The 72,089-nt window shown below is 42.4% G+C and overlaps 1 protein-coding gene across 2 annotated transcripts; it reads left to right on the top strand.

The window, feature by feature from the left end:
• Positions 1-16,283: 16,283 nt before the first annotated feature.
• Sqor (sulfide quinone oxidoreductase) lies at positions 16,284-57,801 on the top strand. 2 transcript variants are annotated; one of them, XM_021186216.2, is made up of 10 exons: positions 16,284-16,377; positions 34,979-35,229; positions 37,439-37,609; positions 41,961-42,014; positions 46,533-46,727; positions 48,184-48,393; positions 52,640-52,823; positions 55,808-55,875; positions 56,178-56,356; positions 57,513-57,801. In XM_021186216.2, exons 2-10 carry the CDS (start codon positions 34,996-34,998, stop codon positions 57,568-57,570), a joined length of 1,353 nt encoding a protein of 450 aa, XP_021041875.1. In that variant the 5' UTR covers positions 16,284-16,377; positions 34,979-34,995; the 3' UTR covers positions 57,571-57,801. The 2 variants fall into 2 exon arrangements, with proteins under 2 accessions (XP_021041875.1, XP_021041885.1); XM_021186226.2 differs by lacking the exon at positions 16,284-16,377 and adding an exon at positions 21,866-21,908.
• Positions 57,802-72,089: the final 14,288 nt, after the last annotated feature.

Below are 72,089 nucleotides of genomic sequence, written 5' to 3'. Positions count from 1 at the left end.
TTTTTAACAGATCAGAAAGATGGGCTGGAGAGCTTGTTCAGCAGTTAAGAGCACTTACTGCCTTTGCAGAGGACCAGGATTCTATTCCTACCTCCCACTTGGCAGCTCACAGCTATCTGTACCTCCAGTTCCAGGGGATCCAGTCCCCTCATCTGGCTTCTGTAGCATCAGCCACATAGATGGTGCACCTACTCACACGTAGATGAAGCACTCACCCACACAATAGAGAAATAAATCTACAAAAAGAAGTATACATCATTACCCACCACTCTAAGGTCAGAGGTTAAGCAGAAACACCATAGGTGATGAAGCCCTAAAGTTTTATCTGTATTTCAGTAATGTGGAAGCACAATGACCAAACACTTGCTGTATTTTTCAACAAATAGAAATTGGCCAAAAGAAAATTGTTTTTGAAATAATATCAGATATGTATGGTGCTGACACGTAGGGTGCTCATTTTCAGCTGATTTGTCATGAGTGTCAGGCAAATGTGCAGACATTGATTGGAGATGTGTCCACAGTGAATTGTGGTGTGGATTCAGTTCACCAGTATCAATTGTATGCTGAAACACCTTTGTTTGCTTTTGATCCTATAAATGAAAACTACTTTTATGAACTTAATAAAAACGTCAGAATCACCCAGTATTGTTTATCAGACACCATTCTGAGCATAGCAGTGCATATTCTCTCTGTACATTACTTCAGACAGTTGTTTTACTACCTCTCCTGTTTTGTTGCTCTTAATGCCCTCTTTGTAGAAGAGTTCCCAACTGCCCGTGAGAGGACCCAGGTTTGGTTCCCAGCACCCGCAGGTAGCTCACAATCACCTATAACTCCAGTTCCTGAGGATCTGATACCTCTTCTGAGGTCTGTGGCCTCTTGCATGCCTGTGGTTCACATACATGAACTCAAGGACATGGGCATACACATAAAAACAAATAATAGTTTTTTAAAAAAAAACTACCAGTCCACTCATGAAATCCCATCCAGACAGATGATGGAAGTGCCATCCAAGGCTGGTTGGAGTATCCAACTCCATGAAGTTAGCTTTTCTTTGAGAGTAAATATAACTATGAGCTGGGCATGAGCACAGCCATGGGTAATGGCTGGAGAGTTGAATGTTTGAGGATAGCCTGGGCTACATACAACCCGAGACCCGTCAAGAAACCTGAAAGCCATCACTTTAGTGGTTTGGTAGGAAGTACTTTAAACCGTAACTGCCTGTGTAAATGCTGCCTTTAAATAGGAGAGTCCCAGCAGTAGAGTATTGTAGGTTGCATTCAAGGGTGATTGTCTTTGGAGAAGGCAGAACTTGGAACTTTCTCTCTATATATCTGTCAGTGTTGGCTCTATAGCTCTCATCAAATTCATTATATACTTAATACACATCATATATTTTACCATAGCATATATACTTTATTCCAAAGCCATGAGTTTTAAAATTGAGCCTCCAAACATAATTGTCCATATATTAAAAGTTGTTCAGCTTCTACATTTTCTTTGAAGAGAGTTCATGTGTCTTCTGTTATTCAGATCAGGTGGATGGGTGGGTAGCATTTCTGTTAGTTTATTCTTGCTCTTCCTGCGTGTGTGTGGCCAGATTCCATCTGGTAGGCAAGGCAGAAACTCTAAGTCAAAATTCATTCAGTTAAAACAAACAACAACAACAACTGGCTGGCAAGATGGCTCAGTGGATAAGAGCACTGACTGCTCTTCCGAAGGTCTTGAGTTCAAATCCCAGCAATCACCTGTAATGAGATCTGACACCCTCTTCTGGTGTGTCTGAAGTCAGCTACAGTGTACTTATGTGTAATAATAAATAAATCTTTGGGCTTGAGTGAGCAGGGTTGACCTGAGTGAGCAGGGCCGACTGGAGCAAGCAGAGGTCCTAAAAATTCAATTTCCAGCAACCACACGATGGCTCACACCATCTGTACAGCTACAGTGTACTCATAAATAAATAAATCTTTTTAAAAAAACAAACCTCAAAACCTCATGTCACCAAACAGCAGTTTGGAAAAACAAAACATTTTAATGCAACAACCCAATGACAAACTAACTTGGTATGTACTGAAGAAAGTTGGTAGGGAAATATTACAAGCCATCATTTTCTATAATTGAGCTATTACGTTTCTGTAGGAAGGAAAAGCTTTAGTGTGCACAGTAAAATCTCTGCAGCTTACAACATATAGTGATCTCGAGTCTCAGCCGAAGCATCTCAGGCAGCGTTACCTCTGTGCTGTGACAGTTTGTGTAGCGCAGACTATCTGTTGGGTGTTGAGTACCAAGGCTGCTATGAAGGATCACAGTGTTGGTAAACTCTGCAGAAACACTTTGGGTTCCTTATCTGCTGGATTTTTTTTTCTTTTCTTTTTTTTTTTTTTTTTTTTTAAAGATTTATTTATTTATTATATGTAAGTACACTGTAGCTGTCTTCAGACATTCCAGAAGAGGGCGCCAGATCTCGTTGCGGATGGTTGTGAGCCACCATGTGGTTGCTGGGATTTGAACTCTGGACCTTCGGAAGAGCAGTCGGGTGCTCTTACCCACTGAGCCATCTCACCAGCCCATCTGCTGGATTTTTAATTAATTTTCGATTATTGCACATTCAAAGATATTTTACTGTTGCCAAATGTTTCATGGTCCCTACATTTAGTTATATGACTTCATCATACAGGTTCACAACTCACAGTTTAAGAAGATGAGGTTTCCACCGCTGCTTTTTGAGTTGTTGGCCAATTGGGCCACATAGACTCCCACACCCAAGCATTCCAGGCTATTGTCTATATTCTTGACTCCCCTCCATAACTTCATGGTAAGACCTTATTGTGAAGACATCACACACTTGATCACAGAACATGGAGAAATCATGCTAGCACTCACCAGGAACTTTGATCCCTTTGGCTACCATCCATGGTTTTGAATGGTGCCATGCAGGATGCTGGAGGAGCATCACTCTGCTGTGAAACCTCGAGCCTCAATGGTGACTTGCCTGACAGATCTGCCCACTGGTGTCATAGTAGCATGACCAACCACTCTGTGACTGGATCTCAGGTCCCCTTATGTGGGGTGACCAATGTCTAGCACTGTTAAAGATGCTCGTGGTTAGACAGGTAGGTCATAGGCCTTGGGAGAATCTGAAATTATTATCCTGCTAAATCAACATAGTATTGAATGACTCCTAATCATTTACATGGATGAGAGCATCTCTCGAGCTTCATCAGAGGAGTTTCTAGCAGTAGATGACAATTAACAGATAGATGCGCCACCGCCCCCCCCCCATGCCACCAAAAACATCAATGTGCGGAGAACAAGAGACTGTGGCATAGTTAGGCATCAATGGGGGCACATATATCACATACCCCCTCCCCAAGTGCTCTGGGACCTTTGTGGAAGAAAGGACAAAAAAGGTTGTAAGAACTGGAGGAGTTAATAGCATCAAAAAGTGCTTTCCAGGCACAACAAGGCGTTGTCCTCACAGTAATCATGATAGCATGCACAAGAATTGCACATGCTCCAGCCTGGAAGAAAAATCTCTGCACAGAGGGCAGAAGGTAGGTATGCTAATCCCACCACTAGCTGAAGAGCCATTGGTATTTGATAGCTGCTGAAAGAGTCCTAGTTCAAAGATGGGTAGAAGACCCTCTTCTTCCGGACCTTTCTCAAGAGAAATCCCCTTGGTGGCTAAGCCCTTCACCTCACTCTGCATTCTGGAGGGCGATCTGCTTCTTGAAAAAGGTATGCTCTGCTATCGAGGGAATCCACTGGGTGACATCTGAATAGGGCTGGGAAATTTCTTGTGATTGCTGAGACTCTGTGATACATTTTGCATGGATTCAGCACCAACACTGATGTGGGCTGTGCAGTTCTTGCCACCCAGGGGGCATGGCAAAGATGGGCTCCTCTGCTAAGGGAAGCAAACACCAACCTTCCCGAAGGGTCAGGAGAACTGGCTGAGTGGCAGGGTGGAACCCATGCCAGCAGGTCACAAATGGATGTGTGTGTCTGTGTATGTGTGCATGCTGAAGTCATACATGTTAGCCAGATTCACCACTAAACTACACCTCTGGTCACTCAGACTGGTTCTCTAATACAGAAGGGAGTAAAGCATGGAAAGGACATCTAGGCTCTGGCCAGTGCTATGGACAAACAGGTCTATGAAGATCTGTAGCTCTGGACGGAGATGAGGAACCAAGGTCAGCCACACTGGGTCCCCTGTATTCCAGACCAGCAAGCCAGGAGCATGAGTGATAAGTCTCTATTATGTTGTGTTCCCAAGGAAATATCTATAGGCCTACTCTGGTTATAGTTAATATATCTTTAAAAGTGTACTTACACATTTTAGTCTCATTTAAAAACATCTTCAGAGCACAGTCTAGACTAATATTTGACCAAATAACTGGGTACCATGACCTAATCAGGCTACCATGTAAAACTCACCATCACAGTTGGATTTTGGTGTATATTTGAGTATATATAATTGACTCTAACATCTGTCTGTCTGTCTGTCTGCCTGTCTGCCTGCCTGCCTGCCTGCCTGTCTGTCTATCCATCCATGTCTATAATAAAATGGATTCCATACATATAAAGAAAAGAGTATTACAATATAGTTCTTCAAACTTGGAGATAGGTAGGAGGCTTCTAATCCCTGGATAACCAATGATACTCTTTTCATGCCTAATTACATATATAATTAAGCCAACTAGGTTCCAAGATCTTGGGTATCAAATAAATTCAAAGACAACAAATGGATTAAAATGTAAAAAAATACCTGTCATATGTACTGTTTAGCATTATATCTTTTCATCAACAGAGGTCTTCTCAGATCTCTCAAGGATCAGCTTGAAGATGATCTGGGCAATTACATACTAAGCCCAGGTGAAACATTTTTAACAACTGACTAGACCACACATGGAGCAATGCTGCCATCTTCTGGTAGTTTGCAGTATTCCACGTCCCTAGAACAGACTGTAATAACTTCACTTGCTTTGATGACATTAGGTTAAGCCTTTTTGAAAGTTTTTTATATTACTATTAATTGTTTTATTTATTTACATCTCACTCTGCAAACCTCCCATCCCATACCCTTCCTCCTTGCCTCTAAGAGGGTGCTCCCCACCCACCCATTTGATTGTAGAAGAATGCAAATTAGTCCATTTTTACCTTCTTGTACAAAGCTCAAGTACAAGTGGATCAAGGACCTCCACATAAAACCAGATATGATGAAGAAAAAGTGAGAAGGAGCTTCGAACACATCAGCACAGGGGAAAATTTCCTGAACAGAACATCAATGGCTCATGCTCTAAGATCAACAATTGACAAATGGGACCTCATGAAACTGAAGGCAAAGGACACTGTCAATAGGACAAAACAGCACATCTGATAGAGGACTAATATCCAAAAATATACAAAGAACTCAAGAAGTTAGAATTTAGAAAATCAAATAACCCAATTAAAAATGGGTTATAGAGCTAAACAAAGAATTCTCAACTGAGGAATCTCAAATGGGCAAGACACACCTTAAGAAATATTCAACATCTTTAGTTATCAGGGAAATGCAAATCAATACCCCCCTCCCCCCCAGATTCCTCACACCTATCAGAAAGGCTAAAATAAAAAACTCAAGTGACTGCACATGCTGGCAAGGATGTGGAGAAAGAGGAACACTCTTCCATTGCTGGAGGAATTAGACGCTGCTACAACCACTCTGGAAATCAGTCTGGCGGTTTCTCAGAAAACTGGAATTATTTCTATCTCAAGACCCAGCTATATCACTACTGGGCATATACCCAAATGTTCCAACAAATAATAAGGACATGTGCTCCACTCTGTTCACAGAAGCCTTATTTATAACAGCCAGGAGCTGGAAAGAACCCAGATGTTTTTCAATAGAAGAGTAGATACAGAAAATGTGGTACATTCACACAATGGAATACTACTTGGCTATTGTTTGTTTGTTTTGATGCAGTCTTATGAACTCTATGATGGCTGCAAACTCGATGGTGTGGATGGTGCATGTGTCAGGGAGCACATGTGGAGGTCAGAGGAAACTTTGTAAACTTATCTCTTTCCTTTCATCTTTATGTGAGATCTGGGAATTGAATTCAGGACATTAAGCTTGCATGGCAAGTGACATTATGAATGAAGCCACCTCAAATGCAGTTTCTTAACATGAGATTTTGTTTAAACAGTGAGATATTTAAAGTATCCGTAACATAATTTAAAGCTACATTTTTCTCTAAATTTTTGAGTTTTCTGGTTTGATGTTGGACTTGAGGGCTTAATTTTTCCCCTCTTGAAATCATGACCAATTGATTTATTATCATACATCTATCCATTTATCTTTCTATAATCAATTCAGTTAGCTACCATCTATCTGTTTCATCACAGTCATTGATTATGCTTAGAATCCTTTCCTAAGAAAAGCACTGAGTGCCCGCTGTGGAGAAAGATCTGGAAAGCCTGTATCTTTTCATCTGCCTGGGTTGATTGGGCCTGGGGTGAGCACTTGGCTCAAGGGCAAGCAAACTGTGGGCTCATCAGTAAAGTACTGGCCTGGCAGAAGAAGTTCTGTCTACATGGAACCCAGAGTGACTCAACTTGTGGGGGACAACTCCTTTGGGGGTCAAATGACCCTTTCACAGGCATTACCTAAGACCACTGGAAAACACAGATAGTTACATTACAATTCATAACAGCAGCAAAATTACAGTTGTGAAGTATCAAGCAAAATAATGTTATGGTTGGGGGTCACCACAACATGAGGAACTAGAATAAAGGGTCACAGCATTAGGAAGGTTGAGAACCACCGGCTTAGAGGATTCCCTTTATTAACTGGAAAAGAGTGGAGACATAGAAGCTGAGTGTTAAGTGGGGACTGTTTTGCAATCCATGAATTTGTATTTCTTTTGAAGTGAACAAAGTAACACAGTGTCTCAAGATGCTTGGAATTCTGCCTAGCTTCTGTGAAACCTGGTACCAGGCTTCTTCTAGGAGTTAGATACTGGGCTGTTTCCTGTTTTCTGCATTTCCACATTTTAAAAATAACATATAATATTTCATATCCTGTTCCATTTATAAGATAACATTATCAATTATCTATTCGATATAGCCACAACCCACAAACACTTTTTCATTGTCTTTGGTAGCTTTAGCATTGTGATGGCCAGAGAGTGGCACTATTACGAGATGTGGTCTTGTTGGAGTAGCTGTGTCACTGTGGGTGTGGTCTTAAGACCCTCACCCTAGTTGCCTGGATGTATTCGGCTAGCAGCCTTCAGATGAAGATGTAGAACTCTCAGCTTCTCCTGCACCATGCCTGCCTGGATGCTGCTATGTTCCTGCCTTGATGATAATGGACTGAACCTCTGAATCTGTAAGCCAGCTCCAACTAAATGTTGTTTTTATAAGAGTTGCCTTGGTCATGGTGTCTGTTCATAGCAGTAAAACCCTAACTAAGGCAAGCATGTTACAGTTTTCAAAGAATTGTACTTGTATTGTTTAATAATAAAGGGGCTGCCTAGGGGATTGTGTATCTCTACACTCTTAAATTCAAGAATTCATAGAAAAATATACCAGTGACCAGGATCTTGATTCAGTCCTGCAGTCTTTATTATTTGTATGGCGTTTTACTGCCTTTATCTAATTTCATATTTGTATCTCTGGGCAGATTTAGATTTCTTAGATCTACTTCCAGCCGATCTGTAGATCTGCCCCAAGCCAGGGTTGCTTGGCTCTTATTACCTTCTAACAACAACAGGAAGGCATAGAAATAGAAGTGGGGTGCAAAAGTTGAAGCACACATGTGGAAGCAGTGGGGCTAGGAACTGATTCTGGGAAAAGCCCAACACTACTGCACCACAGCAGAATTTTCTTAAGTGGGAGCCTTAGGAGCAGGGGAGAAAATATATAAATATAAATTCCATCTGCTAATTTTATAGATTCAGTCTGGCACTAAGGAAGAACAAGGGTGGAGAGGGTGTGAGCTTCTCTTCCACAGAGAACTCAGCAGCAAGGCTGCTTTAACCCTGGACAACACCCCCTGTAGATATGCAACAACCAGACAAGCTGTGGAAGAGACTGGCTCTGGAGACTTCTTTTGGGATCATAATGTGACTCAGCCTGGCTCATTTTGCCCACTGTGTGGTATGCGTGTCATCCAAAACAACCAGTTCTGCGAAAGAGAAATTATATCAGGTGACCACATGTGGAGCTGGGAGAGCAAGTCTCAAATCCACCTTTCTGAGGGAGGATTTCATGTTTATTTCTCTATCCTAAGGGTATGAAAGGTGATGGGAAGGTGATTAAGAGGAGGCGTTGGGGGATTACATCTGAATGCTTTTTTCCCCTAATGCTTTGTCTTCTGTTGCCAAGACTTGACAGAGGTATATCCTAAGCACACGGGCTACCACTCACCAAGCCACTGAAGTGAGCTGATTAGGAGGGTTCCCACAGTACCAAGGAGGTCTGTAGACCATGGTTGATTGTAGAACTGGAGTTTGTGAACATCCATGGACATCAGATGGGCAGTCAGCAGGATTCATTTGCTGAGGGGCAGGAAAATGATCGGTGGCGTGCAGTGTCTTCTTTGAATCAGGGGGAAAAAAAGAAACATTCACAAACATTCACTAACATTCATCATCAACAGTAAGAGTTATCACATTATTAGGTAAGGAGTTAGATTGTAAATTCTTTAGGCGTTGTGGGGTCATAGGCCCCCAGTATAGCTGCTAAAATCAGCTGTTGTAGCATAAAAATAAACACAGAATATATTAAGTGGGCATGGCTACGTTTTAATATGATTTTGCTGATAAAAATAGGTGGGAGGCAGGCTTTGGCTCGTGGGCTATTAGTTGATGATCCTTGATCTATCTATATCTATATATTGATGTCTGGGAGAGAGATGCATGATAATGAAAGACAATGTGAGAAAATCCACATCAGCCAGAAGTCACGATGCTTTGCTCAACTCTCAAATGATTCAGCTTTAAGATCTGGAGCCCACCAACTGAAGAGGTGGATGAAGGAAGTTCACTGCCACATGGGCAGTAGACCCACGATGACTTCCCAGGCCTTCGTCAAAGGGATCTGTGCCATTGGTTTTCATAACACTATACTGGGGAAAAGGGGATAATTAGACATTTTCAGGACTATTGGATAGAGGATCTGAGCTAGCATTGATACTGATAGCAAATACATATTGCCTTTTTTTTTTTCTTTCTAGAGAGCCTTATGTGGCCCTTTTATTCATTAGCTTAGGGAATGGTGCAGAGCACCATTTATGTAGCAGAGCAGCACATTAGGGCACATTAGGGCTTCAACTTCAAATGAAGGAGGTGTGGACCATGGGAACTTCTAGTTGTCACAAATTACACCACCTTCCAGAGATAACTGGAGCTAATGTGCACAGTCACAGCTGAAACACTAGCTCGGAGGAGAGCTGGAAGATTACTGCCATTTTCCGGGACACACTGTACTTAGTACGTTGGTGATGGGTTTCCAGAAGCAAGGATACAAGGGTCTGGAACCCAGGCGTTGTGATGTAGATTGGCCTTATCACCACCACCACCACCAGTGGCTCTTACGAAGGATCCATGACAGTACTGGAGACCTACCCAGAATGATGGTTTGCGTTATAACACTAGGTAGGCCACCAGCACCTCCTATGCTGATATTTGAGAGCAAAGTAAATAGAGGAGAAGGTGGGTACTCATTATGGCCCAAGGACAAAATGTGATCATAAAGGACTATAATTCAGCTTCCTTTTTGAGTGGCATCCCAGGAAGGAGTAGGCTACAAGGGCTATGGAGGTGTTATTATTCTCTGGCCCTGTGAGAAGTAGATGTTTTGTGGCCCAAAAGGTGTAATATAGTGGTCACGAGAATATACTCTATAGACTTTCAATAACAGGGTGCCTATCTGACCACATAGCCTAGTAGTGTCTTTTCTCTGAGACCCTCTACTGCATTTGTGTTGAGGTGTGGTTACTGACTCCTGAGCTCAGTAGGGATGCTGAAGCAGGTTCAGCCCTGAGAGGAGTGTTAGCTACAGTGTTTGTGTAGAAGACGAGGTAGAACCAGAAGCAAGACTTCTGGATCACATATTACTAAGAATTTCAAAATGGCAGCCCCAGTGCATGAGTCAAGTGGAGGCCCCATGTGGCTTCTCATTAATCTGCTTTTACTTGGAAACCATGCATTCGGCTTCAGCTTTTCTGCATTAGCTGGGGTGATCTGTGTTTCTCCTCTTCATTCATTAATATTGTATATTACACTGATCAGCTTTTGTAAGGGAACTCTTCTTTGCATACCAAGAATAAACCTTACTTAATATTCATGGTGTATAATCCTATTGACTATGCTGTTGAATTTAGTTTGCTAGTATTGAGATGTTAATTATCAGAAACAGTATAACTTTTCTCATACCTTTGAGTGAGTTAAGAATTTAGTCCTTCCCATTTGGTTTTTGGGGAGAGTTTGAGAAAACTTGGAGTTAGCTCTTCAAATGTTTGGTAGACTTCATCTGGGAAGGCTTCGAGTCCAGGGCCTTTCTCTGCTGATAGATGTATAAATTACTGATTCAACCTGATTACTTGTTATTAGCCTATTTGGATCATCTATGCTCTCATGGTTTATGTTCTCTTGACTTAGTCTTGGTGAGTTTTGTGATTTTTTCTGAATTTGTCTATTTCATGTAGATTATCAAATTTATTACTTTATAATTATTCATTCTTAGAATCGTTTGCATTTTGGTAGAGTTGGTAGTTATGTTTCTCTCTATTAGTTTTCTCATTGCTGTCGCAAAGTATCTGGCAAGAAGCAACTTAAAGCAGGGTTTGTCTTCCTGTTCTGTTCTAGGAGACACAATCTGTCAGAGCAGGGCAAGCATAGCGGGTGGCAGATGTCGGGGGTAGGGAGGCTGCTGGTCAACCTTGCAACTGCAGTCAAGAAGCCAAGAGTGAGCAGAAGGCTTGACGACCTTCTGAAACAGTGCCACCATCTGGGGACCAAGTGCTAACATATGAGCCTACTGGAAGCAGCTCACAGTCCAACTACAATAATCCACATATACATTTTTATTGTAATAACTTCAGTGTTCCTTCTCTATATCTTCTTATGAGATGGGGAAGCCACTATGCTGCTCAAACTAGCCTTGACATTTTAATTCTGCCTCAGTTTTCCAAGTAACTTGAATCACAGGTGTTCTGCCTCAGTTTCACAGGTGTGCATCATTGTGCTGTGTCCTCTTTATAGCTGGAGAAAGATTTGTCAATTTCACTATCCTTTTCATTTTATTATTTTTCTGTATTCCTTTTAGATTATGTTTACTTTTGTTTTAAGTTTTGTTGTTTTTCTACTTCTGGTAATTTAAGGTTTGTTTTTTTTTTTTTTTTTTCCTAATTGCTGGAGTTATAAAAGTAACTTGTCAATTTGAGTACTTGGGGCTGAAATGCAAGAGTCACTTAGGGAAGAGTCACAGAAACAATAGTATTACAGGCTTCTTCAGTATCTAGATATTGGATCAGACATTGAAGGCTAGGGACAACCTGTCTCTATCACCTTTGAATGGCAGTTTTGATGGACATAGGATTGTTGGTGCATACTTTGAGTATATTGGCTAACTACATTATGATCTCTGATTTCTGGTGAGAAGCCTCATGACATTATTGTGGACCCCTTGTATGTGGTGAGCCATTTCAGTCTTGCTGATGACTTCAGGAGGCCTGGCTTATGCACCAACACATGCTTTTACCCATGGCTTCTAGAACATAGTCTTATATAATGCCTTCAGCCCTACCTATGAATGTGTAGTCCTCTTATCACAATCACCTCAAAGGTCTCACCTCTTATTACAGTTACAATGGCAATAAAATTCCAACATGAGGTTTGGAGGGGGCAAACATTTAAATCACAGTAATAACATAATAACACAGGAACTATAAAAAAATCAAGCAGTAACCATCAACTGGATACCTTTTCTATGCCAGGTACAGTGCCAGTCAGCTTTAAATATTAACTTGTTAACATTTTACAAGGATCATATGAGGCAGGAACTTTAGAAACAATCTATGTGCTGATGCAGTTAACTGAAGACAATTGGTACATTCTCCTAGAGAAAGGTGATGTGCCTAGGCCACACCCCTGCTCTGCATCATTCTAAAATGCCAGCTTTTCTGCATTAGCTGGGGTGACCCAGCAGAACCTGTTGTGGATGAAGGGCTTAGACCGATGGTAAATCATGTGCGGACAAAGACCTTGTATTTGCAAAGCCTATAAGAGACGTTGTTCTCTATCCCTATTATCTAGTATGCAACCCCTTCCCCATTTGAAATAGAACATCCATTATGGTAGTACTGGTGTGAGCACAGGACCAAGCATGCTCTCCTCCTGTCCTTACAGTGAGACCAAGCATGCTATCTTCCTGTACTGGCAATGAGACCAAGCATATTCTCCTCCTGCCCTGGCAGCTATGATGCTAGTCCTTCATGTACAGTCAGCCAAGTGAACACTTCCTTTAAACACTTGAATTCTTGATTCTTTTATATTTGTGGCACTCAATCATTCATGGTGGTGTTGGGAGTATCCTGGGAGTGGCCAGCTGCTTCTGGTAATGAGCGACATGATAAGATATACACAAAGATGCAATAGTGGCAGTCTTATCTTGGGGTCAACCAACTGTTGTCTAATCAAACTTAAGAATTACTTAATAGGATGGAATACATGATTGGTCCCGTGAACCTAGTCCCCAACTACCAATGGCTGGTGAGGCCATGAACCCTAGAGAAAAACCTACTACTGACGCTTTCCTGGAAGAGTAACACTCCTAACTCAATTCTAAATATTTACCTTTATGTTCACAAATAAGTATAATTCTCACCCCTCACCAAAGAAGCTTCCATTTGCAGCAGGTGGAGACCATCACAGAAAGCCACGTAAGGCTCAGGACACATCATGGAAGAGGGGGTGAAAAGATTGTGAGTCAGAGGACTAGGGTGTCTGCTGTGAGATAGTGTCTTTCATATATGATAGGAGCTGCACCCATGCAATTTCAACAATACAGTTGGTTACCTAAGCACGACGTACACAATGACAACACCAGTTGACATCCCAATGTGGATGGAGGAAATCTCATAGATCTTAGCATAAATGAAGAACTGCAGGCAATGAATGGCTGCTGAGAGAAGGGAAATCAGCTTTCTTCCGGGGTGATAATGCTATATGTAGATATAGTATCAATAATAAAGAGAAGAAGTCATGAATTTGAGGGATATATTCAAGGAGTTGGAGTGAGGAGAAGGTAGCATGGAAATGATGTAAATATAATACTAACGTACAAAAGTCTCAAAAAGAAAATAATTTTTTTTAAGGAGAAGAAAAATAATACCAGCAAAAAGAAGTTGTTTGGTCTCTGCCTTAGTTAGGGTTTTACTTCTGTGAACAGACACCATGACCAAGGTAAGACCTATAAGGACAACATTTAATTGGGGCTGGCTTACAGGTTCAGAGGTTCAGTCCATTATCATCAAGGCAAGAGCATGGCAGCATCCAGGCAGGCACGGTGCAGGAGGAGCTGAGAGTTCTACATCTTCATCTGAAGGCACCTAACAGAATACTGACTTTCAGGCAGCTAGGGTGAGGATCTTAAGCTCATACCCATAGTGGCACACCTACTCAAACAAGGTCACACCTCCTAATAGTGCCACTCTCTGGGCCAAGTATATACAAACTATCACAGGCTCTTTGACGCCTTAGAACTTTCCTAAGTCAGGTTTGTGTCCCTGGCCACTATCACTCCAGCATTTGATGGAAGCCTTCTCCCAATCTCTCTTGAGGTGTCCATAGCTGGCTTGTGCTGATTGGGATAGAGCTCTTTGTATTTGAAGCACCTGTGTATACATTAGTGCTTTCTGATTGGAATATAACTTGCTCTTCTGTGATACAGATGAAGAAACTGTAACTGCGCTGTAGCTTGATACAATTTTGGTTATTTTATAAGCAGTTTGGCTGGGAGGAATGCAGCAATCTGGGAGAGATTGGAACTGCCTATTGGAGGCCACATATGAAAAGATAATATACTCTCCGTATTTCTGCTCACTTCCCTTCTGGTTAGGAGACTTCCTGTTGGTCTGTCAGGAGGGACAGTGTGTGCTGCTTGCTCCAGAAATCCCCACCCCCAACTTCCCAATGAGTCTCATAGTAGTTCGTGAGGATTGGTGTCTCTCTGGATGAGTGGCTATCACAGGTAGGAAGGTTTACTGGGGCAGAATAAACCACTTCTCTAGCTACACATTCACCCAAGGAAGCATTTGCTTCAGGGATGAGGGTGGGGCTTGTTTAATGGGCTCCAAGCAGGTGCATTTAAAGCAGCATGCCTGGAGAATCCCTCTGCCTTGTCCTTACTCCAGTGTCTTTGCTTTCGACAGTCTTCCTTTTCCTTTCCACTCTCTACTGCTGCTCATTCCTGCTAGTGCCCTTCCTAGTATGGGTCTTCATGGCTTCCTGGGGGTCGCCAGTCTATATTTCATTATGCCTGGATCTTCTTGGATAGGTATTTGTTCCTCACCATCATGCCCCCTCCCCCACTACACCCCTTCCCCCACCATGCTCCCCCCCCACATGCTTTCTTGCCATCCTTTAATATTTCTCTTAGTTTCCCATTTCCCTGTCTGCACACTCACTACTCTGGAAACCTCATATGGATGGGAATCAAGTGTAGGTCCAGGCAGCAGCAGCCACAGGGCTCACTTGACACTCAGCGGACAAGGTAGAGGATAACCATCTGAGGAAAGAATGAACTGGGCTGGTGAGATGGGTCAGCAGGTAAAGATGCCTGCCTGGTTCTAAGCCCGATGGTCTGGGATCCATCTGTTGGAGGACAGAATTGACTTTGGGAAGTTGACCTTTAACTTCCACCTGTGCCTCATGACACACATGCACATGTGCACACATGCACACAAAATAAGTAAATAAAATATTATAAAAAGAAAAAGGGGAATGCCAATGGAGTAAATTCTCAGTCTTAATGTCTGATGGGCAAGGCACTGATGGAAAGAAGGGACTTCAGTGGGGTAATAGAACGATACATAGATGCCCCAGCGTGTGGGAACTATTCAGGACACGGCCTTTAACTCGATTCTCCAGCCATAGACCTCCAAACACCCTGCAAGCAGACTGCCCTCGATTCCTTCACAGGAACCAGGACTTCTTAATGAGGATGGAGAGGAAGGAGAGATGAAGAATAGCACGAATTGGTTTGGAAACATGCGTGTAAAGTTTTGTTTTTGTCAAAACTTTGGGCTGCAATTGTTGGCACTTAGAGGGTGGAAATCAGGGTTATGTTCAGCACCATATAACAATTAACTGTTCTGAGGCCTGAACATTTTTTTTCTGGTGCCCCTTGCCTCAACTCTCAAGTATGTGAAACATTTTATTGATAAAATAAAGTCAGTTTTAGTTTAGAGTATGGCAAACATTAAGGGTTATTTTTACATAGTCTTAATATGCTGTTTCCAGCAATAGATTTATCAGTAAATACAGATTACATTTGGTTTTGTCTCCAAGTTCTTTACTAGACTTACCTGTTGCTGCACAAAGTCACAGAAAATTACTAGGGAGACAGTGTTGCAGGTGCAGGTGCCAGCAAGTGCCACCAGGCTTATCATCACACCCGTAGTCCCTGTTTGCGACCAAGCAATTTTTCTATAGATTCTTCAGAGTGAAGACAGAAAGTTTGAAATAGGTGATTCAAAAACTATTAAAATGCATACAATCAAACAAGTGCGAAAGAAACTTAGTTATGCTTTTAAAAAAAGTTGGTGGCATTTGCGTGTTCTTTGAGTTTTTTTTTTTTTTTTTTAAAGTTGAGACCTTAGCAACTTTTGGGGACTGTATTTGTTTTAACACATGAAGCCATAAAGCCGCGGTCTCTGGCTTGTGCCTTCAAACAGTCAGTCCACCTTAGAAGGGGCAGAATGGTGACTTGTCAGGCACCAAAAGAACAACTCCTAGGAGCCAGCAGGTTCCAGGGGAAGGTGCCGCGCGGTTCTGAGTAGAGGTGGCCTTGTCTGCACCCCAGGTAAGAAAAGCGTCTAGGCTGCGTGGGGACAGTCGCGAGGCATGGGGAGCAAGGGCCACCCATACCACCCACGCCTCCTCCGGTGTCCGTGCCTGCCCCAAGGTGCGCATTTCCCTCCGGGTTTGTTGTTGGGCAGCGCCTTTCCTCCTAGGGAGGTTAGGGGTGTGGGGGTGGTGGCTGTCCCCGCCCCTGGCCTCCGCCTCCCCGCCCCGGCGGCCAGGCGGGGCTTTGCGAGGCCAGCGCTCCAGCGCCACAGTAGTTTCTGCTGCGCCAGCGCTGGGGCCCACGGTGTCGCTCAGCCCGGTAAGACGCACCCCACGACGCTGTCCTCCTCCCACAGCCGCTTGCTGTCGCCTCACTCGTTTCTGTTTCCGCGCTCCCGGCCGCCCTTCTTCCTTTCCAACCCCTGACACACTCCCCTTTGGTCTGGGACTCGGTGGACTTCAATGCTTTCTCCTTAGTGGCCCAGCCTCAGCGATGCAGAGAGGATGGCCCTGGCACCCTCCCCACCCACACCGCTTGGATGTGTGGTCTCAGTGCGTGGGAATTTCAGAAACGTTAGTTCCACTTGTTGTCTGTCACTCAGCACCTTGCCCTGCCTGCCGGGTGGGTTGAGACTGGCATCGATCTGGGGGGTACCCAGGGCGCTGGGGGTGGGGGGTGGTCAGCGGAGGAGCACAGGCCAGGCTGATTGGCAGTTAGTACAAGGGAGAAAAGGCTCTTTGGTGAAACTTTTCACCTTACTGTTACTTACTTCTCTGAGAGCCACCCAGCTTCTAGGGCTCACAGACTGAAGCTGAGTCAGAGAGTTTGCACAGGCTGTAAACCTCTGTAAACACAGCGTTCTGATCCAATTTTTTTTTTTTTTCTTTAACCTGCAGATACCTCTGGCAGTTCTGAGTTTTTGGGAAAACTAAGGACTCTTTCTTAGAAGATTTTCCTTTTTGCTTTAAACTTTATTATTTTATTTCATGTGTATAGTTAGTTCATTTGCATGCATGCCTAATGCCCTGGAACTGGGGTTATAAGCTTTCATCTGGATGCTGGGAACTGAACTCTATTCCTCTGGAAGTAAGCCCTCTGTAAGAGCTCTTAACCACGGAGCCATCTCTGCAGCCCCTCTCAAGAGACTTTTAAAAACATAAAATTAAAGGCAGGCCATGATGAAAGAAAACAGCCACTAAAGTATTTAAAAGAATACCATATAATTTTAAAAAGCAAATAACTATTATAATTTTGAAAAGCGCAGAATATAGAATTCAAGATATAGGCACTACCTGTAAATACATTTCTAAAATGTCATAAATAATACTGCTAATATTGCTGTGGCCAGCTGCCTACACAGTACTTGACGAGAATGTTAAATTTCAAGTAGACATCAGTGGAAGGTGAAGATTTTTTTCTTTTATTCAGATGAATGGACCTCAATTTAGATAGAAACCCTGTTAGAAGAAAGGGTGTTGATTACTTGTTAGGCAACTTAGCTTCTTGGGTTTAACACTTTCTTGAACTACCACTATGCCCTCTATCCCCAGCTTCTTGGGGCATCTGCTTCTCCTAAGGAAGAGAAAGAGAAAAGCCCGACACTCTTCCCCCAAACCAAACAAGCCTAATGCCTTCTCACAGGTGAAATGCATCCCTACTGAACTTGATTTTCCCAACTCCTCAGATCTAAGCTGATTCTAAATCAGAGAGAGAGAGAGTGGGCTGTTACGTTTAAGAGAACTAACATGCCCACCCCTTATATTCAAATCAAACTTCTACCTTCAAAGTGACCTACCCATGGTCCTATAGGCTTCATTTTCTTATGAGAGGGGGCCAACAATTCCCTCTTCAGTGATTGCCATGAGAAATTACATACAGTACACATTGCAATAACTCCCACAAATGATCTCCATGCCCCCACACCATGCTTTTTCTGATACTTTGGAGCATGCACTTAAGCATAGATGCTTTCCGGGGAATCAGGCATAATGGTACAAGACATAGGATATCTGGTTTTTATTCTGATTATGTCACAGGTCTAAGCATTTTATCTGGCTGTTCTCTGCTACAGAAATCCCAAGGAGTCAGTAGACAAATATCCATATTGGCTGTCTGTTTGAACACCCACCTCTCCTTCCTTTACAATGAGAATTGAATGTAGTTTTAGGAAGTAAGAAATCTTTAATCCATCTAGTGGAGTCCTTTTTCCTGGTGTGAAGAAAGCATGGCATATAATGGTTAAAGATGAACCCAATTTGGTACTACTAGTCATGAAGACCTGGGTGTCCTTCAGACAAAGCTTCGTTGCAAATGGGTAACTGTGCTATTAGGTCCAACATAGGAAAGATGTGAGCTGTTATGGAACCTGACATACTTGCTACCTGTGTATTTCCTTGTGTCCTAACCATCAAAGAACTGAATTCAGCGTCTAGATTCAAACAACATATATATAATCTGTAATCAAAGAGTCTTTTGTCATTGAGACCTTATGGGCTGGATTCCAGGTTAAGGCAAGCCAAAGTAAGTGACCAGTTTGTTTATAGTGACACTCCGCCCCTCATAACTTTCCTGCTCGTACCTTTGAATCCCAGTGTCTTTTGGTCTGATGAGTAATTTTATCCTGATCATTTTAATGATTCAGGAAGCCAGGTGTGGTGGCTTGAATACCTATAATCCCAACATTTGGTAGATGGAAGTGGAAGGATTTGGAGTTCAGTGTTATCTTTACTTATGTATCATGTTAGAGACTTTCCTGGCCATCCATCCATCCATCCATCCATCCATCCATCCATCCATCCATCCATTCATCTGCCACACCACCTCCACTAGGATCTGTGTGACAAGTTCCACAGACTGAGGCGATTGATCTCAAAAGGGGGAGGCCTCCTGGAACCGGTTGTGGAACTCTTTCCCAGAGAAAAAATATTGAGCCGTACGTAGATCTCATGGCAATCTATCTGTTTTGTTTTCTCTTATTCCTTTTCTTACTTACATGTTCCTAGTAGCCTAGGCCAAAATTTTAAGTAAGAATAATGGGTAAGAAACCATCCCTAAAGATGGGGTCACTAACATGACCTTATCCCTGGGGAAACCAACGCTTTACTTTTTAAATCATTTATAAAACTTATGATAGATAAAAATGTTCCCAACAATAAAATTTCATATGGCTACACGTGTGTCATTGGAGGTGGATTTTGGTATATAGTAAAGAAAGCCTTAATTAGAAAGAATCAAAATATTTTAAATTTACATATTGAAGATTTATAAAAAATCAGGCATTATGTGTTAAATAATAATTGACCATGGGGCTGGAGAGTTAGTTCAGCGGTTAAGAGCACTGACTGTTAAAGATTTATTAATCTGCTCCTGAAAATATGCCACTAGCCTTGGACAACAGCCCCCACTGAATACATCCTTTTAGAGTTGTTATATTTTGATGATTTATAATGATGTTACCTGTTCTGTTTGTGATTCACTGAATACATAGTTTCAGAGTTGTAATGCTTGGATGATTTTTGTGCTTTACTGTGCCAAATGATTTTTGTTGGTATTTGTGATTGTTTCACTGGATATAGTTTCTAAGAGATGTAATGTTTGGTTTTTAATGTATGAAATCCCCTGCTTGAGAGCTGCAAAATACACTCAGATTCAAACTGCCTCTGTGTTTGTTTCTGTTTGTCACTGCCAAATCCTTATCCACCTAGCTTCGAGGACCCTCATTCCAGGGACCCCCATACCCGACTGGGGTGGTCTGTGGCATCTATCCATCCATCCAAAGAAACAAATGCAAGATTCATAAAATCTGGGCCTAAGCTGACCCTTGCTGTGTGACCCAGTTACTTCACTGGAGACCTCCATTTCCAGGGGGGTCTGTAGCTGGGCCAACACAGGTTTGTAGAGCTCTTGACAGGAAAGCTGACTACAAATCTACTGTGGATGAGGTAGTAGATGGGGAGTCATTTGTTTTTGTTTATAGTGAACTAGACTGTGAGGAGTCAAGTACCCCTCACAATTAGGAAATGGGAGCAAGCTTAAGACAAGGCTTATTTATTTTTTTGTGTGAGCCAGTCAAAACCCTTACCTTTCAGTTAAAACAATTAAATTCACTCATGTGCAGTATCCTTTATTAAAGGCAAAACCTTTTCCTTATGTAAATATAATTTTTGTTTTCTGCTTGGTGAAATAGTCAGTTTTATCATTATACTGTTTGTTTTGATCATGAAATAAATTATTAAGTACTTAAGCTTGGAGGGACATTCTTGGCAGCAAAGGGAGTCACTGCTTCTTTGCAAAGTCCTCATTAGTAATTTTTTTCACTTTTTCTATTTTTTTTCAAGATTTTAATTATATCACATTCCCCTTCCCTTCTCTTCCTTAAACCCTCCCATATACACCTCAGGACTTCTTTTTATTACATGCATATATATATATATATATATATATATATGAATTCCATGTATATATGAAATCTTGTTCAGCTCATGTTTAGGCAGTCAGGTTGGTGAATGTTTTATGGGTATAGCTTCTGGCATTACTAGGAGACACCATCTTACAGAAAACTTCCTGCTCCTCTGGCTTTTACAATCTTTCCATCCCTCTTTGGAAATGTTCTCTAAGCCTTTGTTTCTCTGAGTGTTTTGTAGCTGTTTCCTTTGGGACTGGGCTCCAGAATTCTGCATTTTGACTGGTTGTGATTTTTCTGTACTGGTCTCCATCTGTTGCAAAGAAAAGAGTCCTTGATGAAGGCTGAAGACAACACTTATCTGAGGGTATAAGGACAGTGTTTAGATTATTAGGGATTATGTCATTTTGGTAAAGTAGTGGTTGTTGGTTCTCCTTCAAGATTCATGACAACACTATTCTAGAATAGCTGGCTAAGTTTCCACTGCCAGGCATGGTATCCATCTTGATGATTAGGTCTTACATCCAATTAGAGAGCTGATGATGATCACCAGCATACTCGTGCTGCTACTGCACCCTTAGGGTTATTGTGCCATGTTGATTGTTGTTCTGGTTCATAAGTATCATAACTGGGTAAGACCCTTTGCACTTATTAAAAGATAATTCTTACAGGGCTCCCTGAAAAAAATTAGGGACCCAATGTGACTGCAGGCCTTGATAAAAAGCTGTATGAAATCATTCCTGTTTCTTGGACAGCTTAGTTTTGGTCCACAACTGGAGCTCTTGCTTCACAGCTTCATATTCCAGCAAGTGTTTGGGCTTGGATTGGATTCCAAATAGAGTGTCCTATCATGACTTGCAGCCCCGAGTGAAGATTGCTTCATTTCCTTTATTTGTTAACAATATAGTAATCCAGTTCCTGAATATGTGGGCAGGCGGGGCCAGCCCCACCTTATGCAAGAGAAGTTGGGCCAAAAGCAGGGGCAGGGCCTGTGTGATCCCTTCTGTTTTCAAAGGGCATAGTTTTCTTCTCACACCATACTTTGGACCGTTGCTTCTCTCTGAGTAATCTCTTAGGACTGCTTTTGTCTTTGTTACTCCAACTGAAGAAGTGGATGTAATTTCAGTGTTTGAATTTGCCCTTCTCTATCTTCCATATATGGTCTTTTCCTCTTGCATGTGTTTCACATTCACATTAGTGCCTCCCCCCTGCAGTTTTAAGAGCCACCCAATGGATCATCATACTCCTGTCTCTGCTGTGAAGGTATACCAGTTCTTCCTTTTCATCATTTCTCTGTGCCTAGCAGAGAGAACACACTTGAAAATGCTAGGTATTCCAACCCATTCTCCCAGATTCTCTGTCTAAATTCCATTCCATTAAGACCTCCCAAGGCTCTAACTTCCATGAGCAGGGCACAGAAGCTGAAATCCAAGCCATGGAACAACAGGTAACTTACATGACTCACCCAGGCTAGGTGGGGCAGTGAGTTAGAACATTTTGTAGGGTGGAGATGGCCCTGACTACATAGCTCTAGCTGAGTGTTTCTTGTATGAATGTGGGCTTCCTGTTGTCAGTAAGACCATAGGACCATTATTTTTAGGAGATACCTTCAAACTTTTCCACGTTGGCAAGTAAATCAGAATATAAGAGGATACTGTAAGCTAAACAAAACAATCTAGTCTATAGGCGTGGGCTTTGGTTACAGCTTTATGAACACTGCATGGTTGCCAGTGGTCCTGAATTGAGTTTTGTATTAACCAGGGTTCTCTAAAGTAGCAGAACTTACAGAATGGATCTCCATTTATATATATGTATAGCCTTTAATAGAATCACTTTCAGGCTAATGTCCAACTAATCCAACAATGTCTGGCTATCAATGGAAAGTGTAAGAGTCCAGTAGCTGCTCAGTCTTCAAGGCTGGCTGGCTCATCTGGCCTTTAGTAGATTCTGGGATCCTGAAGAAGTAGGCTCTAATGGGAGTGAAGGAATGTACTTGCTAGTAAGTCAAGAGCAAGCAAGCAAAGAGGAAAAGCTTCCTTTTTTTCTGTCTAGCAAGGTGTGTCTTCCTACCTCAAGATCCGGGTTAAAGATGTGTGACTTCCTGCCTCAAAGGTCCAGACTAGAAGTAGATTCACTCCAAACCAAGGAAAAAATCTCTCACAGGTGTACCCCTCATTGTAGTTCATCCCAGATGTAGTCAAGTTGACAATATCTTTCAGCTTTCGATCCTCACTGTCAGAAACATAGGTCTACCCAGTCTCTCCCCACATTCTTTCTTCCCAATGCACACCTCCCCAGGGGTCCCTTCTTTTCATCTACAGCTAAGTGATTCCCATTCCAAGAGAGTCTTCTTTGTGACCCTCAACTTCAACTGTCTAGCTCCAGGAAGCCCTGGATATAACCTCTCTATTCCATTTACATAATCATTTCCTTGACCTCCATACCTACCTCGAGAGGCCCTTTCCACTCCTCACCTGCTTATTCTCTCTTTTATCTGTATTTATTTGCATTTCAAGCCCTTATCACACATATTCATTAAATGCAGTAGACTCCTGACAGGCTTACAGGACTGTGTAACTGGGTTTATTGTTTCCCCCTGATTAATTTACCCCCTCTTGTCTGATATAGAGATATACTTAGTAAAACTACTCACCAATGAACTCATTCCTTCTGAACTTCTTCATTATAACAGAGGTTGCCACTTACTGGAACTAAAACCATGAGAACACCACATCAGGCCTACCTAACAGAGCTTATGGGAAGTAGAACATAGTTTGTGTCAGCTCCCACCCTGCCTCTCCCAAGACAGTCCCACCTTCCTTTGACTAGAGTCTTATTACCTCCCCAAGCCTCCTTGTGACTTGCATTTTTTGTTGTTGTTGTTGACATTTTGATGCATATCTTTTCTCCAGAGACAGTGAATTTTCTTTGTGGGTTCAGACTCCAGCTTTATGTCCCAGTCTATCAGAACTGATATTATGGAGGATCTGGGCTCTTCTTGCCAATCCCTGAGGCACTCTGGATGGTTAGGTAGACAGGCACAGAATCTGTGCTTTCTACCAAGAGAGTAGCATCAAGCTTTTCAGCTATGTTTTTAGGAATAGTTGTTAGGAAATGCTGTATCTTTACTTTCAAGTCCATCTCCTCTAGACTGGCGGAAAGAATAATGAGGTTAGCTTCCAAAAGAATCTAGGTTCGTATCCTATCGTACACTTAACTAGGGAGTCATTTGGCTTCTTTTGAAGCATAGTATCAATATCTGTAAATGGAAATAACAGCACTTAACCTCTTGTTGATTTGTTGTGGATACAAGATGATGAATGCACAGTGCCACAAAACAGGGGGGAGGTTATGTGCCTATATTAGTCAGGGTTCTCTAATCGCAGAACTTATTGAATATCTCTACATATTAAGGGAATTTATTGGAATGACTTAGTCTGTAGTCCAACTAACCCAACATTGGGCAGCTGAGAATGGAAAGTCCAAGAATCTAGTAGTTGCTCAGTCCTACAAGGTTGGGTATTTCAGCTGTCCTTCTGTATAAGCTGGAATCCTGAAGAAGTAGGTTCCAATGTGTTCTCTGTCTCGTGTCTAATATATATTCGTTTCCTGAAGCTGCTGTAACAAACCACAGACTTTGTGGTTTAATGATACTGTGATGGCTATTCCTGGTTGTCAACTTGACTATATCTGGAATTAACTGCACTCCAGAAAGGTACATCTGTGGTGTAGATCTTGAGACTGGAAGACACAAGTTTCTGACCTGGATCTTGACATGGAGATCTTGAGGCATAGTGGCCATGAAAAGCTTTGGCACAGACAAGGTAGTACATGTCTAACCCTAGAAGACCGAGGCAAGCAGATCTCTGAGTTTAAAACCAGCCTTGGACAAAGCAAGTTTTAGATCTGGGCATGGTGGTACACGACTTTAATTTGGGCCATACCTTCTTCTGGAGGCTGACATAAGGACATTGGAAGAAGGAAGGCTCACTCTTCTTTTCTTGCTTGCACTTGCTTGCCAGCACATCTGTTGGAACCTACTTCTTCAGGATTCCAGCTTATACAGAAGGACAGCTGAAATACCCAACCTTGTAGGACTGAGCAACTACTAGATTCTTGGACTTTCCATTCTCAGCTGCCCAATGTTGGGTTAGTTGGACTACAGACTAAGTCATTCCAATAAATTCCCTTAATATGTAGAGACATTCCATAAGTTCTGTGACTAGAGAACCTTGACTAACATAGGTATATAACCTCCCCCCTGTTTTGTGGCACTGTGCATGCTAAGTAATTGCTGTGCCAATCAGCTATGGCATCAGCTCCAGCAACAGAATTTATTATTTTACAATAATCTACTTCAAAGGTCCAGTGCAGATCTCACTAGGTCAACATCAAGGTTCTGGTAGGGCCATGTGCTTTCTGGGAATTCTATAAAGGAGGTTCTGTTTCCTTGTCTTTTCCAGCTGCTTTAAACGGTCTGCATGCTTGGTTCATTACCCTTGCCCTCCATCTTTAAAGCTGGCAACCTTTCATTTTTATGACTAGTCTCCCATAATCATAGCCTCCTCATTACTAGAAAAGCCTCTCCGTTTTGAAAGGATTTAGGGGGTTAAGTCGTGTTCACATGGTTAATTCAGGGTAGCCTCTTAGTGATGATTTAGATATTTTCTAAGGTGAACTGTGTTCTCTGTCATTTTCTGAGTCTTCACTAACTGGATTTTCAAGACAATGTATGACATTTCTATCATGCTTCAAAGAGTCTTTTAGCCTCTGTCCATTGTCCAATTTAAAATATGGCCCAGGGAAGGAACAAACTAGGGAAGAAAATTCCATCTCAATTTTGCTTTATTTCCTTTGAGATCCTGTTAACATCCCCCATTAGCCTAATCCAAGCAGAAGAAGAAGAGAGACCAAAGGATGGGTCTTGGAATAGGAGGGTAAGAACTAAATGCTAGAGAGGTGGTGTGTGTGTGTGTGTGTGTGTGTGTGTGTGTGTAGAAAAACTAGCAAAAAGGTAATAAAAATGTTGCCAAATCATTGATATTTTATCTGACTTGTGTCTTTGGTGTTTGTTAAGCAAGTTTCCATCTTGCTAAGAATGACATAAATGTTTACCTCAGTTTTCTTCTAGGATGTTTGTGGGTTTACTTTCAATACTTAAAAATTAAATTATGTAACGTCAACAAAAGATAGCCTTTGCCCAGGGTTGGGTCCACCTTCTTCTTGGTCTGTTTTATCAGCAGCTGCCAAGCTCTACTGTTCTTTTTAACACCTGAAGTTGATAAATTGGGTGTGGGGCCAGGACTAGAATGAGCAACCATTCTGCTTCTCAGCCCAGATCCTCACTAACTCTAATGGATACTAGGGCAACATTCTTGAGTAGTGGAGTAAGCATGACTGTGCATAATTCACATAAACCTCTGTTTCATCAGGGTAACTTTATACATTTAGCCAAGTAAAAAGTTAGTGCATATACTTTTATGCAGGGAATAGATCCTGTAAGTTAGAATATTGATTATATTTCTTGTCTTCCACATTTGAAAATTTAGCTACTGCATGATTAAGATGAGCCTAAGATAGGCAAGAAGCCAATCTCATCCATCATCTTCCACCTTGCAGAGAGCTTAGTCCTTGAACCCCTGTAATGAACCCACCTGGATGGTGCCACTTAGTTGTCCAGGTTAAATGGATCAAAGAGATGTGAAGAATTTCCTTGGTAGAGGAGACACTGCCAAGTTACATTCAGTAGAGTCGATGCTAGAGTGGGACAAGGGAAGGCAATGCCAGGTGCCTATTCTTCCAGATTAACTATTGCTTTAAAAAGTCAAACTGTAGCTTATGTTATGGAGTTGCAAAAATTGGCCCAATCACCCAGGTCATTACAACAGTCTTCAGTTGTATGTAACTAAATTGCTTTTTAAATGACTGTTACCTGACAGTTCCACACATACATAAGGAGAAGAAACCTAACAAAACTTTGTTCAAAAGTGTAAACCTTTCATGGGGCAGAGCAGTTGGCACATGCATTTTAATGTAGGTATATTAGAACACACCCGGAATTCATTTTTTATCAAGTATGGCAAACACCACAGATTGCAAGGGGACTGCTGAGAAGGAAGACATTTCTTACTCACAGTTCTCAAGAGACCAGAGGCACAGCACCCATGTTGGGCCCTGTGAGAAGGGCTTGTTGGAAGGCAGAAATTGGAAGAAAAAGCATAAGCAAAAGCCTGTATTGTGAGGCAGGCAGAAAAGCTGACCCGCGTTAGGACTGAGCAGTTGGGACTCTGTGTACCCTCAGTGCAAAGACTACTTCTGGCTGTCCGGTGTCTAGTGCCAACGTGATTATATGACTATTATATACTGATTATATGAACAATTATATGAATATAAAAGTCAGACAGACAAGGAGGCTTATAGGCTAATTAATGTCTTACAAGTCAAAGGTATGAGGGTGGGCCAGACCTTCACAGTCTGAAGTTAGCTGGTTCTGAGAGAGACAGTCTCTGTAGGAACTAGCCAGGTCTCAAAATGTCAGTTTATCATGAGCACAGAAAAAAAAAAAATACTGTAGCTAATACAGTCGGACTCAGAATATCTCCAGGAAGGGGAAGCAGCCTGCTGTCTTGTTCAAACCATGTCTATTGCTATGAATAGCAGTGTATGTGTTACTTACAGTACTTCAAGGGAAGATGGGGCTGTCTGAGGGAAACACAGCACCCCTGCAGCAATGCAGGGCATTTCCTTAGCACACCTGCAGTGCTAACCTTGGGACAGCGGCATTTCCTTCTTGTGGTTGGACTGGGCCTTCTTCTTTTCCATCACATGTGGTGGCATCACTCATATTTGTCAACTTTACTTGGCAATGTGGTGCCTAGACATTAGGTCAAACTATTCTGAGTGTGACCGTGAAGGTATTTATGGATGAAACAAAACTTAATGTGGTAACTGGAGAACTCAGATTGCTCTTCCCTGTGTGACAATTGCTGTCTGAGTGTTATACGGTGGAACATTGTTCTGCTTGTGTGAGACCCATTTAAAACACGGCCTTTTCCTCCTTCCTGGATGAGTCTTTGGATCAGAATCTTATCATAGACCAGAGGTGGGCTGAGTCTTTGGCTTGCTGACTAAAGAGCCTGGGACCTGTTAGGTCCCATGTAGTGGTATGAATGAGAACATCTCCCATAAACTCAGGTAGATGAACCTTCAGTCCACAGGTGGTGGTGCCATTGTGAGGTTTAGGAAGTGTGGCCCTGGTGGAGGAAGTGATCACCAGGGGTGGCCTTTGAGAGTAAGTAGCCTTTCCTACATCCAGTCCTGAGTTCTCAGCTTCCTGCTTTGACTGCCATACCTGCCTGCTGCCATGCCTCCTGCCATGTTAGGTTCTTATCCCCCTGGAATTATAAGTGCAGATAAACTCCTTTTCATAAACTTTCTTGGTCATGGTGTTTTATCAGAGCAACAGAAAAGCAGCAAATACAGACATAGGAACTATTTCCCAGAAGCACTTCCAGGTAGTAGGGCGTGTGGAACAGTTTGCTTCGGTTTCCTCCCTAGTTTTAAAATCTCCTCCCTATGAATGTTGGTCTAGTTCTGAGTTGGCTGTGTAATCTGGAGGAAAGAACTACTTTTCTTCAGCCTCAATTCTCAAAGCTAGAAAATGGTCATAATACCCACCTGAGTGCCCGGCATTGTACCTGGCATGTAGGACTTGTGTCTAGGGCAGTAATGAACAGATTTATGTTAAGGATTGTGACCTAGTTTCAGATTGTTCAGGAAAACCAGGCTATATATCTGCATGCTGATGGGGGGAGGTAGGAAGGGCAAAGGTCAAGAGGGGGCAGCTTCAGGGAGCCCCCTGAGCAGCGGTTGAGTAGAGTATACTAGAGGAGACTGTGGACCTTAGAGACAGCTTTGCTGAGAAGTGAATGAAATCTCTGTTTCTGGACCTCCATCCTACACAGGACAAGCCAGGGATGGAAAGATGGCTTCTAGTCAGGGAGATCTCTATGTATGTATTTCTGATAAATCACCTAACAGAGATCTCCAAAGAAAGAGTGCTGGATTTCCAGGGATCTGTACATTTGTTAGAATTTATTTCCTCATTCAATGTAAATATAAAATGTTGAGTCTAAATTTATATTCTAGGTTTTAGATTCTTAAATTATTTCAGTTTCAAGACCATAAATACATAATCTGCTCTGTCTAAAAGCTTGCCTCTTGCCAGGTGTGGTGGTGCATGCCTTTAGGGTCAGCACTCTGGAGGCAGAGGTAGGTGGGTTTATATGAGTTCAAGACCAGCCTGGTTTATTTTGTGAGCTCTAGGCCAGCTAGGGCTACATAAAAGAGGCCCTGTCTCAACAAAACAAAACAAAACAAAACAAAACAAAACAAAACAAAACAAAACAAAACAAAACGCTTTCTACTTTGTGAGGATGCGTGTATGTGTATCAGTGTGTGAATGTGTATGTATATATGTGTATCTGTGCATATGTGTTTATGAATGTTGTGTTTATGTGGATGTATGATACATACACATATATTTGTATGTGTGTATGTATATGTTTGCTTGGTCTGAATGTATATGATTGTATGAGTATGTGTGTATGTATGTGTGTATGAGTGTGCATTATGTGTTTATGTGTGGTGTGAATATATGTGTATAAAAGTGTGTTTGTGTGTGGATATATGTGTGTATGTGTGTGTGTGTGTGTGTGTGTACGTGCCTGTGTATGAATTTGGCGATGCAGCATTTTTCTGCTCTGCTAGAGCCTGCAAGGGGCTGCTGTTCTGAGTCCTGGATCTGGAGAAAGTTCCAGTCTGGGGTGTTCTCTTTCTGGGTTGGGCTGCTGGCTGCTGCAGATGTCTCCACTGCTGTTGCAGAGGACATTTGGAAAGAGTTGCTCTTCATAAAGGGGTTCATTATAGATCGGGCCCTACTACTTACACCTTGAAAGATCACTGCCCTCCCTGAGCCTCCAGTTCTCCATCAGTTCAGTGTTTTTGAAACTCCAGTGTTGACTCAGTTGTGGACATTGTGATGAGCAGTTCTAAGTTGTGTTGCCAGGGCAGTATCCTCTTGCAATTATTTGAAATATGCCCAGAGTTTAACTTTTAGTGATAAAAGCCTGCCACCTCCTTACACGGGTTTGTACTTGACCTGACTAGATGCCATGAGGGAATGAAGATGTGACAGACACACAGACACAGAGAAGCTGGGATTCGATGGGCCATGCTCATTCTGATGGAGAAGCCAGAACACACTGAAGCTTAGGGTGCTTATACACACAGTTGAACGTGAAGGTGGGGTTATTGCACACAGATAAACAGGCAGAGTTATTATGTATAGTGGAACCAGGAGGCAGGAGTGTTCTTTGTCTTCAGGATGTAAACATCCATGGAATAAAGCTTCGGTGGGCATTTTTTTTGCAACCACCATCAACACTCAAACTCAGATCTGAAGAATGCTTTGCCACCACTCTGACTGAGTTAAATTTTCATATCCCATAACTCTTTTCAGTATTTGGAATACAATACAGCTACTTTCTGCCAGTGGACATTTTGTTCCCCTGTATTATCGAAGAGTCAGTTTGGGTGACTCCAAGCTTGAAGAGTTGGTGGACCTTACATCAAGAATGCTGTAGATAATACTTGCTGGGGCGCCAGCTCTGTATGAACTCAGCTAGGCATTCTGGCTGCTCTCAGCCCAATGAGAGGCGTGTCAAGTGACATAAATCTGAAGACCTTTGGCCACAGGCAGTCTGTACTGTTTGTTTAGGAAGGGCCAGCAGTGAAAAGGTTGCCAGTAAGTGATGGAAGTGGTGATGTTCGGGCAGTTGTTGACACCTCGATCAGCAGGGGTTGTTCTGTGTCCATGTGTCTAGTTCCATCTTTTGGAGGAGGAACTCAGTTGATTTAGGACCAACTGAGTGATGTTTATCTAGCTTAAAAGCATAGTATCATTTAATCAAAAACTATATTGAATGTGCCACTTGCAAATGGAAGTTAAGTTAGTCTTATTTATTGATTTGTTAAAGTGTGTGTCTCACTTTATAAGGATGTAGCGATACAGTGGCTGCTTCATTCTGTAACATTGATAGTTAGGGCATTTAAACTAACAAGTGTTCAGGGTCCAGGCTGTTTACTGTGGAGTCTGGGAAGCTTGTTAGATTTATACTTTGTTCTAACTTGTTGACAGGGCTGTCCATTTTCTCTCTGCTGACCTCAGGGCCAAGTTTGGCCTTCCTTTTTTTTCTCTCTTTCTTTTCTGTCTTCTAGTTAAGATCCTGTTGCCATCACTTCTTGATGTCCTGGCTGTTGCATTATATTTGGTTTAGGTCAATGTCAGAACTCCACATGGGCTCCTCAGTGGTGTTCTCTGACATTGCTTCTAACAATAAATGTCTGTTTTTGCTCATCAACACCAATCCATTCTTTGATAAGAATATAATATTTCAACAATTCAATAAAATAATTATGTCAACATTAAGAATTCTAGTCTTGGCCCCCCATACCATCTTCACTTTTGATTCCCCCCAACAAATGATTACCCAGATTACCCACACATTTGTTTGGTTGATACAAATTCAGAACTTCCTGTGATAAACTTGCAGGTTTAATAGCTATCTAGAACTTTTTAGAGAATTCAGGAAGCCACTTAGCTGGCACTTACTGGTTTATTATAAAGGACACAAGAATGCCTGAGTGGAAGGTATTGGAAACACAGTGCTTCTGCGCCTTCTCTGGACTTGCCATGGTCCCAGAGCCTCTGTGTCTGTAGCCACAGGGAAGTTCTTGGAAGCTTATTCAGGATTTTTACTAGAACCTACTCTCCAGTTTCACTGCTTCTCTTCCCCTCATGTGGGTCAGAGGGTGAGGCTCAAAATCTCAACCCTGTAATTGCAATCATGTTTGGTTTTTCTGGTCCTAGTTGAGTCTAGGGGTCCTACTGTGAGTCACCCCAATGTTGCAATGCCAGAAAATGTTTAAGGTTGAGGAGCTTTAGTCATAGACTGTGGGATAAAGTCACAGATGCATGCATGTGCACACATGCATTCACGCATGCAAGTATGCTACAGTTCTAAAACGAGGTATTAAATATCATGCTTATGGAAGCCACTGGCTTCTTCCTAGCCGTTGACAATGTTCCAGGCTTCGTCGTCTTCATTCACATTTTTGGATGAGGGTTCTGCTTTTTAAAAAATTTGATGTTACATAGCTAGAGTGAAAAGGATGTGGAGATTTCAAGTATTCTAGGGCATTAGATATTTACTCTAATACATTTGTGGTTTGGAATTGGACTTTATCAACTGGAACACTCTGCTGTTTATTAATGAAGTTGAAAAAAACTGGCTTGGAAGGCGTTGTGCTTAGATACACTGAACCCAGAAACGGACTATTAGTAAACACCGAACTAAAACCGACATAGCTTTCTTGGCAGAGCAAGAGAAACATTTGTGCAAATTTCAAAGAACTGAGGTCAATTAACTCAAGTGGGAATGGCTGCAAACCAGAAACTTAGCTCTGCCTTGTTTTAGGTTGCCTTAAAAAAGGCAAATGAAGTGAAACCAAACTTCCTGTGGATCTGAGCTGCAGTGTGAGACCAATAGGAAATGTTTTCCTCTTCTGGGAAGTTGTGGGAAATAATTTTTCTCTATTTAATATTATCACCCGGTTCCATCCCTGTGATGAAAATCTGAGATAATATAACAGCTCATGCCTTCAGAGGCCTCTGTCGGTTGTCACTTGGCCTCACTGCATTAGGTCTGTGCAGAGGCAGAGCATCACTGCTTGATGGAGTAGCAGAGAGATGGGTCTGTGTGGAGGATGTAGAGCTCAGGATCCCAAGGTCTCTTCAGGTGTATGCTATTACCTAACTTCCTCCAACTCGGTCTCACCTCCTAAAACTACCACCACTTGCCAGTAGCGTCAATAGGCTGAAGACCAAGCTTTAATACTGGAGACTTTGGGGACCTTCAGGATCTAACAGGTATGTTCAACATGTGTCCTAGAGACTGCATGCGTCCCAGGATAGCTATGAATGTGGCCTGACACATTTGTAGGTGACAAAAGACATATCACAATGTAAAAATGACAGTGCTGACAAATACTTGTCCTGAGGGTCACAGATGCAGGATAATACAGTGACTTGAAGTAGAAGTCCCAGACCTAAGTCAGCCTGCAACTTTTGGAAGAGTCACAGAAATGCTATTTGCTTCAGTTTTGTCACCTATCCATTAGGATGACATAGCCCACTCAGAAGTTCAATGCTGACAGAAAAGACATCACCAATGTCACTTATTATCATCTAAATGAATATTTTATTCTCAAATAGGTATTTAGTATAACATTTATAACATACATAAAACCAGAAAAAAATCACAATCTTTCATTGTTCTAAAACCCAGGGGAAGCACTTAGTGGAACATTTTGACTCTTTTTTCTTTTTATAATGCATTTTCCCTTACTTTGTTGGGTTAATGTATATACTTAATATGCCATGATGTAATATGCTCATTTGTATCCAAACTGTAAGCATATGGTATGTTCTTTTAATATATTAAGATTTTAGAGGAGCTCATGAGTCATTGATGTAATCATATTTTACCCAAGCTCTCCTTAATATTCAATAATCAGAACATTGTTTTCATATAAAATTGAAGTGATGAGAAATTAATGTCTGTGGAAACAGTCCAGGGCCAGGACTGCCCCAGCCTGAGTGGAGTCTGTTGTTTGTCCGAGGATTATCAGTATTGATCCACAAACTGTTAGCAGAGGGCCGGGCATTTTATGAACAAGTATGCTAGAGACATCTTTGTAATACTTTCCTTTTCTTCCACATTAGAAGTTTCTTCCTTAGAAGTGCAGTGGGGAGGGACGGCAGGTATTATTTTGTAGAGCAGTTGCTTTGCTTTTAGACTGGAGGCAAGAATTTATGGGCCTGCTTTGCTTTCTGTGAGCCTTGGACTGGAAAGTTTAAGGAGTGTTCGGATTCACCAAAGCTCTGCAACTGAGCTAATACTGGCATCTGCTCCCCAGACCCCCACCATTTCCTCCTACAGGGTTTTCCCTTATCCCTTTCTCTTTCTCTGTCTATCTGTCTGTCTGCCTGCCTGCCTGTCTGTCTGTTTCTGTGTGGTATAATTAAGTCAGTGATGTTAGTTAGAAGTTAGTGATGTTACTGGCCAGGAATCTTACTCCTCTGGGAGTGTTTGCATTTTAATAAAGCGTTCTTAGACTCTGTTTGAACTCACAGAGATGAAAATGATAGGAACATCTGGGTCCCCAAAGTCTGGACCCCTAAGTTGTACAAGTTAATGATGTCCTTCACACAAGGCCAATGCTCTGCATGGGAGCACAGGGCAGCTCTTGAGAAGTCTCACTGGTCTCTCTACTGAGGAGCTGACTGCTCAGAGTGGCTGCTTCCCTTAGTAAGGGCAGGACATCTCTGGGAGAGTCTTAAGGAGGAATTGTTTGTGAAGTTGATGCAATAAAAGAATGACTAGCAGCAGGATCAGATTCTTTACATAAAGTACAACTTTATGATGCCAGGCAAGGATCCCTTTATGGCTTACATGAATCATCTGTTGGAAATTGCTCAATGTACTGAAGGCCTTTGCTTGTACAGCTAATGAGTTTGATTTAACTGTGTTTCCTTGGGTAAGCAGAGCAGGGACCTTACCTGGGAGCTGATACCCTGATAGCCATAGTCAGAGTGAACTCAGTGGCAGAGAGCTGGGCTTTTATTCAACTGTTGCTCTTTTAGCAAGGTCACAGGTGCTCTTTGTGGCAAGGAGCACTGCAGGTCTCTAGGTGCAGACCTGCCTACCCACTTTAATCAGCTTAAAAGCCAATGAAACATTTGGATGTGCCCAAGAGAATGGATGACAGCTGGAGAGAAACAAATGGTACCCTAGATGAACAAGGATGGGTAGAGTCAAATGCTTAGTGAGATTCTAAACGGGGAGGAGGGCTGGAGAGATGGCTAAGCAATTAAGTGCTTTTCCTGCTTTTTTAGAGGGCAATCTTCAGTTCCAAGTGCCCATATAAAAGCTTGTAACCACCCATAAAAGACTGTCAAAATGGCTCAACAGGTAAAGGCACTTGCTACCAAGCCTGATGACCCAATCTGATTCCCAGGACACACATGGTGGAAGGAGAGAATGAATGAAGTTGTTCTCTACCCCTACGTGGGCATGCATAGGGCACAAATAAATATAAAAGGGGAGGGATACTTCTTTAAATAGTCCTAGATAGCCTGGTATAGCAGGTGGAAAGGAAAGGAAAGGAAAGGAAAGGAAAGGAAAGGAAAAGAAAGGAAAGGAAAGGAAAGGGAAAGATCAACCATTAGGCAGCCATCAACCCATAGCTCTCAGAAAGCTAGCTTCCTGGAAGGAAGTCAGACTTTAGCAAAAGACAGTAGATACCAAATAGAGCTGATCTGATGCCAGTCTCTCTTTCCTAGGGTCACAAAGTGAACTTTCTTTGGCACTTACAGTCTCATCTGCTTCCTTTTAGCCTGATCTATCCTGGTGATGGCCCCACTGGTCGCTATTGTCTCCAGGCAACGTGCCCGGCTCTTTGCCTGTTTCCTTAGGCTGGGCACTCAGCAGGCCGGACCCCTCCAATTGCATACAGGAGCCTGCTGCACAGCCAAGAACCACTATGAGGTGCTGGTACTTGGTGGGGGATCTGGGGGGATCACCATGGCCACTCGAATGAAGAGGAGAGTTGGAGCGGAGAATGTGGCCATTGTTGAACCCAGTGAGGTAAGTGTCCCTTGGTGTGTGTGAGAGCACGTATGTGCATGTGTTAGGCTGTGCGGGCACAAGGTTTTTATGTCTTGTGTTTAATGCTTTTCATGGGCATAAAAAAGAAGAGGTGGCAATGATCTGGGAGAAGTTTGGGGAGGGGAAAGAATATGATGAAAATATATTGCATGAAAAAATTATTTAGAAATAATAATTTAAAAAGTCCTGGAGGAGAATGGAGCATCCCGAGAGCTCTAAGCTTTTTGTGTCTTGTATTTCTGTCTCATAAGGGATGCCACACAAGTTACTACGACATGAGTGGCTTAAAACAATGAGCACAAATTCCCTCACAGTTTTTTTGAGGCTACCAGTCCCAAACTATTGAAAGAGTCAAGCTCCCTCTGAAGGTTGGGTGTAAAAGAGCAAAGGGTTTGCTCTACCTCCTTCCTAGGCTCTAGCAAAGATTGCTCATAGAGCAATCCTTGTCAACCCAGGTTTGCATCATAATCATCATTCCTGGTCCTAGTGTTTGAGTGGTACCCACTGGTGTCTCTGTGTTTGGGAATTTTCACCTTGGGGTGGACTACGGTTAAGAATATTGTTCTCCACCCCCATAAAGTCCCAACAATAAACCAAAGTTTGACTGCAGAAACTAATGAGTTTAATAAGGCTACTCAGAGATCACTGGGGAGGGACTTTGAGCAGGAGCATAGGCAATCCTGAAGCAGCTTTACTGCAAGGTCTGCATTCAGCATGGATGATGATTCCCTCTGTATTACAGAGTTCTCTCTCTAGTCCTTACAAACCCTTCCCCGGGATCCCCATGGCCACGTGGAATTAGGGAAGAAATGTGTACAACTAGTTGGGTGGAGTGGCAGATGCTGTATCATGGCTGCCCCACAGTGGGTCTCCTACTGAAGCTTTTCTTTTGCATGTGCATTGCTCTTCTGGGAACAGAGCAATCATTTCCTTCCTTCAGATCCTCACCAGGTCTGACCCTGCTTAGTTTCCAAGATTAGACAAGATCAGGAGCTTTTGGGATGGTATGGCTGTTAGGCTGGGCAATCTTCTTTGTCCTGCCCTGTAAGGAAACACTCATGGGACTTTTCTTGAAAGAGCTTGTCATGTTAAGGCTTTGCTGTGGTTTCATGATTGCTGGAGGTGATGTTTGCAGACCGAAGAAACTCTTGAGCTGATGATTTTGTTCCATTTTCTCTTCAAGACAGACTCACAATTGATGAGCTCTCATAGCTGGAGACCTCTGCCCTCCTCTTTCAGGATCATAGTCATTATTGACCTTAGGGATGTTACAGGCTATTCTTTACCACCCTCTGAGTTCTAGGCTGCTCTGGCTAGCCAATCTACCCAAATTCCAGAAACATTTTGGCAATATGGAGAGTTTTGGTTTCTTGGTCCACCCAATGAGTGAATTCTCACAAGCCATTAAGTTTATCTACCCTTTGCTCTGAGCCCAGAACAATGAATCAAATTAATGTAGATTGGGGCAGTGATCAGGTGCAAAGTAAGTAAATAAATAAATTAATGAAAAAAAAAAAGACTATCTGAAGCAAGATCATTGCAAAAGACCATGAGAATTTGTGTCTTGTGCTATTGGCTTTGGGTATAGAACTTCTGAGAAAGAAAGGACAGATGAACCAGAAGCATCTGCAGTCCTTTGTGGGATCATAGTTTAAAAATAATGAGGTTTTGATAACCCCTAGAAATGCCAGTGAGCTTCCAGACTCTCCATAATCCTCACATTCTTTCAAGGAACCATGGATTACTTTTAGATTTAATTTTCTTTACTATCTATGTACATAAATTATATACATAAGTAGGTATAAATTATCTATCTATCTATCTATCTATCTATCTATCTATCTATCTATCTATCTACCTACCTACCTACCTACCTACCTAACCACCTATCTAACAAAACATCAAGTCAGCTTTTAGCAATAAATAATTGTGGCAAATTCAGTAGTCATTAAAGACAGCTCATCATTTTGTTTTGTTGGTCTTGGAATTATTCTTGGTTGGTAACAATCTTCCAGAGTTATGGTAGTAGAAGACAGAAGAGTTGGGGATTAACCCTCTGCTGACTTCCCTATGCAGTGCTCTAAGGGTCAGGAAGGAATGATTGCGAATCTAGCTGAAATAACTTCAACTAAAATGCTTTAGATAAGGCTCATATGGAAACAAGATTCCTTAATATTTTGTTTTGCAGAGGCACTTCTACCAGCCAATCTGGACACTAGTGGGTGCGGGTGCCAAAGAGTTGTCCTTGTCAGTCCGTTCCACACTGAGTGTGATTCCATCCGGAGTGCAGTGGATTCAAGATAGAGTGGCAGAACTGAACCCAGATGAGAACTGTATCCGCACAGACAGTGGCAAGGAGGTAACCATTGGGGCTGCTGGGCTTTCTTGTTATCTGGGAGTGGCATAGCCATTTCCAAGCTGCACACCCTCAGAATGGAAGCTGGCACAGATGCCCATGTTTGTGTTTACAGCTGTGTGTTAAAAGCTGCATGACATGGCAGTGTATAGTATATGGAATAGGTGGAAGGATTAAGTGGTTTTGAACATTCACTGTGTGATACGGTGGACCTCATTGATTAGTACAGCATCTCCAGACTGAATTTTTGTTGAACAAATGTTATTTCTATGTATTGAAATAGCAGCTGCGTTTTCCCTTCCCTTTGAAGTAAGCTAGTATTTCTAACTGACATCTGGCTTTCCATAGGAGGCGAGTTTTGGGAAATATCTACCCAAGTCACAGTCCAGGCATCCTTCCAGACAGTTAGGAGAGTCATGTGACTAAGGTTTGTCCCAGCACTAAGGGGACCAATGCTGCCAGAGGAGAGGTTCAGCAGTGCTTAGCACTAGTTAGAGGTAACCTTCTACATGAGACCAACAAAGTTTTCAATAACTGTTTCCTCCATATTTGACAGATCCATTGAAGTACAATGGTGAGACCACAGGCTCAGTATCAAGCTGCAATTTCATGTTTTCTATCTGCTGCTGAGCCCAGAACTGCAGCTGCCAATCAGTTCATCAGGGAACTCACCCTTGCCACAGGTCCCTCCTCAGTGAGCTTGTTGTACAAAAGCCATACCTTCCCTTACATCACAGGTCACCCCCAGAGGATGAAGGTTCCATTTTCTTCTCGCAGTCCTAGAACTAGCAAGGACCTCAGCAATGCTTGCTGGATGAGTGAATCTACAAACACTTTCAGCTGCTTGTGAAAAAATCGAGTTTTATCCAAGTAGACAGATAATAAAATCAGTCCTGATCTGTACTCTGTGCCATCCAGACAGTCGATACCTTGAATGTCTTGGTTCTGTAGGGAAGCCAACCATTAGAGGGCCTGGGATCTGTGGTGATGTCCTAAAGGGGAAACACAGGCACTCTGTAAAGGAAGGATACTTTGCTCCACACATACCTTGGTGGTTTTATCAAAGTGTAATATCGATTATTTGTAAGGACTGGGCACGACAAGCTTATGGGAGGGAGGTTAATGAAAGAATAAAGCCCTGCTAGAAAGAACACAACAGCAACATCAACATCAACAAAACAAAACAAAACAAAACAAAACAACCCCTGCCCTGACCCCCCCAAAAAACCCAAAAGGTTCAAGCCTTTTGAACCAAGTTCCAAGTCTGCTGACCCAAACCCAAAGGAACAGCAAAGCTTGTAGACTTGCCATTTGAGTAATTCCAGAGAACGGCAGAGACCTTGCCAGAAGGCTTAATATGGACAAAGATTCTCATTTTGTAAATGAGGTCGGGGTGGGGACAGGGAGAGAGATCCTGATGCTAAGAACCTAGTAAATCAGCAGCCAAACCCTTGCAACACTCCAGGCTCACCAACTAAATAACTGTCACATAGTAATTTAGAAAGAGAAGGGTGCCAACAAAAGGTTCAAAGATGACAAACCCACCCTCAGCCAGCTACTAAGCTGTGCTGGCTCATACTGAACATGCAGGCCACATTTCCCCCTTTAATGTTCTTTAGAAAACAGTAACAACACTTCCTGAGCTTGCACCTGTGCAAAACACAGCTCTAAGTGCTTTACAGGTTTCCGCTCATTGAGTGCTCAAAGCAGCTCACCAAGGCAGGTACCGTTCCCATTTCACAAATGAAACCGAGACGTGCCTTCCTTACAAGTATTTACTACCCACTTTCTATGTCCTAGATGCTAGTCTGAAGACTGAACTTAACAACGAGAGAGTTTATCTCCTCCAGGAACGCAGTCTGATGGGAAAGATAAGGGTTTTAGGTAATAACACAAGAAATTATTAAGTCACAGCATGACAAGAACCAGTCAGGCTTGTTAGGTCGAGGAAGGCTTGCCTAAAGGAGTTCTTTCTTAGTTAAAGAGTTAGTAGGCATTAATTAGGGTTAGAGGTAGGAGCTACATGCAAATGCCTTGGGGGCAGTGAGGGAGTATTGGGGGAAATGAGCCAGTGTGGCTAGAATACGAGGGATAGGAAGGAAAACACTGGAGTTCAGAGAAGAAATAAGGCTTGTGGTCTAGAACACAGACTCCCAAGGCAAGGGCATCAGAGAGACAGGCTAGGTCATAGCAGTGCCCACAAGTCCACTTTTATTCTGGTGTCTGTGACAGGAGACAGGATACTAAGAATAGAAGGATTTGGTAAATTGAATCCTGTTTGCTAAAGAACACTGATTAATTTATGCAGTCTGAAGAAGGCTCTCGAGGGACCTGCTACAAAATTAAAACTTGAACTTAAAGGCTCCCATCTGTGGTGAAAATTGCTAAGTGGGTGACAAGAATCATAATTCCAAAAGACTCAGACAGAGTGGGAGGATGGATTAAAACCAACCAGATATGTACTGATTTCTGATGCCATCCGCCTGGGCAGTGCTATGCTCAGTGAGGTCCTAGAAGAACCTTACCAGATTCCCCAACTTTTTCCTCAACCTCACAACAGCGCTCTAAAGTTTCCCCAAGTTTCTGAGTCTTAGAAGTCACAAATGATACATGGTCAGACATCTACTGGGGCTCTCATTCTTCAGAGATGTAATAAATTTATAATCCTCAAGACAATGAACCCCATTACAAAGACACTGAGGAATCCCCAGATCTCCAAGAGATCCACTCAGTGAGGCAGGCCTGGCTGCTGTATCAGCAGGGAGAGGCCTGCTGATCTATGAGCAAAAGACTGCCAGGTAAACAAGCCATGAAAACAAAGGGTAATGATATGCAATTTAATCTGGTTTCCTGGAGATACCAAGGAAACGAAGGAAGTACTGAGCTAACACCAGAGGAACAACAATATATAAGCCTTTAGTTTCTTAGAAAAACATATGCACATATATTTACTTATATGAGCTTATATGTATGCCTTTCTGCTTTTGGGTAAGATTAAGAGCAGCTTTACACTCTTCCAGGACAGGAAAGCCTGACTTGAGCAGGGATCACATAGAATTGTGAATTGACCTTGAATTCAACATGAATCTGCACTACGCTGATATTACTGAAAAAGGCAAACACAGCGCCTGACTATGGGAGAGAACAGTCCTGCTGTTTCTCGGCCATTCTGTTGTGTCCCCATGCCTTCTTCCCGGGTATTTTGTTTATAATAGCATTAATAACCCAAGTGGTATTCCAGGTAAGGCAAAATACCAGACTCCTGACACTCCTCATGCCCTTCAATGGCTGTTTTCCCTATAAAGCCAAGAGTGTCAAGCTGTTGACTCTGTGGACAAAGTATACAGATCTGGATAGTCCCCCCACCCCCACCATTAACCTTGATAAACTTTTTAAAAAATGGAACTAAAATTATTCCTTCATATGTGTATGTATTCGTACAACCAGCATTGTTGAGTTCCTTTCTAGGTTCTAGGACTGCAAGAAGAAACAATCTTTATCCTCTGGGAGTGTTCTGTGAAGGGAGGGAGGGCATGACCTCTGTATCACATGCTTACTGCCAAAAAGCATTATGGGTGCTATGCTAAGGGAGCTCTGGCATAAGTAAGAGGCATAAGGAAACCTGGACACACTGAAGTCAAGTCTCTTTTATGGTAAAGTGGGTCCTCTTCAACAACCTCTCCTGGATAGAGTGGAACATTCTCAGGCCTTGGTGCCTACTCTTTTCAACTGGGGTTTGCTCTGCATGCTGCCTGTCCTTTTTAGTATAATCTGAGATCAAGGAGATTCCCATCCATATCTCCTTGGTGGGCTCCTGGGTCTTATCTAATTGCTTTCTCTGTTTAGCTTTTTAAAAGGATGTTCTTACACTTCGATCTTACAGTTTCTCCCACTATATCTTCCCCTTGATCCTAAACATGCATGCTCATTACCATATTTATGGCTATCATTGTCTTCATCATGAACAACCACAATCCCTATTTGAATCATTAAACATAAACAATTGTATAACACACTTTTCGGTGACCTTTGAAGAAAGTTTCCCAATTGTGATATTGGTTCAGTTTGATCAGATTCATAAAATTATGATATATCATAAAAACAATCATATTCTAAAGATGATTGCCTATAATCTGAGATTAGGAAGTTGTTCTTAGTAGGTTCTAAGGCCGAAGATTTTTGAAACAGTGAGATGTGAGGCAACAGAAAGGGAAGAAGGGTGGTGAGCTGTGGGGCATATCCACCCCTGCCTACCCTGTCCACCACCATCTACCTGGGGACACTCGTGGTGACAGATGGAGGCTTATTTTTGAGCATTGGTCTAACATTATATATTTTTTGGTTTGTGTTGTAGATCTTCTACAGATACCTTATCATCGCTCTTGGAATCCAGCTGGACTATGAGAAGGTACAGTCTTCAGTTATACTGTGTATACTGCTGTGTTATACCCTCCAATTAATGCTAAGACAAAACTAAGATACAGTATTCTTTCCTTACATTCATTAGCAATTGGGAAATGACAGGGAAATGGTTCTGAGATACCCATCTACCCCCAAGTCTAGCTTATTTCTCAGAGTCTTTTCTTTATGATGCAAAAAGTCTTCTCTAAGATTCTGCCAATGGTAACAGTGTGTTTTAGCTTTAAGTTTAAGTACAGTTCAGTATGTCTGTGCCCTGATCGTGTTCCTGGCAGAAACAAGCTCTTTCCGAACTCACAGGAAGCCTGCCTTGTTATGCAGTGCTGAGCTGGCCACACAAAAGAATTGGCTTTCCTCTGCAAATCAGATCTAGCTTGTGAATTCTTAAGTGGACTGTAACAGCAAAACACAGCTATTAGTTCATCAGACTCTGGAAGCATGTTTAGGTTTTACTGTATAGAGACTTGAGTATCTTGGGTATGAAGTGACTAACACAGTATAAATGATACTTGGAAGTTTCTTAGATGTGTTTTCAGCAGGCCAAGGAACTACAAGTTCCCTGAGAACTGTGAGATTGAAGTTGATTTTCCCAAAACACTTTAGAGTAGTTCATTTGTGTTTGTGACTCCCAGAAGTATTTAGGGGATGGTAGACAAATAGTTACAGCACATAAAGCCTGGTGCTCACACAGGCTGCAGATCCATGATCCCAGCTCATAGAGGTGGCTCATGGAAGGTCTTTGGGGTGTGTTTATATGTGAAGAATTATGACATGCCTGGGGTGTGGGGAAGGTAGTGGAGATGTGTTGGGATATGTTATATGAAGGTTCTCTTGAGGTTCTGTGCCTTATAAGGAGGGAGGAAAAAGCCAGGATTGGGAGTTTGTATCCCCTCTTTTTCTAAACAAATACATTAATTATTATTATTATTTGGAATAGCAGCAACTATTACATTTCGGATACCTGATGCATACGGGAAACTGAGTATGTTATACATTGTATATAAGTATACAATAATCCCAATATATAGCTACTTTATCTTCACTCTCAGTTTTATTTATTTATTTATTTATTTTTATTGGGTATTTATTTCATTTACATTTCCAATGCTATCCCAAAAGTCCCCCACACGATCCCCCACCCACTCCCCCACCCACCTACTCCCACTTCTTGGCCCTGTCATTCCCCTGTACTGAAGCATATAAAGTTTGCACGACCAATGGGCCTCTCTTTTCAATGATGGCCAACTAGGCCATTTTCTGATTCATATGCAGCTAGAGACACGAGCTCCGGGGGGTACTGGTTAGTTCATATTGTTGTTCCACCTATAGGATTGCAGATCCCTTTTAGCTCCTTGGGTACTTTCTCTAGCTCCTCCATTGGGGGCCCTGTGATCCATCCAATAGCTGACTGGGAGCATCCACTTCTGTGTTTGCTAGACCCCTGCATAGTCTCACAAGAGACAGCTCTATCTGGGTCCTTTCAGCAAAATCTTGCTAGTGTATGCAATGGTGTCAGCGTTTGGAAGCTGATTATGGGATAGATCCCTGGATATGGCAGTCTCTAGATGGTCCATCCTTTCGTCACAGCTCCAAACTTTGTCTCTGTAACTCCTTCCATGGGTGTTTTGTTCCTAATTCTAAGAAGGGGCAAAGTGTCCACACTTTGGTCTTTGTTCTTCTTGAGTTTCATGCGTTTAGCAAATTGTATCTTATATCTTGGGTATCCTAAGTTTCTGGGCTAATATCCACTTATCAGTGAGTACATATTGTGTGAGTTCCTTTGTGATTGTGTTACCTCACTCAGGATGATGCCATCCAGGTCCATCCATTTGCCTAGGAATTTCATAAATTCATACTTTTTAATAGCTGAGTAGTACTCCATTGTGTAAATGTACCACATTTTCTGTATCCATTCCTCTGTTGAGGGGCATCTGGGAAAAGCCTCGAAGATATGGGTACAGGGGAAAAATTCCTGAATAGAACAGCAATAGCTTGTGCTGTAAGATTGAGAATCGACTAATGGGACCTCATAAAGTTGCAAAGCTTCTGCAAGGCAAAAGACACCGTCAATAAGACAAAAAGACCACCAACAGATTGGGAAAGGATCTTTACCTATCCTAAATCAGAGAGGGCACTAATGTCCAACATATAAAAAGAACTCAAGAAGGTGGAGTCCAGAAAATCTAATAACCCCATTAAAAATGGGGCTCAGAGCTAAACAAAGAATTCTCACCTGAGGAATACCGAATGGCTGAGAAGCACCTGAAAAAATGTTCAACATCCTTAATCAACAGGGAAATGCAAATCAAAACAACCCTGAGATTCCACCTCACACCAGTCAGAATGGCTAAGATCAAAAATTCAGGTGACAACAGATGCTGGTGAGGATGTGGAGAAAGAGGAACATTCCTCCATTGTTGGTGGGATTGCAAGCTGGTACAACCACTCTGGAAATCAGTCTGGATGTTCCTCAGAAAATTGGACATAGTACTACTGGAGGATCCCGCAATACCTCTCCTGGGCATATACCCAGAAGATGTTCACTCTCAGTTTTTAAAGGCAGCCATTACTATGGAATCATCGCTACATATCAACAATGAATTCTAATTATGTCTGTGCTAATACTCATATGCTTTCTTGTTCTGGACTGCTCCAAATTTACCCTTTAGCAACTGTACCTCTATGTACTCCCTATCAGCTTTTATAAACCATGTATGGGAAACCATGTATGTAGTTGTAACCTCTAAGTGTCTCACATTTCTCTGGCCGTATTTAAGTCTAAAAAATAAAGAGTATAAAAGTATGCATAAATATACTGATGAGGAAAAAAAAAGATGCAAAGGATTAATCTTTTACAGATTCTGGTGAGGAAGGTCTTTTTCCTCCATCTTATAAGTGAAGAAACTGAGGCTAAGAGAATATAACTTGACTGTGGCTAGCGCACTACTGGGTACCCGTTGCTTGAAAATTCTAGAAAGCTTCCCAAGTGAATGTAAAGCAAAAAAGAAGCTAATCACCTGTAGATACAGGATCCCTGTGGATCACCTGCAGATACAGGATGGTTTCTATCAGGCTGGATCTCCACTCTGCCTGTTGGCTGTATGGGGCTCTCATGCTTGATGCAGACTGTCTGTCCCTGCCCTTTCTCATGCCAGCTCCACTGAGTGTCTTCAGCATGGTGTCCTGCTCACTGCCCTGTCTCGAGGGACAGACAGGATAGTCCTCAGCCTCCCTCTGTACTATCAAAGGGCAATTCATTTCTTCTCTTCCCTGATGCTCATGTGTCTCCTCTCTGCTCTCATCTTTTTGCCCCTGAAAGCAACAACGGTGGATGAGGGAGCATAAAACACACTTCATCACCACTCCGAACTTCCAGGAAGGAGTCTGGCTGCCAGGTTATGGCACCCTTTCTCTTAACAGTGGCTTTTAAGTACAAGGTAATGTACTCAGTTACAACACTGTTAAGTAGAAAAGGTGGGACGGAACCCAGGACTTAAATATTCCAAAGTCCATGCCTTCATTGCCTACTTTACATCTCACCCAGAGTTTTATCTGCACAACCCAAGAGGTTAATTTTAGTCTTTTGCTATTGGCGTCATGGATGAACAGCTCTTGGTCATTCCCTGCCTCTCCTCAGAAAGCCAAGTGGTTTTCCTGAAGGCAGTTTTGGCTGGCATCCTGTCCTCACTCTGGAGGTGGGAAGAGCTGTATCCCAACTACAGCCTCTTGTCCAGGGAGGTGGGAAGTGGGTTCTTCAGAGCTGAGCCCATTCTGCAGCTTGACAGGTGACTTCAGGGGCCACTGCTGTGGTTTGATCCTCTCATTTGCCTGTCTGTTCTGTGCCTGAGTACAGGGGGAGCTGATGCTACTGTCAGCTGATGCTATGTCTGAAGGGCTATAGAAAAGGAAAAGAACAAGGGCTCCAAAAAGCATTGGCATAGCTTTGTTTTTTTTTTAAAATATGCAAATTTGCTTTAATCTTTGATAAATGGTAAATTTGCATGTATACCACAAAAGAAATGTACTTATTTTTTAATTTTGTGAATTAGCATGAATCATAATGAGGAGATCTCAATGTGTTTTGATATCCTGATCTACATTATTAGGCCTCTTCTTTCCATAAAATACTCCTTCCTTAGGTCTTCATGTCCGGTAGACTACATTATTTCTCTTCCCTTCCTATCCCTTTCTTATGGCCTCTTCCTTTTCTCTTATAACTTGTTTTCCACTTACTTGATGTATGCACACATGTGTGCATACTCACACACACACACACACACACACACACAAACATAAGTTTAAATCTATAATAGGCATATGAGAAAAATGTTATTTGCTTTTCTGAGTTGAAGTATTTTGCTTAATACAACGATCTACATTATATTAATTTTCTACAAATGTCATGATTTAATTCTTCTTCATGGCTGAGTAAAATTTTATTATCTATATGTCTCACACTTTTAAATCTATCGTTTTAAAAAACATATTTCCTTGTGTTTGGTTGCAGATTAAAGGACTACCTGAAGGCTTTGCTTATCCCAAAATAGGGTCCAATTACTCAGTGAAGACAGTGGAGAAGACATGGAAGGCCCTGCAGGATTTCAAGGAAGGCAATGCCCTTTTCACCTTCCCAAACACTCCGGTGAAGTGTGCTGGTGCCCCCCAGAAGATCATGTACCTATCAGAAGCCTACTTCAGGAAGGTACGGCTCCTCGTCAGGACAGAGTCGACAAGGGCAGGTGCCAATTGAGCACCTGCCACGAATCCACTTTTATCTCTGCCATGTGACCTTTCTGTTTCTCAGAGTTTTGTTTCATTTGAACACAGTTACATAGCTGGATGTAGAGACCACTCACTATGCATATTCTTTCACGAAGCTGAAGCTGTTCTCACAAATTAGAAGAGGTTTTTCTATAGACTTAAAAAATATGGTGACAACCATACTGTATATACAAATGAAGTATACCATTTAAAGCTGTGTAAAAGCTCATTGGCAAACTATGCTAGTGATTGTCCAAATACTTTAATATTTGTAGTTAGGCCATTAATGATTTTTTTCCTTTTTCAAATAAAGCTTTTATTCTTTAATGCAAGGGGTATACACCTATAGGCAAAATACAATCCCTATTTTGTTGCTTTTGAAAACAAACTAAAAACAAAGAAACAAAAAACCCCAAGTTGTTTGTATAATGGGAACAAAGGGATCTGGTAAATCTTTTTTAGGTAATATAGATATTTTTAGATAGTGCATTTAGATAGTATAGACCATTTGTGAACACTATTCATGTTGAACACAAATTATCAGTGCACTGAGCATGAACACTTTATGTTAATATAAAATGTTCTTATTTTGGAAGTGAGGATGAGAGAAAGAACACTTTAACAAAGGCTTCTTGTAGGCCATTAATTACAAACTACACATATATACATTTATAAATTACATATATAAATCACACACATATGTATATGTGTGTGTATATATACATCCATATCCATATCCATATCCATATCCATGTATATAGTAACTGCCAATTGCTTTCACTCAGGCTCAAGGTTATGAGTATTTTTTGGCTTTTAATATGTTGTGTATTTGCAAAAAGGCAAAATGCCAATTTTAAAGGTAAAAAAATGTTCACATGGAGTTTTAGATCTTCTGTAAAGAGGTTTTGCTTTTTGTAATGAGGGCCAGGGGAGGTTTGCCCAAACACCTTCTGTGTGAGAGCAGATGGTTGCCAGTGGCGTATACCTGGTGTCAGGAAGTGGGGGCTGTTTCTGCTCTCCCTACACTTTACTGAGGTATGATATTATGTTCACTGAGGCATAGTTTGGCTGGAGCCATGGCAGGACTCAAAGTGACTTGTGCTGCTATAAAAGGACAGGAAGGGAAAAAGGGGGGGGGGGGGGGAGATGGCCTGAGGACTGTGGGCTGTGTTCTTGGAACCTGGCGCTAGGCATGTGGTCCCATGACTGTAAACTGCAGTGGGTCCTGTGAGGTGGTGAGTTAAGAGACGGGGGTTGGGAGCTTTTGAAGTTCTACCAGCTTGACTTGTGAGAAAATCTCTACAGAGGGTTTTAATTCTGGTCTGGATGAAAAAAAGAGATGAGAAACAAAATGGCGGTTGGATTAATTGTCTGGTTTCCTCTTTGCTTTTTCTTAGACTGGAAAGCGACCCAAGGCAAACATCATCTTCAACACAGCTTTAGGAACAATTTTTGGAGTTAAGAAGTACGCAGATGCCTTGCAGGAGATCATTCGGGAGAGGGACGTCTCTGTCAACTATAAGCACAACCTTATTGAGGTCCGACCTGACAAACAGGAGGCCGTTTTTGAGATCCTGGACAAGCCTGGGGAGACGCATGTGATTCCTGTGAGTGGCGGGTTAAGCTGGTTGCCTGGAGCCTCATCTGCTGCTCTGAGCCGGAGACAGTAGGGCACCTCCCCCGGAACCACCATTGCTACTTGCTGGGGAAGGCTGCTGCTGACAGAGAAGGCGAGGGAACTGAAGAGGGCAAGATGGGAGAGACTGTGTCAGCAGGGAGCCCAGAGGGCCGGTCCGCAGTGATTTTTTTTTTTTTTTTTTGTCTTATTCTTTAACTCCTCTTTCCCTGACACTCAAATTATTTCACTTCTTTTTATTATTTTTATTTTATTTTATTTTATTTTATTTTATTTTATTTTATTGCCTGAAGAGTTTAGGAAGTGCTTCTTCAAATGCCCCGTGAATGTCGAAACCTTTGGTGTGTGAGACACAGGCCTGCTTGTGGACTGGAAGGGAGCTGTGGGTTGCTCCCGACAGACAGGAGTGTTTGCTTTACATCTGTGGAAGAAGCTGTCTTTACACATCCTTCACCTGTGCAAACACCCAACACTTAACTTCCTTCTCAAGGGACTTGGCAGAGCCACCACCTTCCTTGGAAAGATTTCAGCATGTGTTGGGGCTCTGGGTCTTGGGCATCTGTGCCTTTCCCCACAGAGTGAGAATGCTATGTTTATGGAAGAATTACAAAGATTAAGCATAAGATGCAATGGTAATGGAGAATATTTGTCCATTCTATTTTGGTAAGAGCTGTCAGCAGTGAGAAAGCATGAACTAATCACATTGTGCTCTGTCTTTAATGACGATGAGTTCAATAAAAAGGAATTTTGAGTAAACCAAAGATTGGTCTTCTAGACATCAAAAAAATTAAATAAGAACCTTTTCAGCTTAAGCATTTTCTAAAACTCACTGCACCCATTTTTTTTGTTCTTAAACAGAATATATTAAATATCATTAAAATGTTACAGATGGCTCAGGGGCATACTTTAAAAATCCTTTACTTGAAAATATCCTCAAACTTAGAGATGTTCTAAAAACAAAAATAGCAGAAATAAAATTGTGCACATCTTTAGCCAGATTCATGTACAGAATCTTACAGCCTCGCTTTAGCTTTATTATTTGATTTCCCCAGATACAGGTGACAGTCATCATGCATTATTCTCCTGAGCTCTAGATAATTTTTCCAGAAAAACTTCCTAAGATAAGGGTACTTTCTTTCTTTTTTTTTTTTTTATGGTTTTTCGAGACAGGGTTTCTCTGTGTAGCCATGGCTGTCCTGGCACTCACTTTGTAGACCAGGCTGGCCTCGAACTCAGAAATCCGCCTGCCTCTGCCTCCCGAGTGCTGGGATTAAAGGCGTGCGCCACCACGCCCGGCTGAAGGGTACTTTCTTATGTAACCCCAATAGTTAAATTGCTAGTTACTATATGCCTAGTAAATTTGGTAAATACATGATATTTTTATCAACTACATGTATGCAGTTTTGTTGACTGACCCAGTAGCTCTCCAACACTCTTCCGTGTCTAGCACAGTTAGTCTGATGTCTTTTTAGCCTCCATCAATCAGGGATCTTTCCACAACTTTCCTTTCATTTTGGTACAAGATTGCCTTCCTCTCTGCACTTTGTCAAAAATGGAATTTTCCTCACCTCTGGTGATGAGTTTTGCTTTATGAGCATAAGTAACTTGTAGTCCAAGGAGCTCATTGCAAGCATACAGGAGGTCTGGTCTGTTCTGGTCTCTAGTTCAGATAAGGCGTAGTTTCTCCGCTGAATTACTGTCCTTTCTCCTTCTCTTTAGAGAGGCCCTTTCAGATCAAGCATACACTCTACTCTTTTCAGTAACACCCAGACTTGGTACCCACTGAGGAGACTCATCTGCTTGGCTGTCAGTGTGATGATTACAAAATGACTTTTTTTTGACTACAGAATTTCATCCACACTTAGCAGGAAGCCCTTGGCATTTTATTAGCAAGTTCCTTTTCTTTTGTGTTTATCAATTAATTATTGGTATGAACTCATGGCTGCTCATCTTCCCTAATATTTTGTCATTCATTAATGCTCGCATAGTTATTTTTGTTATCAAATTGTCCCAGATTTGGTCAGAAGCTCCAAATTGGTTTCTCTGTCCTTGTGACACAGCTCTTTCTTCTTTTCCCTAGCACTTCTGTGATGTCTGCTCATCTGGTTCTGTCTCCCCCCCAACCCCCCCCCCTCCCCAGGACAGGATCCTCACTGTGAGCAGCTCTCAAGCAGCTGTACCCAAATGAGCCCAACTGGAGTTTTTGTATGGACACTAGTTATCATTTTACACAAGTTGTTGTCAATATTGGTTTTTTGCTTTCCAGCTTTTCTGCCTGTCACAGTTCAGAGGTTTGGAAGGTCCTTCCTCCTCTAGATTTTTAAACTTGTGGCTCCTGATTTTTTTTTTCCTGAAAAACAAGTGAGCCAAAAATTGTGAATTTTACACAAAGCAGAAGTGAATGGGCTTCGAGGGGCTGACTGTCCAAAGCAAACTCCTCTGAGAAAAGTGTGAGCGTGAGCGTGAGCGAAGGAACTTGTTTGTGTGATGTTTTAAAACTGGCTTGCGGCTGAGCTCTGGGAGCTCTGGGAGGCTGCAGGTGGAGAGCTGGGTGGATGGGAGGGGATTTTTCTCTACTAAGTTTGTAGGGGGGGTGCGGTATTTTGTGTCACCTCTGAGTGATAAGATTTCAGCTCAGATATTTCAGTTAAGCAATTAGACTATGAATACCAGAAAGCCCATTGAAGACTTTCAAGGAAGTGCTAGATTCGCCCAGAGAGCTTTTGAAATGTGCTGATTCCTGGGTATCCATAACACACATTTCGATTAATTGGCCTGGAGTGTGGACTGAGGAACTCTGAATTTCAAAAATTACCCTAATGATCCTCATGTTCAACTGAGACTGGGAACGGCCATGTAAGGAATTATATATACCCTAAAGCCTAGTGGTTTTGGATACTTTATTATAGAGAGTGCCTGATCTGGTCCAGGCTTCTCCATGCTCATTAACAAACAGACCTGCTGTCAGGGACTCATGCCCCCAAAAGGCCCCTCAAGGGTATAATGTTCAAGAGCACTAAACATACACAACTCCTTCCTGAGGTTAAATAAGCCTATAGCTAAGAGTCTGAATAAATATAACTCAGTGTTTTGATTTCTGGACCCTCAGTAATTGTTGAGTCCCACAGGACACCAGAGGCTGTTGGCATCCCCTTTATACCTTTACACAATGTTGAGATGGCCTTAACATATAAACACTTTTACCCTAATGAAACATGATTAATGAGTAAATGTGTCCTGAGGCAGACCCGACAAGACATTGAAGTTGCTACATGGGATTGTAAAATAAAACAAATAAAAGGCACAGCCTTCAAAAAGAGGAAGAAAATTACATAAATAAAAACTGAACGAGTGGATGAGACCTCAGCAGGGGTCATCTGGGACAGGCTTTATTTATGTGTTTGGGAAAAGGAAACCCATCTCTGCGTTCAACACTACTTCATACACACTGAATGCTAGACAAGATCTCTCTTTACTGTTCCAGGATGCTGTTAGGGAATTTTATCCCTCAGTTTGTCCTCTCACATTGGTGACTTGGAACGTTTCTTTATGCAGTTTTAGAGTTGAGTCCCTTGGAGCGGTGATGTTTTAACATGATCTTTACAAGTTTCAAGGCTCTAAACATCTCCTTCCAGAATACAACTGAAGAACCAAACCCAGACAGCAATAAGTTGACAGTGGAGGGCCAGAGAAAGTTATAAACAATATATGCCACTCCTCAATTTTTACCAAGACTGGTAGCATCAATGGAGTATTTCAGAACATTAGTGACTTCTACTTCAAAATATTGGGTTCCCCATCTCTCCTATTGAAGGTATTTGTCAACTAAGTTGACAGTGGAGGGCCAGAGAAAGTTATAAACAATATATGCCACTCCTCAATTTTTACCAAGACTGGTAGCATCATTGGAATATTTCAGAACATTAGTGACTTCTACTTCAAAATATTGGGTTCCCCATCTCTCCTATTGAAGGTATTTGGACTCCGTATAGTCAGATCATAGCAACCTGAGAGGACATCTGTTTAGTTTCTCATTATCCTCCACTATAGTCCTTAAAGTCTTAGAGAGCATATGGATTGACACATTCACTAATGCATAATGCTCCTTGCGGTCATTATGAAATACAAAACAAGGAAGACAGAGAGAGAAAGAGAGAGTCTTGTGGGTTGTAGACACACTGAAAAGATGCAAATGTGCATGCTCTTTCTTTGTGTAGTATGAAATGCTTCATGTCACACCACCTATGAGCGCACCAGATGTCCTCAAGAGGAGTCCTGTGGCTGATTCTGCTGGCTGGGTGGACGTGGATAAAGAGACTCTGCAGCATAAGAAATACCCGAATGTGTTTGGCATCGGGGACTGCACCAATCTTCCAACTTCAAAGACTGCTGCTGCAGTAGGTAGGTTACCACCTCTGATTCTCCTCAAAGTTCCAGAAAACCAGAAGTTTAACACAGACTTTTGTAATTCAATGATTTGAATAATATTCTATTTATAATGGGTAAAACCTTTTGTGACCTAAAAATGACTTTGGCTTCCTCAAGGCAGGCAAAATCAAGTCCTCAATGAACTGCATGTTTTATGGAGAAGATAATAGCTTTTAAGGACTTTATAAAAATACCAAAAGAGTGTGTCCTTACCTGTCACAGGGCAATAAAGAGGTGATCTCTCCCAGCTCTCTAAGCAGTAAGTTTTGTGAACTGCCATGCTTACATCTCTGTTACTCTTGGTCCTTGGTACCAGGCAGCCTGGCTATTTTTCTTCTGCCTAAAACCCTGCAGAGCTCGGGAGGCATTTGCTTCTCTAGGAAACACATGCAAGTCAATGAAAGCTTGCAGACCAGAAAATTGTTCTGTATAGACAAGCACAGCGGAGCGTGCCCTGATTGGGACACGATTAAGGCCTCAGCCTGGAAAACTAAATCCTTTACCTGGATGTTCTGCACTAGCAGTGATGGGGAGAATTGCCTTTTAGATTCCTTCCTCTACAGACAGTAGCTGTCTTCTGTGGACACCATAAAACATGGGCCTCTCTGCTGATGGCCAGATAGCATTGTATGTGAATCGGATACCTTTCTGTGAGATCTACCAAATGTCTTTTTCATTATCAATGATATTTCTCTCCTGCCTCTTTAATTTCAAAAATCTCAACCAATGAAAATTTTGAAAAAATACATATTTGATTTATTACTCTTTACACTTTTATATGTTTTTAGTGAATCATTTGAAAGTAGTTGAGGCATCATGATACTTCTTTGCCTTAAATAACTTAAACCTGCCTCTCCTAGAAAGTACAGATCCCTTCATATCTACAGAACCTTTATTATGACCAAGAAACTTAACACTGTATAATAAATCTGTCTCACATTCAGTCCAACTCATATCTTCTAAAAACATCCTTGTAGCTTTGAGGTGAGATTCCATTGTGTTTGGTAAGCCTGGGGCTCATTACTTGGTTAAGGTGGGCCATGCCTGCTGCATTTATATAATTACATTTATTTATTTGTTTATTGGCATGAACTTACAGAGGTTAGAGGACAGCTTGGAGTTGGTTCTTTCTGCTCATCCTGTGCATTCTGGGAATTGAACTCAACTCCTCATTCTTGGTCGCAAGCACCTCTGCCTGCTGAGTCCTTAGCCTGTTTTCTTTTGGTAACTAATGGATAGTGTGTGAGACAGTACCTTTAATTTATATCCACATTACATGCATTTCTGAGGTAGAAAGACCTAATATGAGATGTCAGGTTGTCTAGCTTTTAGCCTATGCCAGACAAACAAATATTAATTCCATGCTTCAGATATAGTTTTAAGTATGATCAAACAATAGTTATCAAGTGAAGCCTTCTTCCCTGCTCTGTCATCTGGCTGGCATTTACATTCCTCAGCCATGTAAACAGTGTCTCCATTGTTATCACATTTTCCCTTTTACAAACCATGTCTCATTACGTGATTGCTTCAAATCTTTCTAGAAAGCCTTACTTGTATTTGACTTGTTTTCACCAATTTTATTTCACAGCACTGCTGTGAATGTGCCACTGTGTCACTTCTCATGGATACTTGCTTGTGTCCTTCATGACTAAGTAACAATGACTCTAGCTTCCCCCCCAGCATTTCTCACTAACTTCCCTATCCTAATACCTGCACGTATCCATCCCTCCTTGGTTCTGCTTGCCTCCCAGCCTCTGTCCAGACCATTGTGAGCAAAGCATGTTACCGTGCTGAATACAGCGTCCCTGTGGCTTAGATCTCTTTCCTTGCTTCTCTCCCGAGACTCTTGGGCAAAACAGGAGATTGTAGTAGAGGGAAGGAACCCAGCTAGGGGCTGGCCACATCCACACACTCTTTCCATCTTGCTCTTTCCAGTTGTCTGTGACTACTTTCAGGCCTAGTCTCTCTGCAGTGGCACCTAGAGACAGTTTTTCTCCTTTGACAAAGAGGTTGGCAGCCTGAGACAGGGCTTCCTCATATCTTTTCAGTGCAGTTTCTTTATGCCCTTCGTGATATCTAATTCCCCAAAGTGGGGCAGGATCTTTGCAGATATTACTTTGTTATCAGTGAAGACAGCCATTCAGTAGTTTCATTCAATTGTCCTGATCACTTCTAAAGCCAACAACATCATTTTTTTTTATTTGAGTGCCAGTAAACTATAGATTTCAGGCAAAATTAGTCTGTGGCTTGTTTTTGAATGACTGGTTAAGAATGGTTTCTGCAGGGGAACATTTGTTCAGTTCAATGGTAGTTCCTCACTGTTTCTTTTACCCAATCTCAAAAATATTCCATTGTTCTACTAATGAGAACTAGTAGATCCACATCATAAATATTATTTGAATTGTATCAATAAGACTTTTTTGTGGAATGTTTTTTTCTCTACTCTTGCCATATATACATGCACAAACACATCTATAAAGACTATCTATCTATCTATATATCTATCTATCTATCTATCTATCTATCTATCTATCTTTCTATCTGGTTTGGGCTCAGCCAGGCAAAACTATAGAGAGGAAAGCCCAGTAATTTGCCTTAGTGGGTATGACTGGGGCTACCAATGTAGGTTTTCTGTGATTGGGGATACAAGGTGCTATACAACATGGCACCCAGACCAAACCTGGAGCAAGAGGAATGGGATTTGGGTAGGGCTACCCTTATCATCCTGTGGGAGAGAGCTGGGTTCTTAATTTCAAACTAAGAGTGACAGCTGTGTGGTCTTTGATGAATTGAGGGCTCCTTCTGCTAGTCAGAACTTCGAGTAAAAGGAAGAGTCATGATCTACTCACAATCTAGAGGGGTGTGGATGGAATCACCATTATCTTGTTTATATTAATGTTATATACAAATGAGTTTTCTTGGAAAACCTGATCCTTAGACTTTCTGTTCTCTTTTAGCTGCCCAGTCTGGAATCCTTGATAGAACAATGTCTCTGATTATGAAGAACCAAAGACCCATAAAAAAGGTTTGTATACCTATAGGGGTTACTGCATCGTTTATCACCTCCCCTTCCATAATTCTGGCACTTTCTTATTAGCTTATACCATAAGAATTTAATTTGTCTATAGTATCATTACATAATTTTCATTTTTCACAGTCCAAAAACCTAGAAGCGAAGACACACACACACACACACACACACACACACACACACACACATTTCAGTCACTCAGCAAATAATAAATTATGACAGAAAGTCCTTTCTTGCTTATTCTCACAATTTCAGTATGATGGCTATACCTCTCTTGCTTATTCTCACAATTTCAGTATGATGGTTATACCTCGTGCCCACTGGTAACTGGCTACAACCGAGTGATTCTTGCTGAGTTTGACTACACAGCTCAGCCCCTGGAAACCTTCCCTTTTGATCAGAGTAAAGAGCGAATTACTATGTACCTAATGAAGGCTGACATGATGCCATTCCTGTATTGGAATATGATGCTCAGGTGGGTGTGCAGAGGGCACTGGCTTGTTTGGGGGTGGGCTGTTTGAGAGGGTCCTTCTAGCTTCCACTCAAAGCAGGGCTTGCTAATGAGACCTACTCTACTGCATCATTTCTCAATAATTAATGGTAGCCCTTGAAGAACTCCTGAGCCTCATCCATATTTGGGAAAGAGGGCTGCCCTAGGTAAGGGGGAGGTTTGCAATATCTCCATCTTGTGGTGGGGGTGCCTACTCTTCTCTTCATTCTTGGGAGGAACCGAGTCTTCTGTTTTCCATTCTCCATTTCTTCTTCTTTTTTTTTTTTTGTTCCCAGGTGAATTAGATAAATAATAATGCTAACAATAACACAATAATAAGAATTCTTTTACATGCCAAGTGCTTTCTAATCTTCTACCTTCCTTTGGTTTTACTATGTTTGAGAAAAATTAAAAATAATTAAGAGAACAGAGATAGACTCAAGCTCTGACATAATTTTGAATAACGTTTCTACCATTTACGAGCTGAGAAAGTTGATTAGACTATGTTTAGTTTATTATTCAAAAATTGAAAATAACATTAAGGAGGTAATATAGAGTCAGATAATGGTAGATATTTAATAAGTAGACTACCACAAATTAATAACTCTCCTATGCTTAAAAAAAGTACCGTTTGAGTTTTCCAGACATATATGAGATTGATAAATTAGGATATCCACACCAGTGATCCTCAATCTAGAATGATTTGGGACATTTGGCAATATTTGGAGACATTTTTGGCTGTTATCACTGGAAGGATGCTGTTGACATCTAGTGAGCAGAGGTGTGGGATACTGCAATGCACAGGGCATCCCATGATAAGGAACTGCTGGGTCCTAAATGTCAGTAAGGTTCAGAGACTCTGCCCTCCTTTGAAATCTTGAGGTGAAGGTAATCAGGTAGCAGTATGCATGTAGCAGCGGCTTTGTGGGTGTATGCTGAGTTTAGTCAGCATGCTGAGCTCACACAGCAAATTCAGTGTCAAAGCTAGGACTCATCGTAGGTTGTTCCAGACATGACATCCTTTCCACTTCAGTAGACATGTCTTGCCTTATGTGCTGATAGGCATCCCTAGCGACTTTTTATAACATGATGTCACCTCATCTCCTTTGTCTCCATGGCTTCTCTGTGTTATTTCTTACAGAGGCTACTGGGGAGGTCCAGCCTTCTTGCGAAAGCTGTTTCATCTGGGCATGCATTAAAGATGTCTCACAGCTTGCTTTTCTTGGATGGCTTCTGGACCAAAATCGCAGTTACTGATTGACATGACAGATACAAAGGACTCAGAACCTCACCCTTTAAGGAGTTTGGACATGGTGACCTTTCTAGGCCTTTGAATAGCTATCATGTGGACAACTCAGAATGAGTCTTCGGAAACATCCAAATGAAATAGTAAAACTCTATTTTCTAAATAAAACTTGGTCGTTGATTTACTTATTTGAGAAAATATCTTGACTAGCAGCAATGGGAAGTTGTAGCACTTGGGAGAAGAAGCTGGTGTTGGGGCGATGGCTTTCTTGTTGTCTACCTGGTATGTTCAACTTACAGCTGGCACTACTTTCTAGAGACTGAGTCACTGGACAGAACTGTCCAATGACATATCAAAGACTGTGTCACAGCCTTACACAGGGCTGCTTAGAACTCCTGCTGCAGGTGACAGCATGGAGATTCTAGAGCCCAGGTGCCTCCCCTTGGGTGCCTCAGGGACACTGAGCTCAGCCTGTGTTTTTCCAGTCTGTGACAGGTACTATGGTTTACTAATACCTGCCAGTTCCAAGTCCTCTGCTGGGCAGTTTTGACTCTGGGAGCCCTACAAACTTGGCTGAACCTAAGATTTTCCTTTTCTCTATATTCCATCAGGGATACCACCCACATCACAGTCTGAAGTTCAGTCCTTCCCGCTTCCCCTTCAGTCTTTATCTTGCAGGGCATTTTCCCCTACTAAATTTCTTGTTAACCTAATTCTGTCATGGCACCCAGAGTTTTAAACAATTTTCCAAAGTTTCCCTGAGAACTTATACAAACACAGTGGTGTTGGATCTGAAGAATTCCAGTGGCTAAGGTAAGTGTTGTCTCAAGTCATCCCCAGTTTGGCCAATAAAGTGTTGAGTGAGTTTGGACTGGAAACAGCTCCAGTTTGCTTGAAGTTCAATAGTAGCCCCAACATAATTCATTCCCAGTCAATTGATGGCGGAAGTTTAGTTTCAGGCAGTCTAGAATTTTAAAGGCATGTATATTTCATTTTCATAAAAGACTGATTTTTTAATAACATTTTAGAATTCAAACCCTTTAATGTGTTACCAAATCTCTCTGGGTTTCTGGAATTCTCCTTATGACTCTAGAAACCTTATTCAGACATATATGCATTCAATGACTTTTTACCAGACACCTACTAACTGCTACTTTCAGCCTGGCGGATACAATGAGGAACCAGAATAAGAACTCTCTCTCTCTCTCTCTCTCTCTCTCTCTCTCTCTCTCTCTCTCTCTGTGTGTTTCCCTTGTGCTAGCTTCTTTCCTGGGGGTGGGGGGACAGGGGAGCTTGCTGAGTTAGACATGAGTTGATTGGGAGGACACTTTCCTTTCAGTTCTGGGATAAAGTTGAGCACCACCCTAGCAGGAGGCCCCATACTGAGGGGAATGGAAGACTTTCCCTGATGTGCATCAGGGACTTAACTCGATCAACACCTGTTCCTGCCCAGGTATCAGTGGCAGTCCTTTCAGTCTCCAGGATGCCCCAGTTTAGACAATAGCCCGTGACTCCTCCCTCATCCTGCTCTCAGGATGCAAAGCCATGCTACACATGGTGCTCATATTGGGCTGGCTACTCACCTTCAGGTGGTACACACAAAACAGTTAGCCAAAGTCAGAGAAGTCCTGCGCCCTCCTGGAATCCCTGCACCTGCCTCTGCACTCCTGCAGGGTAATAAGTTCCCTCCAGTGGATCCTTCTCTACAGGCTCTAGGAAGAATCCAGAGTGGCTTCCTGGGTGTGGAAAGAAGTGCTAGAAAGAATGGGGTGTCCGGAGCCTCTTGGTGGAGGGAATTTGAAATCCTTTGCAGACTAAACACAGCCTCCTGGGTCTGCTTATGCTAATGCATTCTGAATAAAACCTCCAAGCAGACAACTGCCTCAGAGATCACGTATAGGAGTGTAACTTACTGCCACTGCCATGGGAGCAGTGACCCTACTGGTCTGCACATTGGTCTCCAGATTTCAGTTTCTCCAGCTGGAGAAGATAACACGTGTGCTCAATTCTAGAAACGCTTAGCCTTTGAAACCTCACTTTATTCATTAGTATGGGGCTGGTCAAAGGAGAGGGCATTTTTGGAGTTATCTTTGAATCAGGAGTAGGGTGTAGGAAGAGGCATGTGAGGCATGGTGTGGGCCAGGGGTGCAGGTTTCTCTCAGGGCAGTGTCTTTGGGCAGGACTGAGTCACAGGTTCTGTTGGTAGACATATGCCTCAGATATATTCCCTCAGAATCCAAGAATCCATAAGGGACAGGCTGGGCCTGCCGCACTGGGGAGTCCTTTGTGCCTGCAGTTAGCTTTACCTTCAGAGGTTCTCCCTTCTGGTCTCCTAGGACAGGACTTACAGATGCTATGAACTACAGTGTGAGTGCCCGGAACTACAGTGTGAGTGTCTGGTTGCTACCCATCTTGGTGTGACACATTTAGGTCACAGTATAGGGAGCATTGAGATAGAGGCAGGAGGCTGGCCTTAAGCCAGTGAGGAATGGCCAAGGTTTGAGATTTAGACGTTTTCTTTTATCTAATGTATGAGAAAGCTTTTCTTCTATTTAAATTTTGTAGAAAATGTAGAGAGCAGAGACAAAAGTGATCATTTAATCCAACATCAAGTAAAGACAGGAAACAGCAGGTAGATGTCTCTTTTTCAGCTTAATATTACAAATAATGTTCAGACTGAACAGGCTATATTTAGGAATATATATATATATATATATATATATATATATGCACGTTTGTGCATGCAATAGCAATTAGTGAAAAAAGAGGCCATGAATTTGAAGGAGTGCAGCCAGGGAGGGGCATATGGGAGGCTTTGGAGGGAGCAAAGGGAAGGGAGAAATGTTGTAATTAAATTATAATCTCAGAATAAATTTCAAAACAAATTAGTCCTCTTTTTGAGGAAAGTGGCTTTTGTAATGCAATATGTAAAAGCAGTTCATGTTATTAAAAATGTATTGGAGAGCTCTGATCTGATTTCATTTTTTTTCCCTGTAGTTCTGGGAATTGAAACCAGGGCCTTGTGCATGTCAAGTAAACACTCTACCACAGCAAGCTCATCCCCAGCTCCCTGATCTGATTTTCTTCTTCATGCCTTAAGACCATAGGGCTTTCATCCAATATAGTCTTACTTTGATTATCTCAGGAAAGGAAGAAACAAGAAAAATGTTTGGGTAAGATGAGGCATTCCGATTAGGTTAATAAAAATTAGATCTACTTTGTTTGCTTAACTGCCAAGTAGCTAAGGGAGGTGCTTGTCCACACAATGGGAGAACTTGAGGTCAGTATCGTGTAGCAGAAATATCCCACAAGGTTGAGAAAGGGGGAGAGGGAGATAGTTTTCTATCCCAGTATTGCCTTTTTTTAAAAAAAATATTTATTAACATGTTTCTGTGTGTGTGGGTGTGAGTGCCGTGGAACACACATGGAGCAGAGGACAACTTACAGGAATCAGTTTTCTCTTTCTGGCATGTGGGGCCTGGAGATCACACTCAGGTGGACAAGCTCAGCAGCAAGCACTTTATCTATTGAGCCATCTTACCAGTGTATTCACTAAACTTCTCTTCTGACCTGTAGCTTATGCTGTGGCACATGTGTGCACATGCTACAGCACACATGCACACATGCTTGCTCCCGTGTGTGCGCTCACTCTCTTCCCACCCTCTGCCCAAGGAACCCACCAAGTGTGATCTGCATCAGTGGTCTCTTCTGGTGCCTATTTTATGGTTGGGTTTGACCCTTCAGTGATGGTGAGAGAAGACAGCGGGATGAGGGAAGACAGGTAGTCTGTTGGCCCTTTGTTCCTCTGATCCCACCCTTGTCTTGACCCCACAATGAGGTTAAAAACAAAAATTCAGACTATAAGATTCATGAAGTTTTATAACAATTTAATATAGATCTTTACCTGTTGAATCTAATGGTTTAAAGAAATTGAGCTTGCATGTAGTGTATAATTTTCAATCTTGTTTTTCTAATTAACTTATTGTTGATTAGTGAACAGAAAACCCACAAGCCTGATCTTTTAGATCGATTGTTGGCCAAGTCCTGCTCTGGGTCCTGGTACCTGCTCTCTGCCTTCTGATGGGCTGGGTGTCAGAAACAATGCATAACTGCAAACCCCGAGTGACAGCATTGAGCCCATACCTGTGTCTCCCCTCCATCTAGCTTCTGCCATGGTGCATCAGCCATCTTGAATTGTTCCAGTTAGATTCCTTGTCTGCCCTTTATTGGGACCCAACTGTCCCAATAAAGGAAAACCTAAAGCAAGGCAGGGATGCTGACAAAAATGTATGGAGGGGTAACCAGAGATTGTGGAACCACAATGACTGTGCACTAGAGGGAAGCTGAGATGAAGATGGAGAGAGAGAGAGAGAGAGAGAGAGAGAGAGAGAGAGAGAGAGAGAGTTTTATAGCAAGAGCCAACTAACTTCAAGATGACTAGGGCTTAAGATAAGATCATGTCACTAAACAAGCAGGGGTGTTCACAGCTCATGCTTGGGCTAGATGTCATATCAGCAGGACTGCTGAAACCACTGTATGGCAAGCATAAGCAGAAAACCTAAACACTGTGGCAGGTATGAAATTATAATCTGTGAGACATACACAGCCTACTATTTTTAAAAGCACACACACATTTCTTGGATTATGATTTTATGCGATGATTACAGGTATAGGTATACCTTATAGGCATAGCTGGGTAGTGATGAGAGAGAGCCCACGTGTGATCTGCAAGTCCTGAAATATGTACAGTCTAGCTCTGGAGAAGAAGTTAGAGGACTCTTGACTCATGGAGAGCAAGTGATCAAGAACTCTGGAAACAAGAACCTGGAGAGATGCTGGTTTTCAGAAGGTTGTGGAGCTACAGAAATTGCCAGGATTCTGGCCCCAGTGGTCCTGGTTGTTGACCACATCAAAATAGGCAGTTACAAGGCCTGGGAGATGGTCTAAACCTTACAGTTTCTCGGCTGGTGTGGATGCCCTCACAAACATTCTAAATGAATCTAGATTGTGTGTGTGTGTGTGTTTGAGAGAGAGAGGGAGAGAGAGAGTTCAGGTGATGAAGAGATGACTGAGGAGATGAGTGGGGAAGACTTTTGCTTTTTCTTCTGTTGACTGCTTCCTCCTGCAGGTCTTCTTCCTGTGCTGATCATAATGGGCTGTAGCTTTCATGTTTTGCACTGTTTATCACTCTCCCAAATTGATTAAAGATCTATTCTTGGGGAAGGGTTCTGAGTTGGCTTTGACCTGAGGATGGAGCTCATCTTCAATGAGAGACTTGTTATGAGGACAGGAAGCTGCTGATGACCTGTCTGCCCACTTAACAGCGTTTACTTTTCCGATTGTTTTGAAGTTATGAACTGTCTGGGTCTCTGGCTGCTTGGGGCTCTTGGGTAATTCAGATGAGAACCAGCCTTGGAGGAGGTGGGAGGTGCCTGTGGTTTAAGAGGAATCCAGCTTCTCAGGGAAGGAGCCTGAGAGCCTTATCTGGCATCCTCCTGGCCAGGCAGAAGGAGTAAGGCATCTGCAGGGAGGTTGGGATTCTGCCTGCTGGCACCTTGCTTCCAGGAAGCCCCTGTTTATAATACATGGTCACAGGAGCTCCTGGTGGGCTTTCTGCTCCAACCAGTGACGTAATGGTCTAAAGAGGAGGAGGAAAGGTCAACAACCTCTCTGCTTATTCCTGTTACCTGGCAGTGAGCACTCCCTGCCAGAAACTGCAGGCAGAGCCTGTTCAGAAATATGCTCTGTCATTATTCTTCCTGATCCACTTTCATGAGCAATGCCTGACTGGATGGACACATGTCATGCCAAGCTGCTCATCTCAGCTGCTTTTCCTGGTTGACTTGAAGTTCCATGAGTGCTGCTCAGAGGATCCTGGCCACTGAAGACCCCAGCCCATCTCCCTAGGCCTCCCTTCCCATAATGCACGAGAACCTGCATCTCCAGATGTGCAGTATGCTTTTGTTTCTTCACCTTTCAGCTGTCAGGATGCTTGATCCCTTCTATATGGCAAGATCCCACTTATTGTTTAAGACTCTTTCCAAGGTTAATTATAGGCAAGAAAGATGCCTTTGTCTATATCCTCAGGGCATCATCCTTAAAGCGTTACTCATCTTGATTCTAGTCCCGAGAGCACAGGCTTTGCTTCTCTATAGTTACTCCTTACACAAAGGGATGATGTAAGAGGGTGTAAGGGGTGTGATCACCACCTCACAAATGGTCACCAAAGCCTCATACTTACAGAAAAGGCATTTACGGTAACCTGATTAGCACAGGCGTCTAAGTTTTCTTCTAGGATAAGACATGATGTTTGGGAGATGAAATGCTATGTCTGTAAGCTAGAATTGTGCTCAAGGAACTAGTAGGAGCAAGACTAACTTGTTAAGTGGGACTGTTTTGATTAAGTCCTGCTGGTGCTGTAAGGAGGGCAATGTGGGTTCTTGTGAAGCTGAGCTTGCTAAGTCCTAACCACAGTGAGTTGAGATGGATGGGCAGGCACTATGAAGCATACTGCCCATCAGGAGCTTTGTATGCAATGTCTTCTCTCATCCCCAGGACCTCAGTAAGGGAAAGCCTGTGATTTAGAGAGGATCCCTGGCTGAAAGGAAGTAACTTGCCTGGGTCATGTGACTATGAAGTGACAAGGGCAGTTAGAGCCTTCTTTCTATGGAGCTAAAGGCAAAGCCTTTTCCCAGTCCCTAGTGGAAAAGCCTTTGATGAGTACGAATGACACACCTTCTCTCTCCTTTCCTCCTTGGCTTGTTTAAGTCAGAGGACTGGCAACACTGAGAGCTGGATGGGGGTCACTTCTAGAACTGGAAATTATACCACTTCCTGTCTAACAGGGAACAAAGCATTTCCACGGAAGAGTCTTGTAGAAAGCTGGGCTGTCATCTGAAACAGATTGAAGCTAATGCCAAGGGGCCAGGGGCCTTTGTAAGCTGTGGCTGGCAGGTTACATGGTGTGTGTGTGTGTGTGTGTGTGTGTACACGTACACATACGTATGTATAAGCCTGCACAGTTAACTAGAACACACCCCAGGCCTATTCTGGGTTCTCCCTGGGATTGATATCATTTAGCCCCAAGCCTCATTCCCCTCCACTTGTTTGCTCCCTGTGTGTGTCCTCAGTGCTGTTTGTCCACATTCAACCCCTCTCCACAGAGAATCAGCTTTGGTTGATTCTGTCTGTGACTAGCCATTCTCCACTCTGATGAGCAGTTTGTCAAGTGATGGCTTTCAAATTTGCTTTCTGTTTTTGTTTTTGTTTTGTTTTAAATTTATTATTTTTCCCATACAATAGATTTTGATCATATTCTTTTTCCTCCCCCAACCCCTCCCACCCAATTTTATTATTTCTCTTTAAAACAAAACAAAAACAAAGATGAAAATCAAACCAACAAGAGACCAATAAGATAAAAGAATACCAAACCAAAATAAAACATAACAAAACATGGAATCCATTTTGTGTTTCATTAAAGCCACTTTAAATACTTTAACTGTCCCACCATATTTTAGACATTTGGAGGACAGAACCCCTGTCCGGGGTAGAATCCTTCACTGTGCCTGTGTTGGATGACTCCCTATCCATGCTTCTAAATGTGGTAGCATATTGTTTTGTGAAATATTAAAAAACGCAATCCATGCTATCACTGTCAAGGCACCAGCAGGCCTTGTGGACTCTCTAACCCGGAGCTCAGAAATCATGCCACCTGGCTTGCTAAGTTTTCATGGTGGATCACCACTACGCCAGCCCCACACTTCCAAATTCCCATGGCTGGCTGGGGTGCCCCTCCATTGTACCTTTCCTCTGGAACTCAGCCAAGTTGCTGCATGAAGGAAAACACCACACAGTCTTAGTTTAGAATCAAAAGGCAACACAATCGTTGGGCACAGCAACTAGCATCCTAATAGTAAGCCATTCTAAGTTAAATCCTCTGGTAGGATCCAAACGGATCTTCCACCTGAAACTGTGGCGACCTTCGCTACCTATATTTTCCCAGTACCTCCATGCTCCCATCCCGGAGCCTGTCCATCCCTTCTCCTCCTCCACAGTCCCTGTCTCACCCGGATTTCCCGCCTACTCACCCGGGAATCCATTTCCTTAAAATCTTTATTCATTAGAAGGGTCGTATGAAGTCCTGAGTACATGAGTCACTCCTCATCCTAGGCTGCCCCTCTTGGGGAAGTGGAATTAGCATCAAAATACAAACAGCACCAGGACTATCTGCAACAGCACATCCCAACAAGCTTGCTGTCATCAGACCTGTGTAATGTGAACCGGGGCTGCCATCCACAGGCATCTATCTCTGCATGGAAGCCTCATACCATGCCCCTCTGCTCATACTATGGCTTCCAGGGCAGGCGCGGGGCACCTTTGAAACTTGAAAGAAAGCTTGGATCTGTCAGCAGGGCCAGCCCCTGCCTTTCTCTTGAGTGGTTTTGAAGGATGATATGAGGAAATTCACCACTGTGGGAGAACTGTGGGAGTCTATGAGCCAGATATTTCCATGTCTCTTCAGTATGTAGGAGGTGGGGCTGGAGAACCTATGTTCTAAAAGCTCTTTTGGTGAGGTGAGTTGGTGCTGTCCCAGGCTTGGAAGCCACCTGGGGTGGAAGAAGGTGCAGCATGAAGCAGAAGGAGCCACAAGCGAGTCCTGGGGCCACAGCATCCCATCACAGGCAGGAGCCTGTTGTAGCTTGTTAAAAAGATCCTCACCAAAAAGAGCACAGAGACCGCCATCGTTTCAAAACGCATGAGGATTTTACTTATCCAACATGTTGGGGAGCCTGAGTGCTCTTAGCACTCAGGTGGGAGGAGAGACACAGAACAAAGAAAGAACACATTTTTTATAACTTTGTAAGGGCTGGATATAGGCACCAGGGTAGTTTGGCTTATTTTAGTTGGTGTAGCCAATAACCTTTTTAGACATTGGTTGGTTTGTATAGGGTGACTCTCATTTTGTCTGTTCTTGAGGTTTTTAGTGTGAGGCGGGACAGGGGAATTGTTAATTTTATTTTGGAAGCTTAGTAATTTTGACCGTTAAAACTATGTTTCTATATTTGTTTAGTCAGCCAGCTTTTTATCTGACTCTGTTCTTGTCCTGCTAGTACAGTTTTGAAAGTCCTTTTGAAGGGGGAAGGTACTGGGTAGACTTAAATTTATTTTGGATATTACAAGTCCTGGGGCCATAGCATCCCATCATAGAGGAAGGAGTGAGTCCTGCACCCACAGCATCCCATCACAGGCAGGAATGAGTCCTGGGGCCACAGTATCCCATCACAGGCAGGAGTCAGTCCTGGGGCCATAGCATCTCATCATAGAGGCAGGAGTGAGTTCTGCACCCACAGCATCCCATCACAGGGCCAGGAGTGAGTCCCGCACCCACAGCATCTCATCACAGGCAGGAGTCAGTCCTGGGGCCACAGCATCCCATCACAGGCAGGAGTCAGTCCTGCACCCACAGCATCCCATCGCAGGCAGGAGTCAGTCCTGCACCCACAGAATCCCATCACAGGCAGGAGTGAGGCTCTGCAGGATTGGCTTGTTTACTCTTACTATTTTCTTATTCATAAACTTGAGGTCAAGATATCAAATGGGTAAGTGTATGAACCATTATGGAATGTGTTAGTATATGTAAGGCATGTAAAGTAGTGTCTGAATTTCACAAGAGCCTTGTAAAACATTAGCCATGTTTATGCAAATGATATTGTCATTGTTAACAGTATTAGAAAGAGGCAGCAGGGAGATCAAAGGAGGTGTCTAATTTTTTTGTATTCATTGGTTCTTCCAGTCCCCTACTGGAGATGTGACTCCTTCTTTCTCTTCCTCTTCTGGCATCTGAAAGTCACAATAAACGGTAAACTTGATATAGCACAAAGAACAACTTCACTCAGATTTACCTATTGGAACATTTGATTTAATGCCCTTACCTGCTGGTTCATTTGACTGACCTAACAATGACACCTTTGAAGGGTACATGATTTCCCCTCTTTCTAATTTGTCGTTATAAAGCATTATTTTATTTTATGTTGTTTTTAGACAGAATGTCTCTAGTCATCCTGAGCTGGCTTCAAACTTGCAATCCTCATGCCTCAAAATCTGGAATGATGTAATTACAGGCATATGCTACCATCTCTGGTGGTCCCCCTAATTTTTAAATAGGTATTTGGACTTTATGATAGGTTCCTACTGTGTTTTGGCCACTACACACTATAGTCTGGGGTCCTATTGGGCAGGGATGTCATTTCCGATCAGATATAATCCATAGCTGCATTTGGTCCTCTGGCCTGGAACCGGAGGGGAAGTCAGGGAAGTCAGAGTGGGAACAAAGCTACAACCATCAGGGAATCCTGAATACTGGCTTATTTGAACCATATAACTGCACAGGCAGAAATAAATGAGAAATCAAGTCACTAAAACCAATCTGATCAATGCCATCCTAGGGTTAAAACCAGCCACACATTTCTCATTTTGAACAATGACATTCACAGGCTATAGAATAGATGGGGTTGGCTTCTACATATTCCAGCCCAGAATTTCTATCTTTATATGCATCTTAAAATGAGAGAATAGGATTGGGGGGTAGAGAATTTTGAGCAAGGCCCCATAATAATCACCAGAACTGGAGTCAGAGTCCAAGCTTGCCCGAATGCCTGGGAGGGGAGGGGCAATTCTTTATATAAAAATTTCCACTGTTAGTTTGAGGACAAGGGCCTGTATCTACATCAGTGAAGCCCTGATAAATACTGACTGTCCAGGGTCACTAAATTCCTTGCCTCTTTTTAACCCTTACTCTTGATAAACCACTGTGAAATGTCTTGGGTTCAGAGATTGTTCCTTATGGAAGAACTGTTTAAACCAACTTCACGGTCTGCACTACACTCTGTTTGCACATTGCTTTCTGGTTGCCGGAACTATGTTTGCTAACTTCAGCTCAAGAACTTATTCTTGGGTAACTGTCTTAGTCAGGGTTTCTATTCCTGTACAAAACATCACGACCAGGAAGCAAGTAGAGGAGGAAAGGGTTTATTCAGCTTACACTTCCACACTGCAGTTCATCCTAAAGGAAGTCAGGGCTGGAACTCAAACAGGTCAGGAACTTGGACCCAGGAGCTGATGCAGAGGCCATGGAGGGATGTTACTTACAGGCTTGCTTCCCCTGGCATGCTCAGCTTTCTTTCTTTTTTTATTTTTTATTTTTTATTAGGTATTTTTCTCATTTACATTTCCAATGCTATCCAAAAAGTCCCCAATACACTCCCCCCCCCACTCCCCTACCCACCCACTCCCACGTTTTGGCCCTGGTGTTCCCCTGTACTGGGGCATTTATAAAGTTTGCAAGTCCAATGGGCCTCTCTTTCCAGTGATGGCCGACTAGGCCATTTTTGATACATATGCAGCTAGAGCCAAGAGCTCTGGGGTACTGGTTAGTTCATAATGTTGTTCCACCTATAGGGTTGCAGATCCCTTTAGCTCCTTGGGTACTTTCTCTAGCTCCTCCATTGGGGGCCCTGTGATCCATCCAATAGCTGACTGTGAGCATCCACTTCTGTGTTTTCTAGGCCCCGGCATAGTCTCACAAGAGACAGCTATATCTGGGTCCTTTCAGCAAAATCTTGCTAGTGTATGCAATGGTGTCAGCGTTTGGAAGCTGATTATGGGATATATCCCTGGATATGGCAGTCTTTAGATGGTCCATCCTTTCGTCACAGCTCCAAACTTTATCTCTGTAACTCCTTCCACAGGTGTTTTGTTCCCAATTCTAAGAAGGGGCACAGTGTCCACACTTTGGTCTTCGTTCTTCTTGAGTTTCATGCGTTTAACAAGTTGTATCTTATATCTTGGGTATCCTAAGTTTTTGGGCTAATATCCACTTATCAGTGAGTACATATTGTGTGAGTTCCTTTGTGATTGGGTTACCTCACTCAGGATGATGCCCTCCAGGTCCATCCCTTTGCCTAGGAATTTCATAAATTCATTCCTTTTAATAGCTGAGTAGTACTCCATTGTGTAAATGTACCACATTTTCTGTATCCATTCCTCTGTTGAGGGGCATCTGGGTTCTTTCCATCAGCTTGCTTTCTTATAGAACCCAAGACTACCAGCCCAGAGATGGTACCACCTGCAAGGGGTCCTCTCCCCTTGATCACTAATTGAGAAAATGCCTTAAAGCTGGATCTCATGGAGGCATTTTCTCACCTGAAGTTCCTTTCTCTGTGATAACTCCAACTTGTGTCAAGTTGATACAAAACCAGTCAGTACAGGTAACTGTACTATATTGGAAGAAGGTTCCAGAAAAAAGGATGGCATGGGTGAAAATGTAGAGGTAGAAACTAGATGGTTGACCCCTGTACTGAAAGTCACATAGCCTACTCCTTGGACTGTGGACGTCAAGAGGACCTGTTCTAAATTGTATGTGTACAAAGTCCTAGAATTTTCCTTTAGGCATGAGAGAGGCCTCTGTGGTCCAGAGAATATCAGGGTGTGCGGTTTATATGTATATGAGTACTAGTTTGTTTCTCTGTCTGCAAAGGTGAAACATCATTTTAATTATTATTTATTTAGCACTACTCTGAGGTCCCAGCACTGCCATTTCATCAAGATAACAACCATAACAATAACATACAAATACCAGCAATAATAATGATAATTGCTTGTTTCATTGGAGTGCTATGGGGGTAAATGAGGTAGATTATGGCTCCCAAAGTGCTGTGGCATTGGAAAGAACTATCATTGTACTTGCATGTTGCTAAGTATCTGTTGTAATTACTACTAACCAGACAGTGGGACTGGGTCATCACAAGAGCTTCACCCTCTTATGATGGAAAGAGAAGCAGACTCAAGCCTTAGCATTTTCTTCCTCTCTTTGGAAGAGATAACTAACTGGTAGTGTGGATTGACCATGTGCAAGGTGACTTCATACACTATCTTCTATAATTAAAATAAAGCCTTGTTATTATATATAGTAATTATTATTATTGTTTTAAAATGAGATATGTTAGGGCAACCTTCAGACATGATGCTGCAATCTTTTTAACTATGCCAGGTAGGCATTCCTGAGTAGGCAAATTTTCTAAATAACTCTACCATACAGTCCTTTGAACAAAACAATAAACAATGCTGGTATGTTTCCATCTGTTGTGTGATACCATTCCTGGGGTGACATGAACAAATGTCTACTTACTCTGGCTAGGAACCAAAGACAAACCAAAGTAAGGATACTGCCAAGGTCCAACCAGTGAGTATTATTCAGGTTATTTACAGGAATATGGGTCAGGGGTTACTTACCAGGGCAGAAACAACTCAGACAGCTACATCACCAAAAGGCCACCCGAGGATGGGTGACATACAGCATGAAAGCTGGAGACCTGGAGTTCACTGCACATTCTGCAGGCAGCCCAACAGGTTGGAGAGTGTCCTCTTGGAAGCTCCGCAGCTCTCTGCTTCTTCCAGGCATCTCAGTTTGCCTGGAAGTCTGACCACATAGTGCTGATAAAAGCTTGGAGATGGAAGGCCCCAGTGAATCTGGTCAGTACCAAGGACTCCCTGGAGCTTTTCATTGTTTATTTCCTTCAACAAGCAGGACAGTGTTTTACCTTGTTTTAGAACACTCCACGTCTTAATCATCTCTGCTCCAAGACTATCCACAACCATCTAGTCTTCAGATCAGTAGACACAACTTTCCCAACAATGGCATGTTTGCCATTCTGGTATAGGATCTAGCACCCCATTTCCTTGGTTAGTTGTCCCATCTCCTTAGTTTCCTGCAGCCTGGAAAGTCTCCTCAGCATTTCTTGCATGGTCTAGAAAAGCTTAGAATAATGGCCTTTCATTCAGAAGGCCTACCTGGGCCTGCCAGGTAAGACCCCTGAGGCTAGTACTAGCTGTGTATTCTTAGGAGTCACTGTGCTCACACTGGGAGGCACACGATGCCAACCCCTCCCTTGGTTCTCACTGTGGCACTTAATCAATTGGATTCTATCACATTTCTTCACTGTGGTCACTTTCTCCCCATTGTGATCACTAGTGTGTGTGGCTCTATATTCACCAGCCTTATCAATTGCTGGAGACTTCCTTTATGATGGCTTCAGAAGGTGGTTTCCTCTTCCCATCATTCCATCTGCTCTTGTTAGTTGGCACTCACTGGGAAGAAGAGCTCTCCCCTCGCATCTCTTGATTAGCCTGTTTCTTCAATGTCTCATGGATTTTTACTCTATGTAATGGGTAAACCATCACTATCACTGTTTCCTTTAAAGTTTAACATTTCAAAATTTGGCTAGTGGTACCCCTTTCAGGATGGTTTCAGGTCCTTTTGACAAGTGTCCATTGTTTTGTGAGCACTTCCACACTTTCAGACAGAGGACATTCTAGACTTATGCTCATTAATTTGTCCATATCTTTAAGATCTCAGAATTACATTTTACTGGAGGGTATGACCCATTACTATCAGCATGTGACATAGAGCAATTG

Source organism: Mus caroli, unplaced genomic scaffold, assembly GCF_978045245.1.
Source record: "Mus caroli unplaced genomic scaffold, Mus_caroli_1 scaffold_2, whole genome shotgun sequence".
NCBI lineage: Eukaryota > Metazoa > Chordata > Mammalia > Rodentia > Muridae > Mus > Mus caroli.
This window is presented reverse-complemented; position numbering and strand designations above follow the sequence as displayed.

Bases quoted from the DNA above. Each gene is read 5' to 3' on its own strand.
- Sqor (XM_021186216.2), top strand. From the start codon at position 34,996: ATGGCCCCACTGGTCGCTATTGTCTCCAGGCAACGTGCCCGGCTCTTT. The intron at 37,610-41,960 runs GTAACCATTGGG...TTTGTGTTGTAG, and splicing joins GCACAGACAGTGGCAAGGAG to ATCTTCTACAGATACCTTAT. The intron at 52,824-55,807 runs GTAGGTTACCAC...GTTCTCTTTTAG, and splicing joins AAAGACTGCTGCTGCAGTAG to CTGCCCAGTCTGGAATCCTT.